The 60,246-nt window shown below is 41.7% G+C and overlaps 1 protein-coding gene across 2 annotated transcripts; it reads left to right on the top strand.

Moving 5' to 3' along the window:
- Positions 1-14,874: 14,874 nt before the first annotated feature.
- prkacba (protein kinase, cAMP-dependent, catalytic, beta a) lies at positions 14,875-46,136 on the top strand. Of its 2 annotated transcripts, none has more exons than XM_029677053.2 (10): positions 14,875-15,237; positions 28,893-28,954; positions 31,897-32,025; positions 33,444-33,542; positions 35,411-35,493; positions 35,669-35,795; positions 36,001-36,096; positions 36,238-36,360; positions 36,674-36,838; positions 37,172-46,136. In XM_029677053.2, the coding sequence occupies exons 1-10, from the start codon at positions 15,192-15,194 to the stop codon at positions 37,295-37,297; spliced, it is 1,056 nt and encodes a 351-aa protein (XP_029532913.1). In that variant the 5' UTR covers positions 14,875-15,191; the 3' UTR covers positions 37,298-46,136. The 2 variants fall into 2 exon arrangements, with proteins under 2 accessions (XP_029532913.1, XP_029532911.1); XM_029677051.2 differs by lacking the exon at positions 14,875-15,237 and adding an exon at positions 26,358-26,621.
- Positions 46,137-60,246: the final 14,110 nt, after the last annotated feature.

A 60,246-nucleotide genomic window follows, 5' to 3' on the forward strand; every position in this document is an offset into this window, starting at 1 on the left:
AGTTCATCTCAGCCTATGCCTCCCTCCAGTCCCTCAACTTCTTGGCACTGACGGAAACATGGATCACCACAGATAACACTGCTACTCCTACTGCTCTCTCTTCGTCCGCCCACGTGTTCTCGCACACCCCGAGAGCTTCTGGTCAGCGGGGTGGTGGCACCGGGATCCTCATCTCTCCCAAGTGGAACCTCTCTTTCTCCCCTTACCCATCTGTCTATCGTCTCCTTTGAATTCCATGCTGTCACAGTTACCAGCCCTTTCAAGCTTAACATCCTTATCATTTATCGCCCTCCAGGTTCCCTCGGAGAGTTCATCAATGAGCTTGATGCCTTGATAAGCTCCTTTCCTGAGGACGGCTCACCTCTCACAGTTCTGGGCGACTTTAACCTCCCCACGTCTACCTTTGACTCATTCCTCTCTGCCTCCTTCTTTCCACTCCTCTCCTCTTTTGACCTCTCCCTCTCACCTTCCCCCCCTACTCACAAGGCAGGCAATACGCTCGACCTCATCTTTACTAGATGCTGTTCTTCCACTAACCTCATTGCAACTCCCCTCCAAGTCTCCGACCACTACCTTGTATCCTTTTCCCTCTCGCTCTCATCCAACACTTCCCACACTGCCCCTACTCGGATGGTATCGCGCCGTCCCAACCTTCGCTCTCTCTCCCCGCTACTCTCTCCTCTTCCATCCTATCATCTCTTCCCTCTGCTCAAACCTTCTCCAACCTATCTCCTGATTCTGCCTCCTCAACCCTCCTCTCCTCCCTTTCTGCATCCTTTGACTCTCTATGTCCCCTATCCTCCAGGCCGGCTCGGTCCTCCCCTCCCGCTCCGTGGCTCGACGACTCATTGCGAGCTCACAGAACAGGGCTCCGGGCAGCCGAGCGGAAATGGAGGAAAACTCGCCTCCCTGCGGACCTGGCATCCTTTCACTCCCTCCTCTCTACATTTTCCTCTTCTGTTGCTGCTGCTAAAGCCACTTTCTACCACTCTAAATTCCAAGCATCTGCCTCTAACCCTAGGAAGCTCTTTGCCACCTTCTCCTCCCTCCTGAATCCCCCTCCCCCTCCTCCCTCTCTGCAGATAACTTCGTCAACCATTTTGAAAAGAAGGTCGACGACATCCGATCCTCGTTTGCTAAGTCAAACGACACCGCTGGTTCTGCTCACACTGCCCTACCCTGTGCTCTGACCTCTTTCTCCCCTCTCTCTCCAGATGAAATCTCGCGTCTTGTGACGGCCGGCCGCCCAACAACCTGCCCGCTTGACCCTATCCCCTCCTCTCTTCTCCAGACCATTTCCGGAGACCTTCTCCCTTACCTCACCTCGCTCATCAACTCATCCCTGACCGCTGGCTACGTCCCTTCCGTCTTCAAGAGAGCGAGAGTTGCACCCCTTCTGAAAAAACCTACACTCGATCCCTCCGATGTCAACAACTACAGACCAGTATCCCTTCTTTCTTTTCTCTCCAAAACCCTTGAACGTGCCGTCCTTGGCCAGCTCTCCCGCTATCTCTCTCAGAATGACCTTCTTGATCCAAATCAGTCAGGTTTCAAGACTAGTCATTCAACTGAGACTGCTCTTCTCTGTATCACGGAGGCGCTCCGCACTGCTAAAGCTAACTCTCTCTCCTCTGCTCTCATCCTTCTAGACCTATCGGCTGCCTTCGATGCTGTGAACCATCAGATCCTCCTCTCCACCCTCTCCGAGTTGGGCATCTCCGGCGCGGCCCACGCTTGGATTGCGTCCTACCTGACAGGTCGCTCCTACCAGGTGGCGTGGCGAGAATCCGTCTCCTCACCACGTGCTCTCACCACTGGTGTCCCCCAGGGCTCTGTTCTAAGCCCTCTCCTATTCTCGCTATACACCAAGTCACTTGGCTCTGTCATAACCTCACATGGTCTCTCCTATCATTGCTATGCAGACGACACACAATTAATCTTCTCCTTTCCCCCTTCTGATGACCAGGTGGCGAATCGCATCTCTGCATGTCTGGCAGACATATCAGTGTGGATGACGGATCACCACCTCAAGCTGAACCTCGGCAAGACGGAGCTGCTCTTCCTCCCGGGGAAGGACTGCCCGTTCCATGATCTCGCCATCACGGTTGACAACTCCATTGTGTCCTCCTCCCAGAGCGCTAAGAACCTTGGCGTGATCCTGGTCAACACCCTGTCGTTCTCAACTAACATCAAGGCGGTGGCCCGTTCCTGTAGGTTCATGCTCTACAACATCCGCAGAGTACGACCCTGCCTCACACAGGAAGCGGCGCAGGTCCTAATCCAGGCACTTGTCATCTCCCGTCTGGATTACTGCAACTCGCTGTTGGCTGGGCTCCCTGCCAGTGCCATTAAACCCCTACAACTCATCCAGAACGCCGCAGCCCGTCTGGTGTTCAACCTTCCCAAGTTCTCTCACGTCACCCCGCTCCTCCGCTCCCTCCACTGGCTTCCAGTTGAAGCTCGCATCCGCTACAAGACCATGGTGCTTGCCTACGGAGCTGTGAGGGGAACGGCACCTCAGTACCTCCAGGCTCTGATCAGGCCCTACACCCAAACAAGGGCACTGCGTTCATCCACCTCTGGCCTGCTCGCCTCCCTACCACTGAGGAAGTACAGTTCCCGCTCAGCCCAGTCAAAACTGTTCGCTGCTCTGGCCCCCCAATGGTGGAACAAACTCCCTCACGACGCCAGGACAGCGGAGTCAATCACCACCTTCCGGAGACACCTGAAACCCCACCTCTTTAAGGAATACCTAGGATAGGATAAAGTAATCCTTCTCACCCCCCCCCCTTAAAAGATTTAGATGCACTATTGTAAAGTGGCTGTTCCACTAGATGTCATAAGGTGAACGCACCAATTTGTAAGTCGCTCTGGATAAGAGCGTCTGCTAAATGACTTAAATGTAAATGTAAATGTCACATCACAAACCACTTGATGTCTCAATGTACTCAATTACTGAATTGTCATTGTTTTTCTCCATGGTGATGGAAGGTCTGAAGGTACAAACCTAGATGACCATCCTATGTACAATACAGTCATTTACATTAAGTGGTTTGTAAGGATGGTAAAATTAATACTGCACAAAAAGTGGTTGTTTTCCATCTTATTTGATCAAGAAGAATATTTAATTTGATGTGGATGTTTTGGGTTTTGCCCATAACTTTGCACCTTTTGATGTAAATGTTTGAGGACAGGGTTTTGTTCTTTCTGGATTCCATTAGAATGATGATCGCAGAGAAAGGGACAGAGCAACAACTCTTACAATTCCAACTATTGAACCCAGCAAGATACTGTTCTTAATTATACAACTACCTTTTTTGCCAAAGCTGCGATGCTGAATTTTTTTTGTAACGATCTATTACGGTCTGCAAATACAGGACTGATAAAGGCCCAATCCACTACTTTTGTGCAAAACATATTTTTTTCAACGTTTGTATTTTTCAGGGGTTACAGCAACACTCTCAGCACCCCTACTTATGTGGTTATGCCTGTTGGGGATAACATCTATTTTTTTATAGCTTCTTGTTTTTCCATATGAAGTGGTACAATAGCCTAAGGTAGGGCAAGTGTATTTGGGAATGTCAAAAGATGGAAAAAAAATTGGATGCACGAGATAGCCCCTCAGACTTAAAAGCACCATCCATTGAATCCCTCCGTAACCATGAGGAGAATTCCATTTTTGATAGAATCAGTTACAGGATTACAAATACAATGGTGCCGTTTTACGGGATCCTAACCAACTGTGCTATTTTGTGTGTTTTTCACATTGTAACTTATTTTGTACATAATGTTGCTGATACAGTCTCTTATGACCGAAAAAAGCTTCTGGATATCAGAACAGCGATTACTCACCTCGAACTGGACAAATCTTTTTTTCTTTAATGAGTCCAATGAGAAGGATATACTGCTTCTCCGAGATCAAATCCCTGTCATTTGCGTGAAGAAAATTGGGCAGAGATCGGGTGCCTTTAAGAATTTGTTGGTGATTGGGTAACCCACTTCTACCATCTGCTCTATTGGCCAACCTGCAATCACTGGAAAATCAACTGGATGATCTCCGTTTGAGACTATTCTACCAACGGGACATTAAAAACTGTAATATCATATGTTTCACTGAGTCGTGGCTGAACGACGTCACGGATAATATATATTTGGCTGGGTTTTCCATGCATCGGCAGGACAGAACAGCTACGTCTGGTAAGACGAGGAGTGGGGTTGTGGGTCTATTTGTCAATAACAGCTGGTGCACGATGTCTAACATTAAGGAAGTCTTGAGGTATTGCTCGCCTGTGGTAGAGTACCTCATGATAAACTGTACCAACAGAGTTTTCATCTATAGCCATCTATTTACAAAGCAAACTGATGCTGGCACTAAGACCGGAAACAAGACAATGCTCATACAGAAGCAGTGCTCCTAGTGGTCGGGGACATTAATGCAGGCAAACTTAAATCGGTTTTACCTCATTTCTACCAGCACTCTAGACCACCTTTACTCCACACACAGAGACTCATACAAAGCTCTCGTTCGCCCTCCATTTGGCAAATCTGACCATAATTCTATCCTCCTGAATCCTGCTTAAAACCAAAACTAAAGCAGGAAGTACCAGGGACTCGCTCAATACGGAAGTGGTCAGATGACGTGAATGATACGCTACAGGACTGTTTTGCTAACACAAACTGGAATATGTTCTGGAATTCATCCAATGGCATTTCAACTTTATTTAACTAGGCAAGTCAGTTAAGAACAAATTATTATTTTCAATGATGGCCTACTGGGGAATAGTGGGTTAACTTCCTTGATCAGGGGCAGAACGGCAGATTTTTCATCTTGTCAGTTTAGGGATTCAATCCAGCAACCTTTCGGTTACTGGCCCAACGCTCTAACCACCAGCATTGAGGAGTATACCACCTCAGTCACCGGCTTCATCAATAAGTGCACCGACAACATCGTCCCCACAGTGACCATACGTACATATCCCAACCAGAAGCCATGGAATACAGGCAACATCTGCACCGAGCTAAAGGCTAGAGCTGGAACGCTAATCCGGACGCTTATAACAAATCCCGCTATGCCCTCAGACGAACCATCAAACAGGAAAAGCATCAATACAGGATTAAGATTGAATCCTACTACACCGGCTCTGACACTCGTTGGATGTTGCAGAGCTTACAAACTATTTCGGACCACAAAAGGGAAACCCAGCCGCGAGCTGCCCAGTGACACGAGCCTACCATACAAGTCAAATTCCTTTTATGCTCACTTTGAGGCAAGCAACACTGAAGCATGCATGAGAGCACCAGCTGTTCTGTACGACTGTGTGATCACGCTCTCCGTGGCCGATATGAGCAAGACCTTTGAACAGGTTAGCATTCACAAGGCCGCGGGGCCAGACGGACTACCAGGACATGTACTCAGACCAACTGGCAAGTGTGTTCACTGACATTTTCAACCTCTCCCTGACCAAGTCTGCAATACCTACATGTTTCATGTAAACCATGCAAGAGCTTGTTAGCCACTCCCGATGCTTTTGGGCTGTGCTTTGCCTCTTGAGTGTTCTGACTACTGAGAAATGGTTTACGATTTTATCGTCACTAGAACTCACTACTGTCAATGTGAGTTGAAGAAGCTAGCTAGCTAACCAAAAACAACTGGAATGCCACACCCAGCTTTCAGGTGCCTTTAGCAGCACTGTAGTCAAGTAAATATAATCACAAATTGCTTCCTGATGTCTACAATAGGTGGACAAGAGGGCATTGAACCGATCATTGCTCTATTGACTACTATTACATACAAAACTAAAGACTATAGCTATTATTACCATCATGACACAAAGTGAGACCCAGATGCAGATGGTAGGAGTCATACAACGTTTATTAATCCAAAGGGGTAGGCAAGAGAATGGTCGTGGACAGGCAAAAGGTAAAAACCAGATCAGAGTCCAGGAGGTACAGACTGGCAGACAGATTCGTGATGATTCTCATGCATGTTTCAATGTTATTTGCCTCGAAGCGAGCATATAAGTAGTTTAGCTCATCTGGTAGGCTCGTGTCACTAGGCAGCTCTTGGGTGTGCTTCACTTTGTAGTCTGTAATGGTTTGCAAGTCCTGCCACATCCGATGAGCGTCAGAGTCCCACTCCCCTGAAAGCGGCAGCTCTAGCCTTTAGCTCAGTGCGGATGTTGCCTGTAATCCATGGCTTCTGTTTGGAGTATGTACGTACGGTCACTGTGGGGGGGGACGTCATCGATGCACGTATTGATGAACCTATGACTAATGTGGTGTACTCCTCAATGCCACCGGAAGAATCCCGGAACATATTCCAGTCTGTGCAAGCAAAACAGTCCTGTAGCTTAGCATCTGCATCATCTGACCACTTTTTTATTGACTGAGTCACTGGTGCTTCCTGGCTTAATTTTTGCTTGAAAGCAGGAATCAGGAGGATAGAATTATGGTCAGATTTGCCAAATGGAGGGCAAGGGAGAGCTTTGTATGCGTCTTTCTGTGTGGAGTAAAGGTGGTCTAGAGTTTTTTTCACTCTGGTTGCACATTTAACATGCCGAGAGAAATTTGGTAAAACGGATTTAAGTTTCCCTGCATTAACGTACCCAGCCACTAGGAGGGCCGCCTCTGGATGAGCGTTTTCCTGTTTGCTTATGGCGGAATACAGCTCATTGAGTGCGGTCTTAGTGCCAGCATCGGTCTGTGGTGGTATGTAGAAAGCTACGAAAAATACAGATGAAAACTCACTAGGTAGATAGTGTGGTCTACAGCTTATCATGAGATACTCTACCTCAGGCGAGCAAAATCTTGAGGCTTCCTGAGATATCGTGCACCAGCTGTTGCTTACAAATATACATAGTCCGCCACCCCTTGTCTTACCAGACACCGCTGTTCTATCCTGCCTACACAGCGTATAACCAGCCAACTTTATGTTGATAATGTCATCGTTCAGCCACGACTCCATGAAGCATAAGATATTACAGTTTTTAATGTCCTGTTGGCCATTTAATCTTCCTCGTAGGTCATCGATTTATTTTCCAATGATTGCACATTGGCTAGTAGAACGGAAGGCAGTGGTTGGCTTATTTGATTGGCTAGGAATTCTCAGAAGGCAGACTGACTTCCACCCTTCTCTGTATCCTCTTTTTTCTGCTTTCTTGTTCCCAGGAAAGCAGTTTGTCCTTCATGTGGGGCTCATCAGACTTGTTAATGGAAAAAAAGCTTCTGCCAGTAATCGCTTGTCTGATGTCCAGAAGTTATTTTCGATCATAAGAGATGGTAGTAGCAACATTATGTACAAAATAAGTACATTACAAAAACATTACATTACAAAAAAAAAATTAAACCCCCCCCCAAAAAAAACACAGTTGGTTAGGAGCACGTAAATCAGCCATCTTCTCAAAGCGCCAATTATCTGTCGCTAAGATAATTCTGAAACCATAAACAGGCTGTCTCAGCCTCCAGTATTTATGATGCAGTAGTTTATGTGTCGGGGGGCTAGGATCAGTTTGTTATATCTGGAGTACTTCTCCTGTCCTATTCGGTGTCCTGTGTGAATCTAAGTGTGCGTTCTCTAATTCTCTCCTTCTCTCTTTCTTTCTCTCTCTCGGAGGACCTGAGCCCTAGGACCATGCCCCAGGACTACCTGACATGATGACTCCTTGCTGTCCCCAGTCCACCTGGCCATGCTGCTGCTGCAGTTTCAACTGACCTGAGCCCTAGGACCATGTCCCAGGACTACCTGACATGATGACTCCTTGCTGTCCCCAGTCCACCTGGCCATGCTGCTGCTCCAGTTTCAACTGTTCTGCCTTACTATTATTCGACCATGCTGGTCATTTATGAACATTTGAACATCTTGGCCATGTTCTGTTATAATCTCCACCCGGCACAGCCAGAAGAGGACTGGCCACCCCACATATGCTCTCTCTAATTCTCTCTTTCTTTCTCTCTCTCGGAGGACCTGAGCCCTAGGACCGTGCCCCAGGACTACCTGACATGATGACTCCTTGTTGTCCCCAGTCCACCTGACTGTGCTGCTGCTCCAGTTTCAACTGTTCTGCCTCATTATTATTCGACCATGCTGGTCATTTATGAACATTTGAACATCTTGGCCATGTTCTGTTATAATCTCCACCCGGCACAGCCAGAAGAGGACTGGCCACCCCACATAGCCTGGTTCCTCTCTAGGTTCCTTCCTAGGTTTTGGTCTTTCTAGGGAGTTTTTCCTAGCCACCGTGCTTTTACACCTGCATTGCTTGCTGTTTGGGGTTTTAGGCTGGGTTTCTGTACAGCACTTTGAGATATCAGCTGATGTACGAAGGGCTATATAAATACATTTGATTTGATTTGATTTGAATATTCCAGGCCTACTCTTGATAATTTCTTCAGCAAAACAGAATGATCAACAGTGTCAAACACCTTTGACAGGTCAATGAACAAGGCAGCACAGCTCTTTTTAGCATCCATGGCATTGACAAGATCATTAACAACTAGCCTGGTTGCTGTGGTAGTACTATGCCCAGGCCTATACCCTGATTGGTTTATATTAAGGATACAATTATCAGATTAAAAGGAACAAAGTCGTACATTAACCAAGGATTCAAGAATCTTAGCTAAACAAGGTAGTCTTGAAATGGGGCAATAGTTGTCAAGATCATTTCTCTCCCCACCCTGATGGAGTGGCAGCACATATGCGTATTTTCATGCTTTTGGAATACTTCCTGATAACAATGTTAATTAAAAAATGTGGGCTACCGAACCAGGAATAAGGTGTGATGCACACTTAGGCAGACCAGGCTCCAAATTATCAGCCCCTGTGAATTTATTTTTGTCTGATGTTAACAAAGCATCCAGACTAGCTTATCAGTGAATTTCCCGAAAAGAAAACTCCTGGCCAGAATTTTCAGTATCTTTCAATAGATTTTCATCATTTACATCCAAACCACTCTTTTCAAGAGCTGGCTTTGAAATTCATTCCAATATAAAGCCAGCAGGGATAAAATGGTGATTAAATGAATTAATGATATCAATTTTGTCAGTAATGGGGCCAGAATCTAAATTAATTTATTGGGGGAGAGAAGAGGAGACACAACCCTTCAGTGATTTAACAGCTTTCGAAAATTTAGTTGGGTTCCCTGTCCATTCAGGTCATGTATTGTCATGTCTCTGACTGATTAAATTATTTGACATGCTATTTTATCAAATCGATTACCTAACGTTTAATTGATTACGTGATTGAAATTAAACCATACAACAATTAAACTACTAATAACCTGGGGCACCACGGAAGCATTAATTTATATCGAACGGTTATCTCCCGAATCCACTCTTAAAGATCTGAAGATCTTTTATATCAATAGCAGTCAATTATTAATCGTCACCTCGATCAGTCTCATTCTGATTGTTATAAGTACTTGTTTATCTGCACGAACCCTAACTAATACGTTGAATCAGCAATACACAAATTGAAGTTTACATACACTTTTTCAACCATTCCACAAATTTCTTGTTAATAAACTATAGTTTTGGCAAGTCGGCTAGGACATCTATTTTGTGCATGACACAAGTAATTTGACCAACAATTGTTTACAGACAGATTATTTTCCTTATAATTCAATGTATCACAATTCCAGTGGGTCAGAAGTTTACATACACAAAGTTGACTGTGCCTTTAAATAGCTTGGAAAATTCCAGAAAATTATGTCATGGCTTTAGAAGCTTCTGATAGGTTAATTGACATAATTTGAGTCAATTGGAGGTTTACCTGTGGATTTATTTCAAGGACTACCTTCAAACTCAGTACCTCTTTGGTTGACATCATGTGAAAATCAAAATAAATCAGCCAAGACCTCAGAAAAAATCAATTTAAAATGTAGACCTCCACAAGTCTGGTTCATCCTTGGGAGCAAGTTCCAAACGCCTGAAGGTACCACATTCATCTGTACAAACAATAGAATGCTAATGTAAACACCATGGGACAACATAGCCGTTATAACACTCAGGAAGGAGACGTGTACTGTCTCCTATAGATGAACGTACTGTGGTGTGAAAAGTGCAAATCAATCCCAGAACAACAGCACAGGACCTTGTGAAGATGCTTGAGGAAACAGGTACAAAAGTCTATATCCACAGTAAAACGAGTCCTATATCGACATAACCTGAAAGGTCGCTCAGCAAGAAAGAAGCCACTGTTCCAAAACCGCCATAAAAAAGCCAGGCTACGGTTTGCAACTCACATGGGCACAAAGATTGTACTTTTTGAAGAAATGTCCTCTTGTCTGATGAAACAAAAATAGAACTGTTTGGCCATAATGACCATCATTATGTTTGGAGGAAAAAGGGGGACGCTTGCAAGCTGAAGAACACCATCCCAACCATGAAGCACAGGGGTGGCAGCATCATGTTGTGGGGGTGCTTTGCTGCAGGAGGAAAATTATGTGGATATATTGAAGCAACATCTCAAGGAATCATTCAGGAAGTTAAAGCTTGGTCGCAAATGTGTCTTCCAAATAGACAATGACCCCAAGCATACTTCCAAAGGTGTGGTGAAATGGCTTAAGGACAACAAAGTAAAGGTATTGGAGTGGCCATCACAAAGCCCTGACCTCAATCCTATAGACCATTTGTGGGCAGACCTGAAAAAGCATGTGAGAGCAAGGAGGCCTACAAACCTGACTCAGTTACACCAGCTCTGTCAGGAGGAATGGGTCAAAATTCACCCAACTTATTGTGGGAAGCTTGTGGAAGGTTTCCCGAAACGTTTGACCCAAGTTAAACAATTTAAAGGCAAATCTACCAAATACTAATTGAGTGTATGTAAACTTCTGACCCACTGGGAATGTAATGAAAGAAATAAAAGCTGAAATAAGTCATTCTCTCTACTTTTATTCCGACATTTCACATTCTTAAAATAAAGTGGTTATCCTAGCTGACCTAAGACAGGGAATTTTTACTATGATTAAATGTCAGGAATGATAAAAAACGGAGTTTAAATGTATTTGGCTAAGGTGCATGTAAACTTCCGACTTCAACTGTATATTTACACTGAGCTGCGCTTCGATGGGTCGAAGATGGAAGACTGGTTTACCCAGCAGAGATCAGCATTGTCCTTTGAAGAATCTTTCTGGGCGTGATGTTGTAGAATGGATACGTTAAATCACCCTGTCGTTCTTCTGAGATTGTTTGTCCTTTCCTAGGCCACGTACATTTACAGCTGCAGCTGATAACTCAACGTCTAGGAGGTATCACTTCTTCTTTAATGAATAATCATTCAAAGTTCATACCAAGTTCATAATCAGCTTGCGCTGTATTCTGGCTGGTCTAGTCAAAATTCATCATTCCAGCGTGGTGATCGTCACCTCCACATTGAAATTCACCCTTTTAAATGTTAGGACAGTAGTCTTAACATTTCTGGAACTAAACGTAAAATTTGTTAAGTTTAAGTTGAAATTAGCCCTTTTAAACATATGGACACCAGTCCTCACGTCATTGGGTACTGAGTTTGACTTCCGTCAATGCGCTTTTGTACTGGGGTAGAGAAGGGCGTGTTTCATAGTTCTCAACCACTGTCTGTTCACTTGGGCGTGGCCACTGAGTGGGCCTATGTTTTACTATGAAACAATTATCTTATTTAGGAGGCTAAAATTGCATTAAATTTTAATTACAAATAGTTTCACATTTAAACATTTAAATTAGAACAATTCCATGTGAATCTGATAACTAGAATGTGTAGACTTTCCAAGATACAATTTATGTCATCCTATCATCAGATATAATGTCCCAGACAACAACTGATCTGACATCACATTCTTTAAGTACCAACGGACACTTTTAACTGGTTGAGAAAGGGAAATATTGTTCCATTCCCCTAACATTTGATGGTACCATACTTTCTCGGTGGTAACACAGGGCTTTCCAAGAGTCCATTCTGTAGAGTGGAGAGATAAGGGGGAAAGGTATTTATGGGGGGGCCATAAACCTCACCCAACAGGGTAACGTCATGAGAGTATTAACATAATAATCTGATTTTGCTTTTTTGACTAGTTGTATGCATAGATTTCTCAACAGCCTAAAAGACTGCCAGTCTGGGCCCGAGTCCATGAATCTAGCTTTGGCCCAGGCAGCATCTCTGTTGTGTATGACTTCAGATAGCTCTGGACTGAACCAAGGGCAAGACCAATTTTTAATTCTCAGTTTTTTAAAGGGAGCATGTTTATCTACAATACAATTGAAAACATTTGTGAAATGGTTCAGAGCCAACTCTGGGTCAGGTATAGTTGCAATACAATCAAAGTCACCAAAATAAAGGTCACAAAAAAGGCCTATTCATTGACATTTTTTAAATTCCTCTTGTTGATAAAACAAGGTTTGGATCGAGACGTCTGTATATCCCTGACACATACAATAGGACAGTGGTCACTAATATCCAAAGCAAATACACCACTCCCAGCATATTTCTATGGAGTATTTGTAAATATGAGGTCAATCAAAGTCGATTTCGTAGGGTCCTTTAATAAGTTTGGACGAGTGGGCTTTGTGATCAGCTGGGTCAAATTTAGATTAGTACAAAAATAATTTAAACAGTCAGCATCCTGCGTTCCCTATGCAAGATTAAAATCTCAAGTGATAAAAATGGCAATTAAATCAATGAGTTTGTTTAGTACACACTTCTTGGCGGAGGGTGGATGACAGATTCCTATAACTGTTATTTTTGAGTTTGAACCCAACTGAAGACTTAAAGCCAACAATTAAAATGGTTTAGGATTGGAGGTAGCCTTTAACAGAGACACAGGAAGAATATTCATTGTGTAAATAGCAACACCACCACCTTTGCCTTTCCTATCCGCCCTAAACACATTGTAACCATCCATAGAAACATCAGCGTCCAGGGTTTTATCATTTAACCATGTCTCAAAATCAATAAAAATATCAGTGTCTGCCTGAGAGAACCAGATCTTGGCATGATCTATTTTAGGTAATAAACTACAAATATTAAGATGTAAAAATGTCAAACTATTTCTGCATTTAAAATCATACCGAGTTTCAATACAAGTCAGATTACTTTGAGATTTCAGCACAACATGAGACTCAAAGATTGGATTATACCTATTAGGAAAATAAAACAAAGTAGAAATAACAATTACATTTATCCAGTTAGCACCATTTGGCATGTCACCACTTTCAGATACAACATGTGGAAGTCTCATAGAGACCAAAGAGGAGATGGTAAAAACTGACTTACATGTAATGCTAATATTGTCATCGCATCAATTTAGTTGACCAACAACCTATCCAATGTTTGATGACAACAGCCGGGAGCCATTTTCACCCAGGTGAATTCAGTCTTCCACAAAGTAGCCAGGCCTATTCCAGAAGGAGTCAAAATTGTCGACGTAGGACATGCCCAAGTCCTTGGTCAGACGCATTAACCACTGGTGAAGAGACCAAAGTGAGTGATATAGGGGAACCGGTTAATAATTACATTGGTAGAAGCTTTTATAGTTTACAGATTTTTACAGATGGCTCCAAGGACCCAGATAGTGGTCATACAGGAGCAGGCATTTACATCACGCAAGTTGATGTGGAGTTATGTTGAAGAATAACAGATGAACTGTCAGTATACTCTGTTGAACTGTTGGCGATAGTAGTAGCTGCCCTCCAGGACGTCAGAATTGTAGTATGCTCAGATTCTGTATTGAATAGTTTGTCAGTCTGTGACTGGAACGAATTGCAAAAATCACTGAAGTTGGAGACTTTTATCTCCCTCACCAACTTTAAACATCTGCTATCTGAGCAGCTAACCAATCGCTGCAGCTGTACATAGTCCATCGGTAAATAGCCCACCCAATTTACCTACCTCAACCCCATACTGTTTTTATTTATTTACTTTTCTGCTCTTTTGCACACCAGTATCTCTACCTGCACATGACCATCTGATAATTTATCACTCCAGTGTTAATCTGCTAAATTGTAATTATTCGCCTACCTCCTCATGCCTTTTGCACACAATGTATATTACTCTTTTTTCTTTTTCTACTGTGTTATTGACTTGTTTATTGTTTACTCCATGTGTAACTCTGTGTTGTTGTCTGTTCACACTGCTATGCTTTATATTGGCTAGGTCACAGTTGTAAATGAGAACTTGTTCTCAACTAGCCTACCTGGTTAAATAAAGGTGAAATAAAAAATAAATACATTTAATAGAAGTGACCTACTATTGGAGGCATTATTGTTATTATGGAGAATCGAGAGACAAGGTGTAGTGAATTCGGGAGTGGGCCAAATGACCTTTAAAAAGATATACAATTTATATTCATGCTCCACTGTGTAGAAGTGAAATCAAATGTAAGATTAGAGCCATTATGATAGATGTATGGCAACAGAGGTAGGAATCAGAGCCCAAGGGCGGAATTTTTATGCCCTCCAAAGAAAGGTTGGTGGACTAAGATTCAAGGGTCAGATTAGGAAGGAAGAGGTAGTTTTTGCTCGGAAATTGTACATTGCATTTATTATATACTTATATCTGGTTGGCAAGCATGCAAATGGTTTGTGTATGGTTGATGAAACAATAAAGCATGTGTTGATGTATTTTTGTAAGTACCAGTACTAGGAAGAGAGGGAAAGATAGATGTGTAGGGATTTGGTGGATGAGGGAGGGTTTGAAGTTAGTAGGGCTCTTTTTTAGGAGGATTAGATAGTAGGGTTTAGTTTATCTTAATGTTTCTTTATTAATTTAGTCTAAACTGTGATTGACTACACACTCCAGTACAGTAGGTGGCGGACTTCACATCTAACGTTTGTTTGCGGACCACCATAATATTATAGAAGAAGATTAAGTTTTCGTAATTTCCGGTGTTAGCAAAAATATTGTTGTTGTTTTTTTTGTTGCGCTGGTGGAACGACAGGCTGAGGTGAAAAGCCTGACTATGTCTTTATGTCAGTGACATAGAGGTGTTACACTAATAGGCATCTAACGATAAAGTAAACCGCAAGAAAGGTCAAAGGGGTTGGCAGAGTCCCATTCGGTAGTGCAACTAACGGAATAAATGTTAGTTAGCCATCCAGCTACAGTAACGTTGGCTAATAAGCAGAACATTAAGTATCTGTCAGAAGACTAATAGCTTGTTAGCTACGGACCCATCAACACCACCATCGTTTCAAATATATCGCCGTGTCTTAATTTGAGTACGATGGGAAACGCCGCTACAGCTAAGAAAGGCAACGAACAAGAGAGCGGTAAGTGATCATTGCTATCTTCCCTGAAAAGCTAGCTAACTAATGATGTTCGTTATTTCAAGAGCCAATTTGATAAAGGATTGCAGGCTAACGTTAGGGGACGAACTGGCTTAGCTAACTAACGTAACAATCGTTAGCAACAGTGCGCTAACGTTAACGAGCTAACTAGCTAGCTACACTGACAGTTGGGTAGACGATGCGGCCGTCGTACTACCAGCGGTGCAACAGGGTGGGGGAGGGAGGGTATACTAATGCAATTGTGTTTGAGTAACGTTAGCTAGCTAAACATTTTGCAAAGTGTCAGACAGTAAATAACAATTTACATGTTAAATGTTGATATTCACGAAGACATTGGCTGTCCAGTTACTGTAGTTATATAACCAGCTACCTAATTTAGCAGCTACGTAAGTAAAGTAGTTAACGTTACTATAACGTGGTAACTTGAACTGTTTGCTAACGTTTTTTATTTCAGAAAACCGCTGACATTAAAGTGGAACTGGCAGCGTTTGAACTACTTTGCAAATATGAAACAGACAATCATCAGTTTATAATTTCAGTAAAAAATATAACATTCCCAGTTTATAATACAAAACCAACTTTGAAGTTTTAAAAATGTAAAACTCAACATTCCATGATGTAAGTTACTGCTAGACTAAGGCATGAGTCTAGTACACTAAGGCATGAGTCAAGTGGCAGAATAAATGGATGCAGTTCAATGCATGATTCATATTCACCAATACATTTTCAGGTTGTTAAAGTTTCAATGACTCAATAACATGGACTAAGGTAACTAAGGCAGGGAATGTCAATTAATCAAACTAGCAAGGGCAATGATCCCAAGTCAGTCATAACTAATATGTATTTATGTAGCAAGCTAAAAACAGAGCCTAATGTTAGCTATCTACCTAGCTGCTAGCGGGGCGTAATGTCATTGGAGGAGTGGATGACTGACTGACTTTTCCCCCCTTGTATCGTTTTTCAGTAGCTACACAGCTAGAGATGCACGTGTCATTTTGTTAACTAGCAAGAAATGTGAATAACTTTGCTCGCTAGCTATACTGAACGACTGTTGTCCAGTTAGCATATCGCTTGTGTTCGCAAAGTCACTCTGGCAAGCTATGTACTCCGATTTCAGAGCACTCTTGTCTGAAGGTGCCAGCCTACCTTGCCATGGTTGTTTGATCTATAGGACTGTAAAGTTCCTAAATATAAGAGGACTCCCATGGCGTTGACACATGTGACCGAATGCCTCGATTCGCTCTTATGTAGCAACACTAGAAATTGTTATAAAAGTAGAGACTCGGAGCTAGAAAATGGTTTATCATACATTGCATGCTTTGAAAGTTGATAAACTTGTAACCCCACTTTTGAGAAAATGGCCCTTGAATGTTTTGGTACACCAACTGGAGAGCTCTTCTTTGTCTACACTAGTGGTTCCCAAACTTGTTATAGTCCCGTGCCACTTCAAACATTCACCCTCCAGTTGCTTACCCCCTCTAGCACCAGGGTCGGCGCACTCTCAAAATTTAGTTTTGTGCCGTCATTGTTTTGTGCTGTCATTGTAAGCCTGCCACACACACACACTATACAATCTATTTATTTAACATGAGTTTTTATCACAACCCGGCTCTTGGGAAGTGACAAAGAGCTCTTGTAGGACCAGGGCACAAATAATAATAATCAATAATGTTGCTCTTTATTTAGCCATCTTACATATAAAACTTTATTTGTTCATAAAAAATGGTGAATAACTCACCACAGGTTAATAATGCTTGAAAGAATGCACATAACTCTGCTATGTTGTTTTCCATATTGTCTGTGCCTGTATTTAGTTTTCATGCTAGTGAGGGCTGAGAATCCACTCACATAGGTACGTGGTTGCAAAGGGCATCAGTGTCTTAATAGCGCTATTTGCCAAGGAAAGAAACTCTGAGCGCAGCCCTATTCTGATTAAATTAAATTTTACATTTACATTTACATTTAAGTCATTTAGCAGACGCTCTTATCCAGAGCGACTTACAAATTGGTGCGTTCACCTTAAGACATCCAGTGGAACAGCCACTTTACAATAGTGCATCTAAATCTTTTAAGGGGGTGTGTGAAGGATTACTTTATCCTATCCTAGGTATTCCTGAAAGAGGTGGGGTTTCAGGTGTCTCCGGAAGGTGGTGATTGACTCCGCTGTCCTGGCGTCGTGAGGGAGTTTGTTCCACCATTGGGGGGGGGCCAGAGCAGCGAACAGTTTTGACTGGGCTGCGCGGGAACTGTACTTCCTCAGTGGTAGGGAGGCGAGCAGGCCAGAGGTGGATGAACGCAGTGCCCTTGTTTGGGTGTAGGGCCTGATCAGAGCCTGGAGGTACTGAGGTGCCGTTCCCCTCACAGCTCCGTAGGCAAGCACCATGGTCTTGTAGCGGATGCGAGCTTCAACTGGAAGCCAGTGGAGAGAGCGGAGGAGCGGGGTGACGGGGTGATTTTCACAGAACCGCCTGTTGCAATTTCGATGAGGCTCTTTTGTTCAGATATCGTTAAGTAGACTGAATCCAGTTGTTTGTATCGTCCATTTCGGGAAATTATCTGCGTAATTGCGCACCCAGCTCACTCAGGTGCTTTGCTATATCACATTTGACATTGTCCATAAGCTTGAGTTCATTTGCACCAAGAAAATCATACAATGATGGAAAGACCTGTGTGTTGTCCTTGTTAATGCAGACAGAAAAGAGCTCCAACTTCTTAATCATAGCCTCAATTTTGTCCCGCAGATTTAATATAGATGTGACGCGTCCCTGTAATCCTAGATTCAGATTATTCAGGCGAGAAAAAACATCACCCAGATAGGTCAGTCATGTGAGAAACTCGTAATGACGCAAGCGGTCAGACAAGTGAAAATGATGGTCAGTAAAGAAAACTTTAAGCTTGTCTCTCAATTTAAAAAAAATGTGTCAATACTTTGCCCCTTGATAACCAGTGCACTTCTGTATGTTGTAAATGCGTTACATGGTCACTGCCCACATCATTGCATAGTGCAGAAAATACACGAGAGTTCAGGGGCCTTGCTTTAACAGTTTTCACTGTAGTGTCCAAAACATCTTTCAAGCTGTCAGGCATTCCCTTGGCAGCAAGAGCCTCAGTGTATGCTGCAGTGTACCCAAGTGGCATCGGGAGCAACTGCTTGCACACGCGTTCCCACTCCACTATGTTTCCCTGTCATGGCTTTTGCGTCATCAGTACAGATACCAACGTGAGCAACAGCTACGTTTGGCTCATACAGACCTTTAGTGGAATTCCTGCGAGACAGTAACGGGTAATGTGATTGGATTTCAATTGTTTGACTCTGCTACTTGTATTTGTCATTCTGTTATTTCGCTGAACACTAGATGGTGTAACTTTTATTTTTGGCAGTGAAACTACTCAGGCGAGAGAAACCTCGCCCAAATGTATAGCCTAGTTGCAAAATATAAATGGACTGTTTGAAAATGTGAAGGGAAAAAATGTAAAAAATTACTTTTGTATTTTTTAAAAATGTGAAACATTTTATTTGGCGTACCCCCAACGGCATTGGTCTAAACTCATACAGCATTGTTTACCCTCTCTTAAGCCTTACCCCCACCCATTTCTTTAAGGATTCACATGTGAGGCAATGTGGTAAACAGGCTATATCAAATAAAATCGACTTTTATTTGTCACAGGATACAGAAGGTGTAAACGGTAGAGATGGTACTTGCATAGTAGCAATATCAAAAACAAAGTGTCCAGATAAAAATATTTTATAATTATTAGATGACACTTAACCGACCCACTTGTCTAAATTGATGGGTCATGTGAAGGAAATGCAATTACCAAACCCCAGCCACATCGAGCTAAGTGAATGGGTCACTATTGTCTAGACATGTACACATGTTAATGAAACACAATAGATTGCTGTAATCACTCCCAGAAACACCTGGCTAATTTGGTGGGTGATGTAATAATCTGGCCGAAGTGGAGTCTTGTTTAGACATGTAGCTAGCCAGGTAGGTAGCTTGCTAAACAATGAACAGGCATAATCTCAACTCTTACTGCTACCAATACCAACATTGTCATAGCTGTAGTATGAATCTGCAGGTAGAAACTACGTTCAATGTTAGCTAGCTAAGATTAGGCTGTAACTAGCAATGCAAATAGATTTCTGATTTGAATAATATTACTACGCAGATCATACACGTAACGTAAGCTAGTGAGCCAGCAAGCTAACGTTCGCTTGCTAACTAGCAGTATGCGTTAACTTGCAATATCACGGCAGACTGGAACCATTTAACTCCGTTTTGTTTGTAGCTACATCTTGTTTGGCCAGCGTTGTGCAGAAAGTAGCCCATAACTTTTTCCAACTGATATGTCGATAGCGCCTGCTAAATTCAGGGCATCAATGTTGTTAAGAAAAGTAGCAAAACTTTTGTAGTTCTCGATGTCTAAAGTTATATCTTTAAAAAATGGCACGGTAGAAAGGAGTAGCAACACATACTGATCAGCTCGCATAACAGACAGAAGCACGCTACATGGCAGACCAATCCAAACTCATCTCCCGGCATGTCCAGCTCATCCATTTTCTCAGCCAATCATGGCTAGTGGGACGGTTCCTGTCTTTTTCCGTGACTAAACTAAGGAGGCTCGTAATTAAACAAATGTATTCGTGTTTATGGATTGAGTACAAGTTTAAGGCACATGAAAGTTCACATGTTTCAGAAGGCATGTTTACATTCAAATGCCTCCAGTGAAATGCGTCATATGCCTTGTTTCCTGAAACAAGTCAGGTATTAGCATTAATCCATTCGGGTGTATTTTGTGGCTTTCAGAAATGCGTTCTCATGATCTAAAGTTGCGCTGTTGCAACTGCCTGTAAATACACAGTCCAATTCAAAATGAATGATTACATGCCTGTGGCAATGGCTTGTTTGCAAAAATAACTACTACAGTTCTGATTGGAGCTATGGTGCACCGGTCTGCGTAGACTCCGGTCCTGGACGTGACGGATGTTTAATTTACTGCATTGTCTATTAACCTTTCTGGCGCAGGCGTTCCGCTAGCGACCCACCTCGACAACATCCGGTGAAATTGCAGAGCGCGAAATTCAAATGACAGAAATATAAATATTTAACATTCATGAAAATACAAGTGTCACACATCAAAATAAAGCTTAATGTCTTGTTAACCCAGCCACTGTGTCAGATTTCAAAAAGGCTTTAAGGCGAAAGCACACCATACGATTATCTGAGGACAGCGCCCCGCATACAAAAGCATAAAAAACATTCTTCAACCAGGCAGGTGCTCCATGAAAGTCAGAAATAGCGATATAATAAATGCTTTACCTTTGAAGATCTTCTTCTGTTGGCACTCCAAAAGGTCCCAGCTACATAACAAATGGTCCTTCTTTATATCCCAAAAACTCAGTTTAGCTGGCGCGCTTCAATCAATAATCCACCTTTTTCCCTCCTTCAAAATGCACACAAAATTAATCCCAAACGTTACCAATAAACTTCTCCAAACAAGTCAAACAACGTTTATAATCAAACCTCGGGTACCCTAATACGTAAATCAACGATACAATTTAAGACGGAGAATCGTTATTGTCTTTACCGGAGATAAACAACAAAGAACGAGCTCTTATCCACACGCATGAAAACATTACAGCCAAAATGGGAGAAATAAGTGGCTCTAAGTGGCACTTAGAAATACTACAAATTGTAACAAATTTTTCCATAAACAAGCCTGAAACTCTAAAGACTATTGACATCTAGTGGAAGCCCTAGGAACTGCAATCTGGGAGGATTTCGCCTCATAATAAACATGACAGCCATTGGAATCAGTGGTTGGCTGAAAATATATATTTTTTGGATGGTTTGTCCTTGGTGTTTTGCCTGCCATAGCAGTTCTGTTATACTCACAGACATTATTTTAAGTTTTAGAAATTTTAGAGTGTTTTCTATCTAAATCTACCAATTATATGCATATCCTAGCTTCTTGGCCTGAGTAACAGGCAGTTTACTTTGGCCATGCTTTTCATCTAGACGTCAAAATGCTGCCCTCTAGCCCAAAGAGGTTAATTGTCCAAATCAATCATATCACCTCTACTTTACCTGCCACCCTAGACCCACTTCAATTTGCTTACCGCCCCAATAGATCCACAGACAATGCAATCGCCTGCACACTGCCCTGTCCATCTGAACTAGAGGCATACCTATGTAAGAATGCTGTTCATTGACTATAGCTCAGCATTTAACACCATAGTACCCTCAAAGCTCATAAAGCTTGAGGCCCTGGGTCTGAACCCCACTCTGTGCAACTGGGTCCTGGACTGCAACTGTGTTGCATGTAGGAAACACCTCTTCGCTGATCCTCAACACTGGGGCCCCGCAAGGGTGTGTCCTCAGCCCCCTACTATACTCCCTGTTCACCAATGACTGCATGGCCAACCACGCCTCCAACTCAATCATCAAGTTTGCAGATGACATAACAGTAGTAGGCTTGATTACCAACAACAATGAAACAACCGACAGGGAGGAGGTGAGGCCTCTGGGAGTGTGGTGCCAGGAAAACAACCTCTCGTGCAACGTCAACAAAACTAAGGAGATGATCGTGGACTTCAGGAAACAGCAGTGGGACCGCAGTGGAGAAGGTGGAAAGCTTCTGTGTATACCAAGTTCCTTGGTGTACACATCACTGACAAACTGAAATGGTCCACCCACAAAGACAGTGCGGTGAAGAAGGCACCACAGCGCCTCTTCAACCTCGAGGCTGAAGAAATTTGGCTTAACTCCTAAAACGCTCACAAACTTTTACAGATGCACAATTGAGAGCATCCTTTAAGGCTGTATCACAGCCTGTTATGGCAACTGCACTGCCCACAAAAGTTCGTCAAAGCTGGGTCTAAGAGACTGAAAAACAGCTCCTATCTCAAGGCCATCAGACTGCTGAACAGCCATCATTAGCACATCAGAGGCGGCTGCATATAGACATCGATTTGGAATCACTGGCCACTTTTAGAAATGGATCACTAGCCACTTTAATAACCTTTCCGTATCTAGCATTACTCAGCTGATATGTATAAACTGCACTCCACACTATTTTACTGTATCTTAGTCATTTTAATTGTGTGTAAATTTTGCATCACCCATATATGTTTATACTGTACTCTATTCTATGCCACATTATCTTAGTCCAATGCTGCTCTGACAGATGTATATAGTCTTAATCCATTCCTTATTTAACGTGCCTTAGGCATGCTGCAAGGAGGCATGAGTACTGCAGATGTGGCCAGGGCAATAAATTGCAATGTCCGTACTGTGAGACGTCTAAGACAGTGCTACAGGGAGACAGGACGGACAGCTGATCGTCCTCGTAACAACACCTGCACAGGATCGGTACATCTGAACATCGCACCTGTGGGACAACAACAACTGCCCGAGTTACACCAGGAACTCACAATCCCTCCATCAGGACTCGGACTGTCCGCAATAGGCTGAGAGAGGCTGGACTGAGGGCTTGTAGGCCTGTTGTAAGGCAGGTCCTCACCAGACATCACCGGCAACAACGTCGCCTATGGGCACAATCTAGAGGTCGACCGATTACGATTTTTTTAACGGCGATACCAATTATTAGAGGACCAGAGAAAGCCGATACTGATTATTCGGCTGATTTTTATATATTTCTTGTAATAATGACAATTACAACAATACTGAATGAACAATGAACACTTATTTTAACTTAATATAATATATCAATAAAATCTATTTAGTGTCAAATAAATAATGAAACATGTTCAATTTGGTTTACATAATGCAAAAACAAAGTGTTGGAGAAGAAAGTATAAGTGCAATATGTGCCATGTAAAAAAGCTAAGGTTTAAGTTCCTTGCTCAGAACATGAGAACATATGAAAGCTGGTGGTTCCTTTTATTAACATGAGTCTTCAATATTCCCAGGTAAGAAGTTTTAGTTATTATAGGACTATTTCTCTCTATACCATTTGTATTTCATATACCTTTGACTGTTGTATGTTCTAATAGGTACTTTAGTATTGCCATCCTAATCTCGGGAGTTGATAGGCTTGAAGTCATAAACAGCTGCTGGCAAACGCAGTAAAGTGCTGTTTGAATGAATGCTTACGAGCCCGCTGCGCCTACCACTGCTCAGTCAGACTGCTCTATCAAATCATAGACTTAATTATAATATAATCTCACAGAAATACGAGCCTTAGGTCATTAATATGGTTAAATCCGGAATCTATCATTTCGAAAACAAAATGTTTATTCTTTCAGTGAAATACGGAACGTTCTGTATTTTATGTAACGGGTGGCATCCATAAGTCTAAATATTGCTGTTAGATTGCACAACCTTCAATGTTATCTCATAAAATTCTGGCATATTAGTTCGCAACGAGCCAGGCGGCCCAAACTGCTGCATATACCCTGACTCTGCGTGCAATGAACGCAAGAGAAGTGACACAATTTCCCCAGTTTAATATTGCCTGCCCATAATGTCGTGACTTTAAAGAAAAATCCAATATGTACTTTACTCTCATAAAAAGGTTAGATGGAAACCTGTTTAATGTCAATCCATTTTGAGGATGCTGGAATTTATTTTTGGGATTAATGTGCACATGTCTACAAGAGACTTTTGAAGTAACCTAAACTGAATAAAACATTGACTTGTGTTCATGCCACATATAACAGGTAATACATTTAAAAAGAAAAATTATACGCATTTTGGCAATTTTGAAGGATTATGGTCGAGGTGCGCAAGGAATAGCCACTGATTGGAGAGGAGGCAGAGCATGTGTTAAGCTTTCCTGAATAACTGGACCTGCCGGGAGCATATGTGGCCACATTTATTATAGGACTACTTGTGATAATGATGATCTGAAAGAGACGGCACATCTCAATATCAGAAGTAAAGCTATTTTTAAAGGGTTACGAATTTGAAGTTAGCCTGAATGTGAGAAAGTTGGTTTGATGTCTTTAGCTTGAAACGGTTCAAGAGTTACTGTTGGTGTTACAATTCTTAACCTTTTACAACTATTATTATATGATAGGATAGCCTGAAAGGTTTTAAGGTTAAGGTTTTGTAACTTAACTGACCAAGGAGCAGGGCTATTTAAATAGCTGCCACTATATTACTGTGGTTCTACTTCAAACCATGTTAATTTATGCAAATGTGAAATTATTAAGTATAAGTAATATCAAATCTGAATGCATTTTAAGTTGGGTCAGTCTGAACATCTCAACATTAGTTTAGCGTTGACAGCTTTATTGTGACTCGTTTCAGGAAACTAGGCGTATGTCGCACGTCACTACTTCACAGGAGAGCCATTAGAACTTTTTTGGCAGAAATGCCTTCTGGAACATGTGAACTTTCATGTGTCATAATAACAAACTTCTATTCCATATGTAAATACGAATACAATTGTTAAATTACGAACCTAGTTGGTTGAGCCATGGAAAACGACAGCAACCGTCCCGCTAGCCATGATTGGCTGAGATAATGAGTGGGCTGGACATGCCGAGAGATGAGTTTGGATTGGTCTGCCATGTTGCACGCTTCTGTCTATAATATGAGTTGGTCATGTGTAGGTATTCCTTTCTAACACTTCTTTTTTGAAAGATTTCATGTAGTAGAACTGCATAAGTGTTGCTCTCCACTTTCTGGAAGACCGAGTTTTGAAATCAGTGGATTAGAGTATGATAGCTAAGGAGAGGGAGAAAATTCTGACATTTGATTGCAACTATTCAGACTGAGTCGACAAGAGAACCCAGAATGCTCCGGATTACATCTTCAAACTAAGGGCAACCATGGCATCCGTGACAGAGGGGGAGATTTGTCAGAAAATGTACCTCAATGAAGGGGTTGGATATGCCACTGTACTCCATTACCCGTATATCGCGCCGGGTCCACGGTGTCTTAACGTACCCATGATTGCATTCCGACCCCAGTGCAGGTCAGTGTAAACAAGCGTAACAGTAGGGTTTGAATCTGCCCAAAAGCGTAGGGACGGCTCTGTTTTCTGTAAGTGCCGGTCACTGGTCAAGTAGCCTGTAAGACTCATTTTCAGCCGGAAACTTTTTCCACAGTCAAACTGTATTCCTTCCTAGTGCAGCCTGAGTGCCATAGATAAAAACTGGGCACAGCTTCGTCACTGTCATGGCTTCACCATTACTTTACTGAAAACCGTGTGTCTCTAGCCCAAATGGTTCAAAAGGTATGAATGTGCCCCACATGGCGGTATGCGCAAATGTTCCAAAATGTAATTTGTGGGAAAGTGCCATTCTAAAATGCACATGCGATTGGTTTCATGGACGAAGATGGAAATATCTATTTAGAAAGAGGGGGATATCTTTGCTTGGTTATATGACTAGGATATTGCCTCTGACTGCTTGACAATAAAATAAAGTTTTATTCCACACAAAAGCGTTATGACTGGGGGACAGTGCCAAGAGTGTGGAAAACTGTCATCAAGGGAAAGAGTGGCTACTTTTGAAGAATCTCAAATATAAAATATATTTCGATTTTTAACACTTTTGGTTAGTACATGATTTCATGTGTGTTATTTTGTAGTTTTGATGTCTTCACTATTATTCCACAATGTACAAGATAGTAAAAATTAAGAAAAACCCTGGAATGAGACTGTATGCCCAAACTTTTGACTGGTACTGTATATTTTTTTCTACATATTCTACAGGTACCAGATGTATTATTTGTCCATTCTACAATGTAATCTAATAAAAATAAGGTTATCAAGTTGTAGTGATGGGCATGCAACAGACTATAAAACTCTGGAGAAACTTTATGCATTACCACTAGAGAGCAATATCACCTTTGTTTAAATAGCCTATATCATAGACCTAGATGTATTGTTTACAAAATGTTGAACGTTCTTGAACACAGTGCATCGTTTTGTGATGCAATGTTTTTGTACGTTTTTTAAACACATTTTTGCTGTTAAAATCTAGTATGAAAGTGAAAATAGTTTAGACGGTGGTCTAGAGTTCTGAAGCGGCTTTCTTTTACAAGAACTGAAGTACAGTTGAACAGGAAGCCCATACTATGTTAGTGTGTGGTTAGTCAAGCATCGCAGTTTGCAATTCATCACAAACAGGAAGTGTATATCACTCTGTATGGCCTCCAGTTGAAAAACGGTTTGCTTACCTTTTAGCTGGAAGTTTGATCTAGTCGTTGGGAAGGGAAAAACGCCATTTCAATTCTAAATGGCCCAGGGAAAGGATCATTCCTTCCTAAAGCTGGACGACCTTGCCAGCCGATTCTTCAACAGGTATCGCAAAGGCAACCAAGAGCAAAAAGCCCAGGAGAGTGAGGGGCCTCATGTCTCAGAGTTCACCATCATTTGGGATAAGTTGAGTAAGTTACTGTGTGCTCTTCATGCTGTAGCTATCAAAATAGGCAGGTGTAACCAAGTGGGTCTAATTATTAGACGAGCTCAAACTCTCAACTTGTGTAACTGCTTTTATTTGATAATTGCTGACGTCAACGTTGGCAAAACCCTAACCAGTAAATATTAAGTTTCTAGTGAATACACCCCTGGTATCTTTATGGCTACATGTACACAGTAACACTTGACTTTTTGGTGCTTTTTCTAATTGAGTCTATACGCTTTAACTGAGCCTTGTGTTTCCTTCAAACTTGTCAGGGCTGATAATTAAACCAGAGTGAGACCAGACTGGTGCTTTAGGCTAAACTAAAGGCACACAGGGTCTGAAAAACCAAAAGATTAATCTTAAAACACACTAAAGTTTTAACAGAAGCAAATGGTATGAAACCAGAAGTGACCTACTGAAACTTGTTTTCATTGTTTTTTTTTTCTTGATATATGACAACCATGGAACTTGCTTGATTCCTCAATGTTACTAACTATAGAAGCATTCGGTTGATCTTCACCATGGATCTAAAATTGCATGGAGAGTTAGGTTAGTTCTTACACAGAGTCAGTCCCATAAAACACTACCTAGTGCTACGTGCCCTGGAATCCAGTGCCCAAAGTCAGGAAGTTATTAGATAATGTATTGAATTCACCAGGAAGAAAACACACCAGTAACTAGGTCTATGTAGCTATTTGTTCTTCTTAAAACCTTCTTTGTAACTTCGATGATGTATCGTACACAAACTGCACTGTCATCAACGTGTAATGTATATTGTAAATGCGCAGCATCATTGTTGCAGTCAGTCTCTGTTGCCTCGTCTGAATGAGATCTCTCTGTCCTGTCATTTTCTTTGTGCCACTTCTTGGCCGGGGAGGGTGGATGGTTTGTATTCTATTCTGATTTTTATTTTAAACATTTTTTTCTCCTCTTTCTAATGATCTATCCTTAACAGTCCTATGTTACGTTCAATGTCAGTTAGAGGGGTCAGTGAGCTTTCAAACAGCTAGTGAGAGACGTAGTCTCCCTTACCAGTTAGGCCTACTATATGTCAGACATGAGAGGCCCATGGAAATAGACGCCCCTATTATCGTGTAGTTACAGCAGTGAGCTACAACTCCTGCTACAGACAGACAGGAAGTTCTCCAATGACATGGCTTAGGCTGCATGCAGAAACCCTGTCAGCTCAACAGCTAGCTCAGTCTTAACGTTTTGCCTTTTAGAGACATAATTGAGATTTAGACAAATCTGATATGTAGACATTAGTTGGGCTGAAATCCAGTCAAGTTAGGGAATGAACTGAAGTTACATTCATGTATTGAGAGTTGATTTTGTGAAGATTGTGGACTTCCAATTAATTAATTAAATCCATGTTTATTTATTAAACTGAGATTCCCCCCAACTCCAGTGGTTTCAGGCTAATCCATTTGAGTTAGGCTATTTGAAATTGCACAGTCTTATGTTGTCTTCTCCAATGTAATTTTGTTGTTACATCTAACCCACTTAAGTATCTAGCTAATATTCTTGTTTTTACATAAACATTTCTTCCCTCTTTCTCCTCTTCATCATTTCCTTCCATGTGGGTGAATGTTCCTGAAAAAACCTTGGTGAACTAGAGACTTTTGGTATGCGCATTCTCTTCCATAAGCTGTCCTAAGTCACAGAGAGAGCAGACAGCCAATAGCCTAGATATCATTCAACAAATAGGCTAGGACTACAACCTGGCTGTTGCTAAAACAGTAGAAAATGTGTGGCTTTTCTTCAATAGTAACATCATGACTAACTCATGGATTTAGCCAATTACTTTGTCATTCCTCGGTGACTATGGACTGCTCATGTCTGCTGTGGTTTCCGCAAAGCACTTTCTATGCCTGCACTGTAGTTAGTTTGCTGTGGCTTTTAAAACTTTTGCTGAATTTTAATTACATTTTTTCCCCCTTCAATAGTGTTAACCCTCTGAAACGAATGCACTGTTGTTACTCTTTGAATTGGCTATCTATAACGCCTGTGAGTGCTCTTTGCATCTCTTCATTGTAAATTGCTAGCTAATAAAGATGTTTTAAGTACAGTACCTCTACCTGGTACTTTACTTTGGCCTGACCTTACTAACGGTTTATGTAGTTAGTGTGATCCCCTGAACATGTTGACTGTTAGATACCCAGCAACTCTGATCTAAGTAGAAATGCAATAGGTCTATAGACCTGTCTAACCTGTGTTTATTCTGTGCTAATTGTCTTCTTTCTTCACCTTTCAGTGAAAGAGTTCTTAGCTAAAGCCAAAGAAGATTTTTTACGAAAATGGGAGTGCCCACCACAGGTAAGAGATCAATAACAAAATACTTCTTTCCCATAGGTAACAAAATACTACACTGAACAAAAATATAAACGCAACATGCAACAAATTCAAAGATTTTATGGAGTTACAGTTCATATAAGGAAGTCAGTCAATTTAAATAAATAAATTAGGCCCTAATCAATTATTTTTTACACGACTGGGAATACAGATGTTCAGATGCCTTTAAAAAAATATATATATATATTAGGGGCGTTATCATAAAACCAGTCAGTATCAGGTGTGACCTCCATTTGCATCATGCAGCGCGACACATCTCCTTCGCATAGAGTTGATATGGCTGTTGATTGTGGCCTGTGAAATGTTGTCCCACTCCGCTTCAATGGCTGTGTGAAGTTGCTGGATATTGGCAGGAACTGGAACACGTCGATCCAGAGCATCCCATAAGTTCTCAATGGGACATTTTCAGCTTCCAGGAATTGTGTACAGATCCTTGCGACATGGAGTCGTGCATTATCATGCTGAAACATGAGGTGATGGCAGCGGATGAATGACACTACAGTGGGTCTCAGGATCTCGTCACGGTATCTCTGTCCATTCAAATTGCCATCTATAAAATGCAATTGGGTTTGTTGTACGTAGCTTATGGCCATACCATAACTCCACCGCCACCATGGGTCACTCTGTTCACATCATCAAACTGCTCTACCTCACAACGCCATACACGCGACCTTCCATCTGCCCGGTACAGTTGAAACTGGGATTTAGCCGTAAAGGTACACTTCAAGCATGCCAGTGGCTGTCTAAGGTGAGCTTTTGCCCACTGAAGTTGGTTGTGACGCCAAACTGCGGTCAGGTTAAGACCCTGGTAAGGACACAAAGGGCTTCACTGAGAATGTTTCTAAATCAAAATAAGCCCCTCCCAGGATCCTCACAGCCTTCATTTTACCCAGCACTCTCTCCACCATTTTGGTTAACTCCAATGGTTTCTTAATGATTGGGACTCTGCTCAGCTGCTCCTCATTAACAAACACTACTCCTACGAGATACAAAGGGTCATTCTCATCACTGTACAATACTTTGCTCTGTTTTCAATCAAAATCATCAAATGTATTTATATAGCCCTTCGTACATCAGCTGATATCTCAAAGTGCTGTACAGAACCCCAGCCTAAAATCCCAAACAGCAAGCAATGCAAGTGTAGAAGCACGGTGGCTAGGAAAAACTCCCTAGAAAGGCCAAAACCTAGGAAGAAACCTAGAGAGGAACCAGGCTATGAGGGGTGGCCAGTCCTCTTCTGGCTGTGCCGGGTGGAGATTATAACAGAACATGGCCAAGATGTTCATAAATGCTATCTGTAGTATCGTATAGCTTTGGAATCGTGGCATTATGTGCTTTTGAGGAAAATGGGCAGGTTTCTTGACATATACACTGACTTGGAGAAAGGATTGTGTGACGATTAGCTTAGCAACTGCATGACAACGTGAACATGGTTGGTCGACAGTCTGCTGGGTGGGGCGTTATACGTTCCTTCATTCATTAGATTCCTATTTCCTTTCTATAATACAGTTGATGTCAGAAGTTAACATACACCTTAGCAAAATAAATTTTAACTCAGTTTTTCATAATTCCTGGCATTTAATCCTAGTAAAAATTCCCTGTTTTAGGTCAGTTAGAATAGCCTAGTGGTTAGTGTTGGACTTGTAACCGAAAGGTTGCAAGATCGAATCCCAGAGCTGACAAGGTGAAAATGTCGTTCTGCCCCTGAACAAGGCAGTTAACCCACTGTTCCTAGGCCGTCATTGAAAATTGACTCAAATTATGTCAATTAGCCTTTCAGAAGCTTCTAAATCCATGACATCATTTTCTGGAATTTTCCAAGCTAAGACTCAGTCAATTTAGTGTATGTAAACTTCTGACCCACTGGATTTGTGATAGTGAATTATAAGTGAAATAATCTTGTCTGTTAACAATTGTTGGAAAAATGTCTTGTCGTGCACAAAGTAGATGTCCTAACCGACTTGCCAAAACTATAGTTTGTTAACAAGAAATTTGTGGAGTGGTTGAAAGACAAATTTTAATGACTCCAACCTAAGTGTATATAAACTTCCGACTTCAACTGTATCTCTGGCAACTGTACCATGCAATGCACCCTGGACAAAGAGGCAGACAGATAGGAAAAATGTGCTAGTTAAATTACACATTTCTCAAGGTAGGAATATCGTAAAAATATGTTCAATGGCTCATTCGAGAGAAGAGATCCTCCAGAGTTATGACATCGGCCAGCATTCAAATCTGACATGTACGATAGACGTTTTCGCAATCTAAAAGTCGTATTCTTAACTTACAATGCTGTGAGAGCGACTTACTTACGGTGCCACGTAATACCGGCCGTATTTCTGCCTGCTCGAACACCAATAACTCACATAAACATAAAATGACCCAGAGAATCGATAGAACATCACTCAGAGATGCACAAAAACAATAGAACATTCAAAATGGCTGAACCTTAACTTTAATGGTGTTTAAAAATAAAAAAAATATCTGGCCTTTGTACTCAGCAGCACCACCTTAAGAAAATCCTTGGAAGAACACTGAACATCACTTCCTAGAGTAGCTCAAACTGCGCATGCAATGTTCCAAAAACTCTTTCATGAAGCATGATGGCAACACGCTAAAAAGACACTTCCTGATCTTCAAATGTGCCACTGAGACGTCACAAAGTAAACGATGGGGTGACCACATCGATGGCTCCGTCCATTCTTTCTACAGTCTATGAGCAGCCTACAATGTAATGTGCCTTTTTAATTAAAGGCATATTACCCGTTCTTTGCGGAGATCGCATAGACTGTAAACGCTGCACAATTACCTTCATTAAAGTGTGCTGCCCTGTATTGAATTTCAACTTTAATGTCGGCTCACTGTTGTTTGCTGTCACCATTTTAAGGATGTGTTTTCCTCCTCAGAGCACAACTGGACTGGATGACTTTGACAGGCTGAAGACTCTGGGCACAGGCTCGTTCGGTAGAGTGATGTTGGTGAAACATAAAGGAACAGAACAGTTCTACGCCATGAAGATCCTGGACAAACAGAAAGTGGGTACATGCACTGGGTTGTGTTCATTAGGTTAGATAACGGAAAAAGAAAATGAGCTTTCCTTTTTGGGTATGTCCAGGTAGCCCTTCCCTGTTTCAGTTTGCTTTCTTCCGTTTAGTGCCTAATGAACATGACCCTGTTTTGTTTTGAATGAAGTTGAACAAAACCTAGGCCGGTTAAATCACCTAGGACAGTAAAGTTGGCTGGTGTCAGAGAAAGCATGGCTTTATCTAGCATGGGTTTACACTAGTTCAAAAGGAAATGGAAATACATCTTAGGTGCTGTGAGGCTTGGTTAACCACAAAATACATCTTGTATTTTTTTGCCTGACATTTTTAAAGTGAAACTTAATGAGACAGTATGAGAGATCCTGTACGCTTGTTATAGCACTGGTATATTTTTTGGGTTAACTTGATCTTACATCAAGGCACATGATGGTCAGAACTAAACGGTTCTCACTGTTTCAGTTCAAATTAATGTGTTTGTACATTTTTAATGTGTTTGCTAGGCCCAGTGAGAGCAGGGAAAACTAGTTGAAAATCTGAATTAAAAATGTAAACCAGTCATTGAGGCAACAATATTTTGTTAGCTACAAAGTAACTTTTTTCAGCTGCCTGCTTTGGGTCTGTTAACTTGAAGGATATTTTATGAAATGTCAGTCCCATGCAGGTTTCAAACGGTGACTGACGTGCCTTTTGAACCTATGACCTCTTGACAGTTTGGCTTTAAACCTACACTGTGGTATTTTTACCACATAATGCTCTATTCTAAAGCTGTTAAAGATTAGCAATTGGGCTGTCCTATTGATATTTAATTGCCCTGATCATCGTAAATGGTGCTGCCTTGTGGTGACTAGATCGCATTGGCTGCCACCAAATGTAGTAGGGATGTTCCCTTGATATTGTCTCTTACACTATTATTTTGCTGTGTATCAAATGAATTTATGTGGAAAGGCAAACACTTTGTTCTCTTTATTCTCGTGTGTAGATTTGTAAGCATCACATGTTCCCACTACTAGCATTCTGATAACAAATATGCTACATAGGTCCAGTTTATTTATTTTATTTTACCAGGTAAGTTGACTGAGAACACATTCTCATTTACAGTAACGACCTGGGGAATAGTTACAGGGGAGAGGAGGGGGATGAATGAGCCAATTGTAAGTTGCACGTTCAATGCATGTAAAAAAAAAAAAAAAATGTTTTTTTTAAATAGACTAAAGTACTATTGCCCAGGCACTCATTCCTTGATCTCCAAAGTTAGCCACCACCATAAATTCTTCTTTGGGATGTGGTCACATGTTCTTCATTAGTGGTACGCTCACATGCATTACTTTTATCAGATGACTGGTGACTTTTCTCTGTACTATTGTGCTCCTCTCCTCATCGTTATGCCTCCTCTCTCATTGTTCTCACAGGTGGTGAAGCTGAAGCAGATAGAACACACGCTAAACGAAAAGAGAATACTGCAGGCGGTGTCCTTCCCCTTTCTCGTGAGACTAGAGTATTCCTTCAAGGTATGTCAGCAGCAGTAGGATGTCCTAAAATGTGCACCATACAATTGGTGAAAAAGATGAGCAGTGTTATCCTGCTAATAGAGCTTGGATGATAAACCAAAAATGGCCTTCCTTGGTACCCCAGCCATTTTCTGTGATTTTGCTACACAATGTTACTGTAAATCAGGGGTCTCAAAGAAAACCTGCAGATACCCGGCCCTCCGTGGAATGATTTGGACACGTGCTGTAGATTGTTCTAAAACCGTTTGGTTGACAGTAATAGCCTATGCATTATGTTGGTTCCTGTAAAAAATTTTTAAAAAAAAGGGTACTTTTTACCCCTTTTTCTCCCAAATTTCATGACATCCAATTAGTTATTCGTAGTTATTCTTGTCCCATCGCTGTAACTCCTGTATGGGATAGGCGAAGGTCGAGAGTCATTCTTCCCCCGAAACATGACCCTGCCAAGCCGCACTGCTTCTTAACACACTGCTCGCTTAACCCGGATGCCAGCCGCACCAATGTGTCGGAGGAAACGCTGTACAACTGGCGACCAAGACAGCTCGCGGGCGCCTGGCCTGCCACATGGAGTCGCTGGAGCACGATGTGACAAGGAAATCCTGGCCGGCCAAACCCTCCCCTAACCCGGACGATGCTGGGCCGATTGTGCTCCGCCTCATGGGTCTCCCAGTCACGGCCAGCTGTAACACCGCTTGGGATCGAACCCGGGAGAGTATGTTGATTCCTGCTAGAAAAGTATCTGCTTGTCTCTGTTTTCCTGTCGGCTGCTGTGTTAGAGAGGCTCGCTAACTCCCCACTGTGCGCCTGGAGGAGGGAAAGATGCATTCTGAGAAACACAAGCATATGACCGTTGTTCAAAATGCAATTGCGGGAAAATTACAGTTTTCAAAGCAACTGCTGTTACAGTTAGAGAGGAGAGTCACAGCTTTCTGTGAGTATATTTTATTTCTCACCTCTTAATATTGAATTCATGGCACCACTTTACAACTGGAGTAAGTTGTAGTATGGTTTGGTTTTGATGCGCCCGCGGAGCGCGCCATTTGCAGTGGATAGGCCTACATCAAGTAGCCTAAGCCTAGCGCTGGAATTCTTTTGTACGATAGATAAATCAATTAGCCTATATGGCTATATAGCAACAATATCATGTTTAGAGTAGTCTAGCTAAGTGTTTTGAGTTCCCACTTCCTCAGGTGGCGAATAATATAGCCTATAGGCCAATATTCACAAATGCCCAAATGAATCTGATAATAATGGATTCTGTTTTAACCAGTTGCACAATCATGCTTTCCCTGGAAATGTTAGATGAAAGGGCTTACTTTTTAATCATAGGCTACCATCTCACCTGTCTTACTTGGCACTGGAAAATTATCTATAGCCCTGATGCGAATGTAAAGTAACTGTCTATTGAAATCAATACAAATATTGTTGTATTTATTGTTATCCAGCAAAATAGTTACATTGATCACAATATTACTTTTTGTCCATAACGCAACTCCCCCCCCAAAATAATTTATCGTAAAAAAGTTGGTGACCAACTTTATTTTGGTAATTTCTTTTCCAGAGGGGGGTTTACAGGTCCAAAAACAATCAAATAAATGCATACAAAGATAACCCTGACCCACCTCCCAAAAGAAAGCTTTCCTCCCATCCCACCCAGCAACAGAGGTTGCTTATCTGCTGCAGTAACATCTTTCCTTTGTGAACGGCTGTGTTAATTATTTATAGCAATATCTAATTCCAATATTTATTGTAATTTATCGTTCTACTTGCAAATATGTTGGAATAGTCCTTGTACATTTTGACAAAAAATATCGTATCAATTTCAACCCACGGTAAGTGTGTGTGTTCTAACTTTATTTGAACCATAGGATAACTCCAACCTCTACATGGTGATGGAGTACGTTCCAGGAGGAGAAATGTTCTCGCATCTGAGACGCATCGGGAGGTTCAGGTGAATTGAAAAAGTTTTGACACCATGTTCATAGCCCTGGTATGTCTGTATACTTGAGATACAAAATAATGGGCACAATCTATGAATTATAAGGTATTGTGCTCTGTTGTCTTTGGTTTCATTTTTTTTCACCCGTTTGACATCACGTCAACTTACATTTTTCTTCTGTCTTCAGTGAACATCACGCACGATTTTATGCAGCTCAGATAGTACTCACTTTTGAGTACCTCCACTCGCTAGACCTTATCTACAGAGACCTGAAGCCTGAAAACCTTCTCATTGATCACCAAGGGTACATCCAGGTACAGATACAGCGATATCCAAACCAAAGCATATCCGCATTTGTTGTCTATGAACTCTCATCTAAGACTTCTGTCTTGAGATTTGAGTAGCAAATAATGAGAGGTTCGACATCACATTACCGTTGACAGCCCATGCAAATTTGACCTATGCAAATGTGGACTGTTATTATTACATGGTTCTAATGCCCTTGTTGGTCTGTTTCAGGTCACAGACTTTGGCTTTGCCAAAAGAGTAAAAGGCAGGACCTGGACATTGTGTGGAACTCCTGAGTACCTGGCTCCAGAGATCATCCTCAGCAAGGTGGGCCATCGTGTCCAATATAGCGTGCTGTACATAGTGTGTTTGACTGTTTGCAACCTACCTGTAGATATGAATTAGTTGTTTGCACAGTATGTGCAAAGAAAGTCGCTGAAGATTGTTTTCTCTGCTGTACTCTGCTAGGGCTACAACAAAGCTGTGGACTGGTGGGCACTGGGAGTCCTGATCTACGAGATGGCTGCCGGGTACCCTCCGTTCTTCGCTGATCAGCCAATCCAGATCTACGAGAAGATCGTGTCTGGCAAGGTATGCAGGAATTGATGTTATGTGTAGTCTGGACTGACATGTTACCGGACACCATGCGTTCTTGAATGTTATGCAAAACTATTGCATACGTATTAGTGTCCTATAAAACTTTCTTCACAGGGGTGATTTACCTATATATTTTGCAGCGGCCCCTACTGTCAAAAATGACAGAGCTATTAGCCTATATGGTGTCCCTTGATGTTCTGGTTATTTGCCAACATTGCTGTGAGTGTTTCTATCGTCCCAGTGACTTTTATCCATATTTTAACAATAAGCTCCACAGTTAAAGCCCAACTCCTCTCCTGTGTTCCAGGTACGATTCCCCTCCCATTTCAGCTCAGACTTGAAAGACCTGCTGAGGAACCTGCTCCAGGTGGACCTGACGAAGCGCTACGGCAACCTGAAGAATGGGGTGAATGACATCAAGAACCACAAGTGGTTTGCCACAACGGATTGGATCGCAATCTATGAGAGGAAGGTATGTCCCGATCGTTAGTTTAAGTGTGAAATAACCACGGTTAGTTTGGAACAGTAAAAACAACAGGTAACACATTATGTATCCCCAGAAATATTGACATTCCAGGTGTAATTAAATATGAGCTTTACAGTCATAAAAACACTGCCAGATATAACACATTTGTATTATAAAGGCCTTGCGAGGCTTGTAGGCAAGGATGTTGGGAGTTCAGGGCTTTCCCCTCTAACCCTCATCACCAACATAGATTGATTGCCTTACATAAACAATGTGTAGCTGTTGTGATTGTATTGTGGTCTTTAGAGCCACTCACACACTTGTCCTGTTGCCTTTCAGGTGGAAGCTCCCTTCATACCAAAGTGCAGAGGACCAGGAGACACAAGCAACTTTGACGACTACGAAGAGGAGGATGTCCGTGTGTCCGACACAGAAAAGTGTGCGAAGGAGTTTTCCGAATTCTAGCAAGGGGAGGCAGGCGTTCCATAAGGTCTCACATGTATTGGGATTTTTGCAGTCTGTTGAGGGTGGAGCTGAGACATGACGCATTCAAAACAATTGCCTAGTTCCTTCATTCCACAAGGTTGAATGAGGTCCTTCTTGCCATGATCCTCCTCGCGTGCAGTTAGCACTAAACGTATACACAGGCACATTATGCAGACACCCCTCGTGCTGCGACACAAAAATACTAGGTAGACCACGTTTTTTGTCTTTTGTTTCCTGTTTTGTTTTTAAAACATTTGTTGCTTTAAAGAATCCCCCCCTCCATTTTAAACCAAGTGATTATTTGCAAAGCAAGACAAAAACCAATGAAATGCCCATTTTACAGTGGCACAAAGAGTTACTGTCTATAGTAGGTGGTATTACACATTTTAGTGATTTTTAAGTTGCTCCTAGTTCTTGCTAGTGACTCTTGCCAGTTCTTGTGTGTTAGGCCTACACGTCAGTCTTTGTTTTAGGTTTAATTCAACTTTCTTGGCCCAGTCTATAATCCTAAACATTTTGCTGTCCTTAAGAAGTAGACTGTCTTTCTGCATAATATAAAGATACAGTATCTTTTTACAAAGAAATGGATGTCAGAAAAGGAAAATACTCAATACAATACCACAGTCACATGGGCATGCAGTCCTTGATGAGGGGTACAGTAGTAGCAAAGCAAACCTAATTACAAAGCAAAAACCTGTGATAAGTTTCATTTATCATTTGTAGCAATGTTTTACTTGTCAGGTCATGGGGCATTTTATTTTATTTATTTTAACCTCCGAGTAGGTATTGTATTCAAATTAAGATGAAGTGAGATGATATATTTTAAGGTACAACAACCCCAAGAGGGGTAGGAAACTTATGGGCTTTAACTACACTGAACAAAAATATAAACGAAACCATGCAACAATTTCAAAGATTTTACTAAGTTACAGTTCATATAAGGAAATCAGTCAATTGAAATAAATTCATTAGGCTCTAATCTATTGATTGCACATGACTGGGAATACAGATATGCATGCATCTGTTGGTCACAGACACCTTAAAAGAAAGTAGTGGTGTGGATCCGAAAACCAGTCTGGTGTCTGGTGTGACCACCATTTGCCTCATGCAGTGCAATGGACGCATCTCCTTCGCATAGAGTTGATCAGGCTGTTGGTTGTGGCCTGTGGAATTTGTCCCACTCCTCTTCAATGGCTGTGCAAAGTTGATGGATATTGGCAGGAACTGGAACATACTCTCGTACACAGCGATCCACTGCATCCCAAACATGCTCAATGAGTGACATGTCTGGTGAGTATGCAGGCCATTGAAGAACTGGGATATTTCAAGCTTCCAGGAATTGTGTACAGATCCTTGTGACATGGGGTTGTGCATTATCATGCTGAAACATGAGGTGATGGCGGCAGATGAATGGCACAATAATGGATCGTCTCATGATATCTCTGCATTCAAATTTCCATCGATAAATGTAATTGTGTTTGTTGATCGTAGCTTATGCCTTCCCATACATAACCCCACCGCCAGCAAACCACTTGCCCACACGACACCATACACGCTGTCTGCCATCTGCCCGATATAGTTGAAACCTGGATTTAGCTGTGAAGAGTGCACTTCTCCAGCGTGCCAGTGGCCATCTAAGGTGAGCATTTGACCACTGAAGTCGGTTACGACGCCGAACTGCAGTCAGGTTAAGACCCTGGTGAGGACGACGAGCATGCAGATGAGCTTCTCTAAAACTGTTTCTGACAGTTTGTGCAGAAATTATTTGGGTGTGCAAACCCAGTTTCATCAACTATCTGGGTGGCTGGTCTCGGACGATCCCGCATGTGAAGAAGCCGGATGTGGAGGTCCTGGGCTGGTGTGGTTAAACGTGGTCTGCGGGTGTGAGGCCGGTTGGACGCACTGCCAACTTCTATAAAACGATGTTGGAGGCAGCTTATGATAGGGAAATTATTATTCAATTCTCTAGCAACAACTCTGATGGACAATCCTGCAGTCAGTATGCCAATTGCACTCTCCCTCAACTTGAGACATCTGTGGCATTGTGTTGTGTGACACGAGTGGCCTTTTATTGTCCCCTGCACAAGGTGCACCTTTGTAATGATCATGTTGTTTAATCGGCTTCTTGATATGCCACACCTGTCAGGTGGATGGATTATCTTGGCAAAGGAGAAATGCTCACTAAAAGGGATGTAAACAAATTTCTGCACAAAATTTGAAATACACTTTTTGTGCGTATGGAAATCTTCTGGGAACTTTTATTTCCGCACATGAAAAATGTGACAAACACTTTACATGTTGCGTTTTATCTTTTTGTTCAGTATAGAATTACTGTATACCATGGGTTCTCAAAGTGGGGAACTGCAGGGGGCCCGTAACCAAAAGTTTGTAGACACCTCATTCAAGGATTTTTCTTTATAATTACTATTTTCTACATCGTAGAATAACAGTGAAGACATCACCTATGGAATCATGTACAGTAGTAGCCCAAAAAAGTGTTAAACAAGTATATTTTATATTTGAGGTTCTTCAAAGTAGCCACCCTTTGCTTTGATGACAGCTTTGCACACTTGGCATTCTCTCAACCAGCTTTTTTGTTGTTCCAACAGTCTTGAAGGAGTTCCCATATATGCTGGGCTGCTTTTCCTTCACTCTGCAGTCCAACTCATCCCAAACCATCTCAATTGTTTTGATGTCAGGTGATTGTGGAGGCCAGGTCATCTGATGCTGCACTCCATCACTCTCCTTCTTGGTCAAAAAGCCCTTTACACAGCCTGTAGGCGTGTTGGGTCATTGTCCTGTTGAAAAACAAATGATAGTCCCACTAAGCGCAAATCAGATGGGATGGCTTATCACTGCAGAATGCTGTGGTAGCTATGCTGGTTAATTTTGCCTTGAATTATAAATAAAACCGTGTCGTCAGCAAAGCACTATCACACCTCCTCCATGCTTCACGGAGGGAACCACACATGCGGCGCTCATCCATTCAACATCTCTGTGTCTCACAAGAATTTTAACATTTGGACTCATCAGACCAAATGACAGATTTCCACCGGTCTAATGTTCATTGCTTGTGATTCTTGGCTCAAGCAAGTCTCTTCTTCCTATTGGTATCCTTTAGTAGTGGTTTCTTTGCAGCAATTCGACCATGAAGGCCTGATTTCATGCAGTCTCCTTTGAACAGTTGATGTTGATGTGTTTGCCGCCCAAATAAATGCTTCACAATTCAACAATCTGAGGTGCAGTTAACTCTAATGAACTGGGTCTTCCTTTCCTGTGGCGGTCCTCATGAGCCAATTTAATCATAGCACTTGATAAAACTCCGTTTTTGAAATGTTCCGCATTGACTTACTTTCATGTCTTACAGTATTGGACTGTTGTTTCTCTTTGCTTATTTGAGCTGTTCTTGGACTTGGTCTTTTACCAAATATGGCTATCTTCTGTATACCACCACTACCTTATCACAACACAACTGATAGGATCAAACACATTAAGGAAGGAAGGAAATTCCACAAATTAACTTTTAACAAGGCACACCTGTTAATGGAAATCCATTCCAGCTGACGACCTCATGAAGCTAGTGGAGAAAATGGCTAGATTGTGCAAAGCTGTCAAGGCAAAGGGTGACTACTTTGAATAATCTCAAATATAAAATATATTTTGATTGAACATTTCTTGGTTACATGATTCCATGTGTGGTATTTTATAGTTTTTGATGTCTTTACTATTATTTTACAATGTAGAAAATAGTAAAAATAAGAGAAAGCCTGGAATGAGTAAGTGTGTCCAAACATTTGACTGGTAGTGTGTGGATATATAGATATATATTCACACACAGTGCATTTGGAAATATTCAAACCCCTTGACTTTTTCCACATTTTGTTACGTTACAGCCTTATTCTAAAATGTATTCACATTTTTTTTTCCCTCTTCAATCTACACACAATACCCCATAATGACAAAGCAAAAAACAGGTTGACATTTGTGCAAATTTATTAAATTTAAAAAACTATCACATTTACAGAATTATTCTGACCCTTTACTCAGTACTTTGTTGAATCACCTTTGGCAGCAATTAAATCCTTGAGTCGTCTTGGGTGTGACGCCACAAGCTTGGGACACCTGTATTTGGGGAGGGGTAGTGTTGCTGCACAGCTGCTTTCAAGTCTCTCCAGAGAAGTTCGATCGGTTTCAAATCCAGGCTCAGCCTGGGCCACTCAAGGACATTCAGAAGCTTGTCCCAAAGCCACTCCTGTGTTGTCCTGGCTGTGTGCTTAGGGTCGTAGTCCTGTTGGAAGGTGAACCTTCGCCCTAGTCTGAGGTCCTGAGTGCTCTGGAGCTAGTTTTCTTCAAGGATCAATGTACTTTGCTCCTTTCATTTTTCCCTCGATCCTGACTAGTCTCATCAGTCCCTGCCGCTGAAAAACATCCCCACAGTATGATGCTGCCAGCTCTGTGCTTCACCGTAGGAATGGTGTCAGGTTTCCTCCAGATGTGATGCTTGGCCAAGGAGTTCCATCTTGGTTTCATCAGACCAGAGAATCTTGTTTCTCATGGTCTGAATCCTTTAGGTGGATTTTGGCAAACTCCAAGCTGGCTGTCGTGAGGAGTGGCTTCCGTCTGGCCACTCTACCATAAAGGACGGATTGATTTAGTGCTGCAGAAATGGTTGCCCTTCTGGAAGGTTCTCCCATCCACACAGAGGATCTCTGAAGCTCAGGGTGTCCTTCGGGATCTTGGTCACCTCCCTGACCAAGGCCCTTCTCCCCCGATTGCTCAGTTTGGCCTGGCTGCCAGCTCTAGGGAAATTCTTGGTGGTTCCAAACTTCCATTTAAGAATTATGGAGGCCACTGTGTTCTTGGGGACCTTCAATTTTTTTGGTACCCTTCCCCAGATCTGTGCCTCGACACAATCATGTCTCTGAGCTCTACGGACAATTCCTCCAACTTCATGGCTTGGTTTTTGCTCTAACGTGCACTGTCAACTATGAGACCTTCTATAAACAGGTGTGTACCTTTCCAAATCATGTCCAATCAATTGAATTTACCACAGGTGGACTCCAATCAAGTTGTAGAAACATCTGAAGGATGATCAATGGAAACAGGATGCACCTGTGCTCAATTTCGTGTCTCATAGCAAAGGGTCTGAATACTTACTTATGTTAATACATTTGCAAAAATTTCTTAACCTGTTTTTACTTTAATTATGGGGTATTGTGTGTAGATTTATAATAAAAAAACATGATTTAATACATTTTAGAATAAGGCTGTAACGTAACAAAATGTGGAAAAAGTAGCCTGAATATTTTCCGAATGCACTGTGTACACACTACATATCTGAAAGTATGTGGACACCCCAAATTAGAACCACACAGTTGCTGACAGGTGTTATAAAATCGAGCACACAGCCATACAATCTTCATAGACAAACATTGGCAGTCAAATTGCCCGTACTGAAGTGCTCAGTGACTTTTAATATGGCACTGTCGTAGGATGCCACCTTTCCAAAAAGTCAGTTTGTAAAATTTCTGCAATGCTGGAGTCCCGGGTCAACTGTAAGTGCTTTGAAGTGGAAACGTCTAGGAGCAACAATGGCTTATCCTCTGAAGTGGTAGGCCACACAAGCTCACAGAACGGGACCACCGAGTGCTGAAGCGTGTAAAAATGGTCTGTTCTCAGTTGCAACACTCACTACCTGGGTTTGGCAGATGCCAGGAGAACACTACCTGCCGAATGCATAGTGCCAACTGTAAAGTTTGGTGGAAGAGCAATAATGGTCTGGGGCTGTTTTTCATGGTTCTGGCTAGACCCCTTATTTCCAGTAGAGTGAAACGCTTAAAGCTACAGCATCAATGACATTCTAGACGATTCTGTTTGGGGAAGGCCCTTTCCTGTTTCTGCACGACAATGCCCCCGTGCACAAAGCAAGAGCCGTACAGAAATGGGTTGTCGAGATCAGTGTGGAAGAACTTGACTGGCCTGCACAGAGCCCTGACCTCAACTCCATTGAACACCTTTGAGATGAATTGGAATGCTGACTGTGAGCCAGGCCTAATCGCCCAACATCAGTTCCCTACCGTATTAATGCTCTTGTGGATGCATGGAAGCAAGTCTCCGCAGCAATGTTCCAACATTTAGTGGAAAGCCTTCCCAGAAGAGTGAAGGCTGTTGTAGCTTTAAAACTGCAACATTTTCTCTCTGCCTCATGGTAAAATGTGTAGAATTGCAGAATATTAGATTTAAAACTGTGGCAAAATGTGTGGAATGGCAAGAAATTAGCCTAAACTGATAATTTTCTTTCCAATTGCAAGAGGCGGACCTTTTTAAATGTTAGTTCCCCGGGCTGAGACGGTTCGTCCACTGCAGTCGTCATCGAGCACGGTTACATGCACACAATCAGATTATTGTGAATAGTGAGGTTAATATAATAGTTTGTTTATAACGTTTACGTACTTTGCAAGAACGATTTTGCTGTTTACATGGACACATCTGGACTTTGGATAAATGCAGAAAATCGCCATTCACAAACGTTCTACCACACTGACCATGTTATTTTTGCGAAGACAATTTGATTCTGAGTACGGATATGTGTATGGTAAATTTGAATGTGAACTTCAAGATGCATACTTTCAGTTTATCCGAACTCACTTCACACGTGCATAACAGGGAAGCTTAAGCTACCCAGTACTTGCTCATGTCAGATTAAATACACCTCTGAAACGTCAATTAAGATGTTTAAATGTCCTAATTATTTGAAAGATTTCTCTGAAAACCAGGTGTTTTATTCTGCGTGTGCTGACTTCGATTATGACCTTACACAGATAAGCAGAGTAAGTGTTTATTTACCAGACTAATGCCATACTCGGCCTTCTGTCATAAGCAGTTTAAATTCAAATTATTAGTGTGCATGTAAACATACTCCAAGTAAAACTCATTTTAGGCCATTTTTATCGCACTCAAGTTGTTCTGATTTATGAGGTTGATATAATTTGCTGTCACAAAACGGGTCCCTGGACCCAAAAAGCTTGAGAATCCCTGCTCTATACAATAGGTTGTCTTTTTGGTAGCACATCCAAAAACTGCAGAAGCTTATAGTTGTTTTGAATTAAAGGAAAAAATATATTTTGGTATTTGTTTCATTAGTCCGTTAATACAGTCCCAAAATGTTTTTCATGTCAGCAGAAATAAAGCCGGTATGATGCAAAGCGCAACATCATATGATGCAAAATGCAGCAGTATTTCTGTATTTTGAAAGTGACTTATTTTGAAAACTTCATTGCTGACATGCAAAACATTTTGAGACGATATTAACAATGGAATTTTCCTTTTAATACATGTTTTCCTTTAACTGTTCAAATGTAAATGGTTTAGTTGCTTTAATTTTGTCAGATGTTACATAGCTGTGTCTGTGAAGCAGTGTTGGTTACATGGGCAGGTTCAGTCTCACCTTTTTGTTTTGAAATGATCATTTAGCAAAGCACTCAGAAGACATTGTGTAACTGCCATTTCTATTATAATTTGTTACTCCTGCATGTCTGTTTCCATTTGTTACCTCCCTCCATACAACAGTGTACTGTAGCGACTCCCTTGAATGGGTATTGAAGATGTTGTATTCTCACAAACTAAAACATGATTTCACATGCAATTTTTTTTCTTGAGTTTCAGCTCCTTTCATATGGCATTTTGTTCAGATCATTTCAGAGGAACAATTGCTATTTATTTTATATATATATATACTTATTAGAGATACATTTTATTAGATATCTTTTTATGTTTAAACTTGCATAGGTCCCAGTATGTTTGATTTTTTAAAAAATATATTAATATATATATGGGTAAATAATATTTCATGAAATAGGCTACTTCGCAATCTTATGCCTTGTTAACATCCTGGGTATTAAGCATGTGTCAATCCAATCTCTATGAATGTGTTAATCCATTTTCCAAAACTGTATGGTAAATTTACAGCAACTTGTGAGTTTGAATGATGTGTGTAATGTTTGTTGCAAAGTTACTTGTAAATTAAGGCACTATTTCCTGAGCTACCTGACACTCCTTGCAGATGAAAATTGTTTCAATGTAGAACTAATTTATAGTCACAAGCATACCAGTATAGGCCATAATATGAAAAATCGCTGTATTTAGTTTTTGGGATATGTTGCACAATGTCATTTAGAAGGCCACTTTTTCCCACCCATATTTACTTGTTTGCTAGAGAAGTATAACAACATTTGCTGTAACAGATTTTATGGAACAAAAGATGTCACTGTAATACATTTATTTCTTAAAATATATTTTGTATATAATTTGACTGAAGAGATTCTGTATGCAATAAATGCTGCAGTGACATTCATGGACATTAAGGTTTTAATAAAGGCTGGATGTCATGTTTTTTTGTTGTTGAATATCACATTAACATTACTCTTACTTATATGCTTGGAAATAACATTCATTATGTGAAATGTCTTTGTTTTTTTGGTTTCACCTTGACGTTGTGCACAAATTTGAGATTATTTTCTTGTTTTAATATGAAACCAGATTTTATGCAAGTAATTCATGTTAAGGTTGTATAGATAATTCACAGGCTACCTGTTTTCTTCCAATCTTTCACCAAAAGTATGCTATAAGGAATTGTTCACTGATTTGACGTTTGAGGTGTATTTTCATGAAAATCCTGACATTTATGAACCTTTAATTTAAAAGTGTAAGGGCCATATGTGATTGTTACAAATTGTTAACAAAAATATAAATGCCACATGTAAAATGTTCGTCCCATGTTTCATGAATTGAAACTAAAGATATGTTATATATACACAAAGATTGTTTCTTTCATTTTGTGCACACATTTGTTGATATCCCTGTTAGTGAGCATTTCTCCTTTTCCAAAATAATCCATCCACCTGACAGATGTGGCATGTCAAGAAGCTGATTAAACTGCATTACACAAATGTACTTTGTGCTGGGGACAATAAAAGGCCACTAAAATGTGCAGTTTGGTCACGCAACACAATGCCACAGATGTAAAGTTTTGAGGGTGCCTGAAATTGGCATGCTGAATGCGGGAATGTCCACCAGAGCTATTACCAGATCATTTAATGTTCATTGCTCTACCATAAGGCCCTTTGAACATTTTAGAGAATTTGGCAGTATGTCCGACCGGCCTCACAACCATATGTAACCACGCTAACCCGGGACCTCCACATTCGGCTTCTTCACCTGTGGGATTGTCTGAGACCAGCTACCAGGACAGTTGATGAAATTGTGGGTTTGCACAACCAAAGAATTTCTGCACAAACTGTCAAACTCTCAGGAAAGCTCCTCTGCGTGCTCGTTGTCCTCATCAGGGTCTTGACCTGATTGCAGTTTGGCGTCGTTTTTTAAATTTAACCTTTATTTAACTAGGAAAGTCAGTTATGAACAAATTCTTATTTACAATGACAGCCTACCCCGTCCAAACCCTAACCCGACGCTGGGCCATTTGTGCGCTGCCCTATAGGACTCCCAATCATGGCCGGCTGTGATACAGCCTGGAATCGAACCATGGTCTGTAGTGACGCCTCTAGCACTGAGATGCAGTGCCTTAGACTGCTGTGCCACTCGTAACTGACTTCAGTGGGCAAAGGCTCACCTTCGATGGCCACTGGCACGCTGGAGAAGTGTGCTCTTCACTGATGAATCCTGGTTTCAACTGTACCAGATGGCAGACAGCGTGTATGGTGTCGTGTGGGCGAGCGGTTTGCTGATGTCAACGTTGTGAACAGAGTGGCCCATGGTGGGGTTATGTTATGGGCAGGCGTAAGTTAAGGATAATGAACACCATTGCATTTATTGACGACCCTTTGTAGTGCCTTTCATCTGCCGCCATCACCTCATGTTTCAGCATAATAATGCACAGTCCCATGTCACAAGGATCTGTATACAGTTCCTGGAAGCTGAATATGTCCCAGTTCTTTCATGGTCTGCATACTCAACGGAAATGTCAGCCATTAAGCATGTTTGCGATGCTCTGGGTTGACGTGTATGACAGCATGTTCCAGTTCCTGCCAATATCCAGCAACTTCGTACAGCCGTTGAAGAGGAGTGGGACAACATTCCACAGGCCACAACCAACAGCCTGATCAACTCTATGCGAAGGAGATGTGTCTGTTGCACCTCATGAGGTAAATGGTGGTCACACCAGATACTGACTGATTTTCTAATCCACACACCTACCTGTAAAAAAAAGAAATGGTGTCTGTTATCATCAAATCCATATCTGTATTCCCAGTGGTAAAATCCATCGATTAGGGCCTAATGAAATTGTTTCAATTGACTTTTTAAATTTTTTTTATGTATTGGAAGTTTTTGTTCAGTGTTTCTCAAAATAGAGGGAGACATCTTCCCCAATTCAATTTCCTTAGGTTTTTCTCTAGGGTCAGCAGTTGTCCAGGTTGTGACATCTCTAACATTAAATCATTGTCCCTGTCCATTTTGTTTCTATGTTACAACCTGTGTTTACACCCATGTCATCCTTACATGATGACCGAACCGGCTCCACGTGTTCACCCATGACTGCGTGGCCAAGCACGCCTCCAACTCAATTGCAGACAACACAACAGTAGTAGGCTTGATTACCAACGATGATGAGACAGCCTACAGGGAGGAGGTGAGGGCTCTGGGAGAGTGGTGCCTGGAAAACAACCTCTCACTCAACAAAACATAGGGGATGATTGTGGACGAAAGGAAACAGCAGAGGGTGCACCCCCTACATACATCGACAGGAAAGATGGAAAGCTTTAAGTTCCTTGGCATACACATCACTGACAAACTGAAATGGACCACCCACACAGACAGTGTTGTGAAGAAGGCACAACAGAGCCTCTGAGAAACTGAAAAGCAGTGTCTATCTCAAGGCCATCAGACTGTTAAATAGCCATCACTAGCACATTAGAGGCTGCTGCCTATAGGCATAGACTATGAATCACCGGCTACTTTAAGGAATCAAACACTAGTCACTTTAATAATGCTTACATATCTTGCATTACTCATCTCATACGTATATACTGTTTTTTTCCAATACTATTCTACTGTATCTTAGTCCGTTCCGCTCTGACATCGCTCATCCATATGTACAGTTGAAGTCGGAAGTTTACGTACACTTAAGGTGGAGTCATTAAAACTCATTTTTCAACCACTCCACAAATTTATTAACAAACTATAGTTTTGGCAAGTCGGTTAGGATATCTACTTCGTGCATGACACAAGTATTTTTGCCCAACAAGTTTTTACAGACAGATTATTTCACTTTGTGGATTTGTGGATTTCACCCACAAATCCAGTGGGTCAGAAGTTTACTGTGCCTTTAAACAGCTTGGAAAATTCCAGAAAATTATGTCTTTGGCTTTAGAAGCTTCTGATAGGCTAATTGACATAATTTGAGTTAATTGGAGGTGAACCTGTGGATGTATTTCAAGGCCTACCTTCAAACTCAGTGCCTCTTTGCTTGACGTCATGGGAAAATCAAAAGAAATCAACCAAATCTGGTTCATCCTTGGGAGCAAGTTCCAAACGCCTGAAGGTACCACGTTCATCTGTACAAACAATAGTACGCAAGTATAAACACCATGGGACCACGCAGCCGTCATATTGCTCAGGAAGAAGACGCGTTCTGTCTCCTAAAGATGAACGCACTTTGGTGTGAAAAGTGCAAATCAATCCCAGAACAACAGCAAAGGATCTTGTGAAGATGCTGGATGAAACCGGTACAAAAGTATCTATATCCACAGCAAAATGAGTCCTATATTGACATAACCTGAAAGGCCTCTCAGCAAGGAAGAAGCCTCCTCTCCAAAACCGCCATAAAAAAAGCCAGACTACGGTTTGCAACTGCACATGGGAACAAAGATTGTACTATTTGGAGAAATTATAAAACAAAAACAGAACTGTTTGGCCATAATGCCGGGGCGGCAGGTAGCCTAGTGGTTAGAGCATTAGACTTGTAACCGGAAGGTTACAAATATGTCGTTCTGCTCCTGAACAAGGCAGTTAACCCACTGTTCCTTTGCCGTCATTGAAAATAAGAATTTGTTCTTAACTGACTTGCCTAGTTAAATAAAGGTAAAAAAATAATGACCATCGTTATGTTTTGAGGAAAAAGGGGGAGGCTTGCAAGCCGAGAACACCATCCCAACCGTGAAGGACGGGGTTGGCAGCATCATGTTGTGGGGGTGCTTTGCTGCAGGAGGGACTAGAGCACTTCACAAAATAGATGGCATCATGAGAGAGGAAAATATGTGGATGTATTGAAGCAACATCTCAAGACATCAGTCAGGAAGTTAAAGCTTGGTCGCAAATGGGTCTTCCAAATGGACAATGACCCCAAGCATACTTCCAAAGTTATGGCAAAATGGCTTATGGACAACAAAGTCAATGTATTGGAGTGGTCATCACAAAGCCCTGACCTCAATCTCATATAATATTGTGCTTGTGGAAGGCTACCCGAAACATTTGACCCAAGTTAAACAATTTTATAGGCAATGCTACCAAATACTAATTGAGTGTATGTAAACTTCTGACCCACTGGGAATGTGATGAAATAAATAAAATGTTAAATAAATCATTCTCTCTACTATTATTCTGACATTTCACATTCTTAAAATAAAGTGGTGTTCCTAACTGACCTAAGACGGAATTTTTACTAGGATTAAATGTCAGCAATGTATTTGGCTAATTTGTATGTAAACTTCTGACGTCAACTGCCTCACCCAATGTGGTATGGATCTGCTATTTTCTATACATTAGAACCAGAATCCCCAGCAGAAGCTAGCCAGCTAATTAGCTAGTCGTCAGTTAGCCACTGCTAGCGGTCATCAGCTAACCTTAGCCCGGTCAACTCCCGCCAGTCTGCACAGCGCGATTCAACCCAGAGTATACGGTCTGCTTTTTCTTCACATCTCCGGACTCCTACCGCAAGCTCTGAACCTTTTCACCTGGATCATCGCAGCTTGCTAGCTGCTATCCGAGTGGCTACTCCTTGCTAACATCTCTGTCCTGAAGCAAGCACCAGTTCACCTGAAAATAGCCTCATGCTAGGTTTATCTCCCGGCTCGCTGAAGAGGTCCATCAGCCAATTTCTTGGGCTGCAATACCTATTTTGCCAATTGGCCTGGACCCTTTTACTGCCTACACGGAGCCCTGCCGATCCATCATGACTGGTCTGCTGACGTAACCGTCCGAGGGGGGTACAACAGACTCTTCCATCGCGACGTCCCCCTAAGGCCCTTCTGCTAGCCTGCTATCCCCAGCCCGCTAGCTGTCTGAATCACCGTGTCTCCAGCTCGCCTAGCTACTCACTGGTCCCTATGATCACTTGGATTCGCATGCCTCTCCGTAATGTCAATATGCCTTGTCCATAGAGCCTCCAGCCGTGCTCAATATGCCTTAGCTAGCCCTTTTGTTCCACCTCCCACACATGCGGTGACCTCACCTGGTTTAATTGGTGTCTCTAGAGACATAACCTCTCTCATTGTCACTCAATGCCTAGTTTTACCGCCACTGTATTCACATCCTACCATACCCTTGTCTGTACATTATGCCTTGAATCTGTTCTTCCGCGCCCAGAAACCTGCTCCTTTTACTCTCTGTTCTGAACGCACTAGACGACCAGTTCTTATAGCATTTAGCCATATCCTTATCCTACACCTCCTCTGCTGTTGTAGAGATGAATCCAGGCCCTGCAGCACCGAGCTCCACTCCCATTCCGCAGGAGCTCTCATTTGTTGACTTCTGTAACCGTAAAAGTCTTGGTTTCATGAAGCCTCCTCCCTAAGTTTGTTTTATTCACTGCTTTAGCACGCTCTGGCAACCCAGATGCCATGTCTGACTCCTGGCTTAGGAAGGCCACCAAACATTTGGAAATTTCCAACCCTAACTATAACATTTTCCGACAAGATAGAACTGTCAAAGGGGGCGGAGTTGCAATCTACTGCAGAGATAGCCTGCAGAGTTCTGTCATACTATCCAGGTCTGTGCGCAAACAATTCGAGCTTCTACTTTTAAAAATCCACCTTTCCAAAAACAAATCTCTCACCATTGCCGCTTGTTATAGACAACTTTCAGCCCCCAGTTGTGCCTTGGACATCATTTGTGAATTGATTGCCCCCCATCTATCTTCAGAGCTCCTACTGTTAGGTGACCTAAACTGGGACATGCCGTCCTACAATCTAAGCTAGATGCCCTCAATCTCACACAAATTATCAATGAACCTACCAGGTACAACCCCAAATCCGTAAACACAGGTACCCTCATAAATATCATCCTGACCAACCTGCCCTCTAAATACACCTCTGCTGTCTTCAACCAGGATCTCAGCGATCACTGTCTCGTTGCCTGCGTCCGTAATGGGTCCACGGTCAAACGACTACCCCTCATCACTGTCAAACGCTCCCTAAAACACTTCAGCGAGCAGGCCTTTCTAATCGACCTGGCCCGGGTATCCTGGAAGGATATTGTCCTCATTCTGTCAGTAGAGGATACTTGGTTATTCTTTTAAAAGTACTTTCCTCACCATCTTAAATAAGCATGCACCGTTCAAAAAATGTAGAACCAGGAACAGATATAGCCCTTGGTTCACTCCAGACCTGACTGTCCTTGACCAAAACAAAAACATCCTGCATTAGCATAGAATATCCCCCGCGATATGCAACTTTTCAGTGAAGTTAGGAACCAACATACACTGGCAGTTAGGAAAGAAAAAGCTAGCTTTTTCAAGCAGAAATTTGGAGAATAAGAGCATCTCCTCCCAGCTGCCCACTGCACTAATGGCTAGGAAACACTGTCACCACCGATATTTGAGCATTTCAATAAGCCTTTTTCTACGGCTGGCCATGCTTTCCACCTGGCTACCCCTACCCCGGTCAACAGCCCTGTAACCCACACAGCAACTTGCCCAAGCCTCTCCCGTTTCTCCTTCACCCAAATCCAGACAGCTGATGTCCTGAAAGAGTTGCAAAATCTGGACCCCTACAAATCAGCTGGCCTAGACAATCTGGACCCTCTCTTTCTAAAATGATTGTTCACAATTGTTGAAACCCCTAGTACTAGCCTGTTCAGCCTCTCTTTCGAATGGTCTTAGAACCTCAAAGATTAGAAAGCTGCTGCGGTCATCCGGACCCAAACTGTCACAGACCTATATCTATCCTATCCTGTCTTTCTTAGGTCTTCGAAAGCCAAGTTAACAAACAGATCACTGATCATTTTGAGTCCCACCAAAAATTCTCCGCTATGGAATCTGGTTTCTGAGCTGGTCATGGGTGCACCTCAGCCACGCTCAAGGTCCTAAACGATATCATAACCGCCATCGATAAAAGACAATACTGTGCAGCCGTATTCATCGACCTGGCCAAGCCTTTTGACTCTGTCAATCACCACATTCTTATCGGCAGACTCAACAGACTTGGTTTCTAAAATGATTGCCTCGCCTGGTTCACCAACTACTTCTCAGACAGAGTTCAGTGTGTCAAATCTGAGAGCCTGTTGTCCGGACCTCTGGCAGTCTCTATGGTTGTGCCACAGGGTTCAATTCTCAGGCCGACTCTTTTCTCTGTATACATCAATGATGTCGCTCTTGCTGCTGGTGATTCTCTGATCCACCTCTACGCAGATGACACCATTCTGTATACTTCTGGTCCTTCTTTGGACACTGTGTTAACTAACCTCCAGACGAGCTTCAATGCCATTACAACTCTTCTTCTGTGGCCTTCAACTGCTCTTAAATGCAAGTAAAACTAAATGCATGTTCTTCAACCGATCGCTGCCAGCCCGTCCGGCATCACTACTCTGGACGGTTCTGACTTAGAATATGTGGACAACTACAAATACCTAGGTGTTTGGTTAGACTGTTAACTCTCCTTCCAGACTCACATTAAGGATCTCCAATCCAAAATTAAATCTAGAATCAGCTTCCTATTTTGCAACAAATTATCCTTCACTCATGCTGCCAAACATACCCTCGGAAAACTGACTATCCTACTGATCCTTGACTTCGGCAATGTCATTTACAAAATATTCTCCAACACTCTACTCAGCAAATTGGATGCAGTCTAAGACAGTGCCATCTATTTTGTCACCAAAGCCCCGTATACTACCCACCACTGCGACCTGAATGCTCTCGTTGGCTGGCCCTCGCTTCATATTCGTCGCCAAACCCACTGGCTCCAGGTCATCTATAAGTCTTTGCTAGGTAAAGCCCAGCCTTATTTTAGCTCACTGGTCACCATAGCAGCACCCACCCATAGCACGAGCTCCAGAAGGTATATTTCACTGGTCACCCCCAAAGCCAATTTCTTTTTAGTCCCCTTTCCTTCCAGTTCTCTGCTGCCAATGACTGGAACGAATTGCCAAAATCACTGAAGCTGGAGACTCATATCTCCCTCACTAACTTTAAGCATCAGCTGTCAGAGCAGCTCCCAGATCATTGCACCTGTACATAGCCCATCTGTTAATAGCCCATCCAACTACCTCATCCCCATATTGTTTTTGTTTTTGTTCCTTTGCACCCCAGTATCTCTACTTGCTCATTCATCTTCTGCACATCTATCACTCCAGTGGTTAATTGCTAAATTGTAATTACTTCGCCACTGTGGCCTATTTATTGCCTTACCTCCCTAATCTTACCTCAATTGCACACACTGAATATAGATTTGTTCAATTGCGTTATTGACTACATTTGTTTATTCCATGTGTAACTCTGTGTTGTTGTATGTGTTGAACTGCTTTGCTTTATCTTGGTCAGGTCGCAGTTGTAAATGAGAACTTGTTCTCAACTGGCTTACCTGGTTAAATAAAGGTGAAATTAAAATAAAATAAATAGTCTAAATTCATTCCTACTTAGATTTGTGTGTATTGGGTATATGTTGTGTAATTTGTTAGATATTACTGAAGCACAAGCATTTCGCTACACCCACAATAACATTGCTAATCACGTGTGTGTGACCAATTAAAATTGAATTTGATTTGTCATTGTGCACATGCTGATTTTGTCTGTCCCTACCAGATTTAGTCAATCACCCACTTGGGTATATGCTCGTAAAAACCAACGGGTAGAGGTGAGCCTTTGCAGCAAGTCAAGTGTCTAAAATAGAACCAAGTTCTATTTTAGTCCCTGGCTAAGCAGATGCCCGTGAGCAGTTTGGATGAAATTATTGAATAACATGTATGTGTACATTTATTTTGCAACGCTCGCCAACGCAACATGACTGGTTTGGTCAGCATGTAACATGGTTCTATTTTAGACGCTTGACGTGCTGCAAGTCTCACCTCTCCCATGTACTAGCTGTTTTTTTTACCAAAGATTGTGTATGTGCCTATGTTTGTGTTGCTTCACAGTCCCCGCTCTTCAATAAGGTATTTTTTTAATCTGTTTTTTAAATAAAACATTTCTACTTGCATGAGTTACTTGATGTGGAATAGAGTTCCATGTTTTCATGGATCTATGTAGTACTGTGCACCTCCCATAGTCTGTTTGGGGTATGCATGGGTGTCCAAGCTGTGTGTCCAAGCTGTGTGTCAGTAGTTAAAACAGAGAGCTCGTGCATTCAACATGTCAATACCTCTCACAAATACAAGTAGTAATGATGTCAATCTATCCTCCACTTTGAACCAGGAGAGATTGACATGCATATTATTAATGTAAGCTCTCTGTGTACATCCAAGGGCTAGCCGTGCTGCCCTGTTCTGAGCCAATTGCAAGTCCCTCTTTGTGGCACCTGACCACACGACTGAACAGTAGTCCAGGTGTGACAAAACTAGGGCCTGTAGGACCTGCCTTGTTGATAGTGCTGTTAAGAAAGTAGAGAAGCACTTTATTATGGACAGAATTCTCCCCATCCTAGCTACTGTTGTATCAATATGTTTTGACCATGACCGTTTACAATCCAGAGTTACTCCAAGCAGTTTAGTCTCCTCAACTTGCTCAATTGCCACATTATTCATTACAAGATTTAGTTAAGGTTTAGTGAATGATTTGTCCCAAATACAATGCTTTTAGTTTTTGAAATATTTAGGACTAACTTATTCCTTGTCGCCCATTCTGAAACTAACTGCAGCTCTGTGTTAATGGAAGCCTTTACAACAAAATCCAGGCAGAATCAGGAATTCCCCAGGGCAGCTGTCTAGGCCCCTTACTTTTTCAATCTTTCCTAACGACATGCCACTGGCTTTGAGTAAAGTCCGGGTGTCTATGTATGCGGATGACTCAACACTATACAGGTCAGCTACCACAATGACTGAAATGACTGCAACACTTAAAGAACATCCTCTGTGTTCTGTCAGACAGGTAACTCTTTATCCACAATATAGCAGGGGGTGTAAAGCCATAAGACATACGTTTTTCCAGCAACAGACTATGACGATAATGTCAAAAGACGCACTGAAACAGCCCCCACAATCTTTTTATCATTCATTCCTCTCAACCAATCATCAGTTATTTGTGTGCTGTGCTTGTTTAATGTCCTTCTCTATAAGCATGCTGAAACTCTGTAGTCACAATGCTTTTTTACAGAAAATAAATTATCTGGTCAAACACCATTTTGTTCAAGTTTACAAAGGGTTGGTAAAAGGCTGATTGGGCGGCTATTTGAGCCAGTAAAGGGGGCTTTGCTATCCATAGGTAGGGGAATAACTTTTGCTTCCTTCCAGGCCTGAGGGCACACACTTTCTAGTAGGCGTGATATACAATTTGATTTGTCACATGCGCTGAATACTGTAATATTTGTGTTGTGGAGAAATGACCAGGCAGGAGACGGGAGTACAGTTAGTTGTCGTTTAGTCAAAAACCCCTCGTGCTCTACAGTTCCCGGCATTCCAGTGCACATATGCATTTCCTATTAGGTGTAGTAATGTAACACTGCCGTAATGCATTACTGCTTAGTAACAGCACAGTAACTAATATAAACAGATGTAGATCCCAGATACTACAAATACAACAGTGAAATGCTTATTTACAAGCCCTTAATCAACAATTCAGTTTTAAGAACCCCCCCCGAAAAAAAAACTAAGAGATAAGAATAACAAATAATTAAAGAGCAGCAGTAAATAACAATGACGGGGCTATATACAGTGGGTACTGGTGTTGAGGTAATATGTACATGTTAGTAGAGTTATTAAAGTGATTATGCATAGATAATAACAGAGAGTAGCAGCAGCGTAGAAGGGGGGGGGACAATGCAAATAGTCCGGGTTGCCATTTGATTAGCTGTTCAGGAGTCTTATGGCTTGGGGGTAGAAGCTTTTTAGAAGCCTCGTGGACCTAGACTTGGCGCTCCGGTACCGCTTGCCATACGGTAGCAGAGAGAACAGTCTATAACTAGGGTGGCTGGAGTCCTTGACCATTTTTAGGGCCTTCCTCTAAACATGAGATCTAAAATGAAGATATGTCAAATAGGAGTGGCAATATCGTCCACTATTATCCTCAGTTATTTTCCATCCAAGTTGTCAGACCCTGGAGGCTTGTCATTGTTGATAGACTTCCACACTTACATTATGGAATTCAAAATTACAAAGCTTGTCTTTCATCATTTGGTCAGATATGCTTGGATGTGTAGTGTCAGTGTTTGTTGCTGGTATGTCATGCCTAAATTTGCTAATCTTGCCAATGAGAAAATCCTTAAAGTAGTGGGTTTTATGATGAATGAGCCATCTGATTCAATGAAAAATGGAGCATTGTTTGCTTTTCCCCCCCGCATTTACATTTTTTACAGTCATTATCTTAATGGGTGCATGCTTGTTAGTAACTGGGAGGAAGCAATTACATATTTGTCAAGTGCAGCGTCTGTTTGCTTCTCATTACACACCACGGACCAACAAATATTCTTTACATCAACAACATAGGAATCGCTATGAAACTTGACCTCTTATGACCTCTTATACACTATATTAGGCCCAACCTTTGGAACTTTGGTTTTCCTAGATATGGCTACATATTGTGATCACTGTATCCAATGGATTTGGATACTGCTTTCAAACACATTTCAGCATTAGTAAAGATGTGATCAATACATGTTGCTGTTTGTAGCTACCCTGGTAGTTTGAAGCTTTCTCTTGAGTGGGCAGCCTGATGAAAGCCAGTCAATATTTTAATCACCCAGAAATACTAATAATATACCTCTATTGATATCACATCCACTATCAAACATGTTAGCCAGATACCTACTGACTGTTAGCACTCGTGGTCTATAGTTCCCACCATAATGGACTTTAGGTGAGGCAGATGAACCTGTAACCATATTACTTCAACAGTATTTAATATAAGATATTCTCTAATCTTTACAGGAATGTGGTTCTGAATATGAACAGCAACACCTCCACCATTGGCATTTCTGTATTTTCTGTAGATCTTATAACCATGTATTGCTTACACTGTACCATGAAAGGTATTGTCTAAGTGAGTTTCAGAGATTGTCAGAATATGAATGTCATCTGTTACTAGCAAATTATTGATTTCATGAACCTTGTTTTTTAAGCTACATATGTTAACGTGGGCTATTTTTAACACTTTTCTGGGGATGTTGATTGTTTTTCTTGCTTCACTGGGAAGCTAATCAAAGGTAGACATGCTTGGGTTATTTATGTTAGTGCAGGGTGAGCTGCACACAGTGGACTTCCTGCTAGGGCACACCATCTTAGTGCTAACAGTAAAACTCTGGTTCATAGGCATATGATTACTGCACACAATAGCTGTAGGATCAGCAGAGTCATCCAGGGCAGTAAGAGGGACATCAATTAGCTTACCTACATTGTGTCTTCTGTCGTGAAGTGACTATCATTAATGTGATGACTGCTATAATTACCTATGTTTATTACTCAATTAAATTATTAATGTAACAATTAACTCATTAGGAATTTGGGGCACCACGCGGGAACAGTTGTTTACTGAGTTACTATCTCCCGACTTAATCTTTCGAGTTTATCTAAATATCTCTTGCATCAATAACAGTCAATTATTAATTATTACCTCATCAGTCTCATTCTGAATGTTGCACAATCCTTGGATATCTGCATGAACCCTAACCTAAGTGATGAATTAGTGATACACAAAGTGGCTTAATTGTTTCTTTACTAACTAACTAAATCATCACATAGAATACGTAAACACATACAGCATAGGTTATTGATTACATACAATGAAAACAGGTCCCTAGTGGACTAACAAAAGCATGACCATTTGGTTACACAATGGAAACGGGAGGGGTATGTAAAGAGAGGGAGAGACAGTCAAATTCTCGTACATACATTTGGAAGTTATGCTCACGGGAATATGAATACTTTGCACATAAACAACCACTCATTCGGAAAAGAAATGGAACATATTTACGCATAGATGTCTTTGTCGTCTCCCTGTTGAACTCGACACCCCCAGGGGTATGCGGAATACCGCTGGGGGTAAGCCAAATAAAAATGTGATTCACATTTTATATATATATTTATATATTTTATAAACGTCATTAGACTGCGCTGGAGAGAACCTGTCAGGCTCAGAGGTTTGTATTTCCATGCAGAAGATGGTGATTATTTAATGCAGTATAGCACTTTCTAATTAAGGGGCCTGTTTATGGCTGTTTTAACTTTAATTGCCTATATCAAACATGTATGTTATTGTGTGTCACTCACCGTCAATACACTTGTTGCCAGATGGAAAAGACTGCTCCCTGAGTTTTGTGGCCCATGTACTGGGGAAGCCTTGTGTTCAGGGACACAGTGGTAAGTAAGGCTGCATTCAATATGTGTTCCTCCTGCATTTATGATTTTCAACTGAAACACTTTTCCATTCATCAGGAGAGTTAGATAATTGTGTGTCTCTTTCTGCAGGGTTGGTGACTGAGGTACTGGCCCCTGGTTTCTCCACCTGGAAGCTATTGGAAAACGTCCCGGAGTGCTGGCTGGAGAATGTGCTCACTGTGCTGGTGCAGGCTGTCAACAGGGAAGGAGAGATGGCTAGAGGTTATTTTTAATTTTTATTTCACCTTTATTTAACCAGGTAGGCCAGTTGAGAACAAGTTCTCATTTACAACTGCGACCCGGCCAAGATAAAGCAAAGCAGTGCGACAAAGAAAGCAACACAGAGTTACAGATGGGATAAACAAACGTACATTCAATAACACAATAGAAAATCTGTATACAGTTTGTGCAAACTAAGTAAGGAGGTAAAGCAATAAATAGGCAATAGTGGCGAAGTGATTACAATTTAGCAATTATTACTGGAGTGATAGATGTGCAGATGAGGATGTGCAAGTAGAAATACTGGTGTGCAGAAAAAAAGAAAAAAAAGAAATGGAGATACGGTAGGTAGTAGGTTGGATGGGCTATTTACAGATGGGTTGTGTACAGCTGCAGCGATCTGTAAGCTACTCTGACAGCCGATGCTTGAAGTTAGTGAGGGAGATATACTGTAAGTCTCCAACTTCAGGGATTTTTGCAATTCATTCCAGTCATTGGCAGCAGAGAGCAGGAAGGAAAGGTGGCCAAAGTAGGTGTTGGCTTTGGGGATGAACAGTGAAATATACCTGCTGGAGCAGTGCTACGGGTAGGTGTTGCTGTGGTGACCAGTGAGCTGAGATAAGGCAGAGCTTTACCTAGCAAAGACTTATAGATGACCTGGAGCCTGTAGGTTTGGCGGCGAATATGTAGCGAGGAACAGCCAACGAGAGCATACAGGTCGCAATGGTGGGTATTATATGGGGCTTTGGTGACAAAACAGATGGCATTGTGATAGACTGCATCCAATTTGCTGAGTAGAGTGTTGGAGGCTATTTTGTAAATGACATCGCGGAGGTCAAGGATCGGTAGGATAGTCAGTTTTACGAGGGTATGTTTAGCAGCATGAGTGAAGGAGACTTTGTTACAAAATAGGAAGTCAATTCTAGATGTAATTTTGGATTGGAGATGCTTAATTT

The sequence above is a fragment of the Oncorhynchus nerka genome, linkage group LG13 (genome assembly GCF_034236695.1).
Source record: "Oncorhynchus nerka isolate Pitt River linkage group LG13, Oner_Uvic_2.0, whole genome shotgun sequence".
Lineage (NCBI taxonomy): Eukaryota > Metazoa > Chordata > Actinopteri > Salmoniformes > Salmonidae > Oncorhynchus > Oncorhynchus nerka.

What these genes read in the sequence shown, in the direction of transcription:
- prkacba (XM_029677051.2), top strand. Translation starts at nt 26,471, where the DNA reads ATGGCCCAGGGAAAGGATCATTCCTTCCTAAAGCTGGACGACCTTGCC. An exon ending in CATCATTTGGGATAAGTTGA is followed by an intron (nt 26,622 to 28,892) that starts GTAAGTTACTGT and finishes TTCACCTTTCAG; the next exon opens with TGAAAGAGTTCTTAGCTAAA. An exon ending in CAGAGATCATCCTCAGCAAG is followed by an intron (nt 36,097 to 36,237) that starts GTGGGCCATCGT and finishes GTACTCTGCTAG; the next exon opens with GGCTACAACAAAGCTGTGGA.